The sequence below is a fragment of the Giraffa tippelskirchi genome, chromosome X (genome assembly GCF_054371585.1).
Source record: "Giraffa tippelskirchi isolate mGirTip1 chromosome X, T2T-mGirTip1v1.2.pri, whole genome shotgun sequence".
Lineage (NCBI taxonomy): Eukaryota > Metazoa > Chordata > Mammalia > Artiodactyla > Giraffidae > Giraffa > Giraffa tippelskirchi.
The window spans coordinates 23,550,264-23,615,117 of NC_137289.1; the positions used below are offsets into that span (position 1 = coordinate 23,550,264).

Consider the following 64,854-nt stretch of genomic DNA (forward strand, 5'->3'; position numbering starts at 1 on the left):
AGTGGTTGTGGTGCCTTCCTCCAGGGAATCTTCCTGACCCAGGGATTGAACCTCTGTCTCTTAATATCTCTTGCACTGGCAGGCGGGTTCTTTACCACTAGTGCCACCTGGGAAGCCCAGGACTAGCCCAGAGCAGAATCCAATTGTGTGATTTGTGCATACTGCTGCTAGGTTCAGAGGTTAAGAATATACAATATTTAGTTACTATCTCCGACTCTTTAAACTGATTACTTATGGTTATATCTGACATGGACTTAAGGTCATAGGCTAGGGTAACTTCCCTCCAGTCCAATTTAGAACTTAGTCCTTTGTAAGAAAATAACAACATAGTAAACATTCCAGTTAAATAGATAAAAATGCCTTTATTTCCAAAACGTGGCTTAACTACACCCACAGTGCGCTAGGCTTGTTTTGGAATCATCTGGCAGCTCCAAGTAAAACCAGGCCAGTGGAGGAACAGTCGGTGCTACTGGTTCCCGGCACCAAGGTGTCACTACTCCAGCAATTCAATCCACACAGTTATTCTCCAGATGTTTTTTGTGACGTACGGAGAGTCGCTTTGGATTCCTCTGTACGACAGAGAGGTCCGACCTTGAGGAAGATCGGTAGCCCACATCCTCTGGTTTGATAGGCTTAATGATATGGCCTGGCTTGGTGACAACCTTGGGCATGGTCAGCTTTTGGAAGGCCCTCTGGGTGTTCCATGTAGATCCTATGGGGGTCTGGATGGTCTTTTCAAATTGTTGATGGTGTGTGAATGGATGCGGAAGCACCTGCACCTGGAAAGGAAGGCAGAGCGACTTGGCCTGAGCCAAGGCTGTAAACTCGAATGGGACCTGGCCAGGTAGGTCTAGCACATAAGCCTCAGTCCCACATGATGGCTGTGGTGAGTGGAGCTACCGAGGCCAGGGTATGCCCACGCACCCATCCAACCTTAGGAGTGCCAAGCTGCTTGATGACATTTGGGAGGGGCCTAATTTGGATCAGAAACTCCCTTCCCCCAGGCTTGCCCCACAATGGAGGGATGAAAAACCATCCCAACAAGGCCCCTGTGGCAAGAGGAACACTAAGTAGCTGCAGGGTTGCTGGCCCCCAGTGGATCTTCCTATATAGCACTGTGACTACCAGACATCTGAGTACTGGTGCATCTGTGCCTCCCCTGCCTCTTCATCCCCTTCCTTTTCCTCCCCTTGATTCATAGCATTGATATTTTAAGGAACCCAAAGATTTACTCCCAAATCCTGAACGCCACCAGGCTACTACACTCAGCTTCATGCTCTTCCCAAGTCTCATTTCTTTGCCCAGGACTTTTTTGCACTCCACCAAAGTGCTGGTTTCAGACTTAAATAATCTTTAAATGCTTCCCCAGTGGCCAAAGAGGAGGAATAAGACGTAAGCAGAAAAACGGGGAAGTTACAATCAGTAGTCTCTGGAGATACTCAATGGAACGCTCAAAGAGAAGCTTGAGTACTGTCAGGCGGTCCTGGTGGTGGTGATGGACAGATTCTTTAGGTTAAGGGAGGGTCTTAGTGGGGTTGACAGAGTATTATTGAAATCATATTTTTCTCCTCTCTTCTGTACCTATTAAATAGCTCCCCCCTCTTTAGAATGAAAAATACAACTTATTTCAATAGTAAACTGACTAGGGTAGATCTTGGGGTCATAGATTTTCAGAACTGAAGGGAACGTAAAGGTCACTGAGTCCCAACTGATTCCCAAGTCCCCTCTATGCATGCTCACACCCCCAGAGTAGCCCCTTCTCTCTTTGGACCAGCAGAAAGTTTTTCCTTGAATGGGAATGCTGCCTTTCCTCTAACTGCTATGTTATGTGGCTGCACTACACACGAAAGCCTTCAATAGAGTTGAAGGCCATGATTGTGCTCGTTTGCTCTTCTCTTGGGTAAACATCCCTAGCTCATTATCATATGATACAGTTTTACATCCCTTCACTGTCCTGAACAAGTTGGTCTTCATTTTTCTTAGGACGTAGGTTAAACCTATAGCCTCCAAACATTTCCTGGACTATAAACACAAGCCTGAAGAACAGCAACTCTTAGTTTTGTGAGACCCATTTGCATCAGCATTTTCTGGGGTACTGGCTGAAAATGCAAATTTGGGGGCCCTACCAACGCTGCAAAGATTCAGTTTTAGCCCACCCACCAGTAAAACAGCAGAGTCTATCTGGGGAATTATTCATCTCAGAGCCAGTGAAAACAAGAATAGATCTGATCTGTGGTCAAGATCACACACACCTCTTGACCACAGAGCACTAGAACACTCCTGCCAAGGAGGAGAGCCGGGCAGCGGAAGAGGAGGCTGCTAAATTGCTCTCTGTCCCTCACCTGATGAGCTGCTGCATGGATATTCCGCTTCTCATTGATAATCACATTTGGCAAATTCTTGTCTTTCCTTGGAGGACCCTCAGGGGCTTTAATGAGAAACCTGGAAAGCAGAACAGCAGGGTGTCTGACTAAGCGCATTAAGGACTTAGTCAAAAGGGCAGAGAGGACACGGGAGGGTGAAGTGGGAGAACCTGGTACCCTTCCGACGGGCTTTCTTTCCTGTTCTTACCGGCGTCTCTTCTTGGCACTGGGCTTCAGGCCCATACCATCCCACTCGCCCCAGCCAGGCAGAGTCAGGTCCAGGTCCTTTGGCTTACTCGCCTCCACAGCTTCCCTCTTCTCTTTCAAAAAGTCTCTGATGACATCATCCCCAGCAAAAGCTTCCTTTATTATCTGCCTTTGATCTCTCTCTTCTTCATCATCCTGGGAAGATACAAGAACAGTTACCACTTGCCTCCTGAGTCGAGTTTGTGGCAAGATGGTTGGGTTGTGACATTTTAGCGCCCTCTAGGGGGAAGTGCGGAACAACGATGGTCTTGCACCACAAACCCATGGCAGCCAACCAAGCTCTGATCTTCTCTCTAGGGTAAATATCCCTAGCTCATTATCATAGGACACAATTTAAAACTTTCAAGAAAGAAGCTGTAGGGTGGAGGGAGGAACCAGTCAGTGTCAGGAGGGGGAGCTCCAAGTGGGCCTGGCCAGAATGTGGGAGTCGTTCAGCTTATATCCCTGAAAAGACAGGTGCTGGGGCTCCTCACTTGAGCAGTTTCAATGACTTAACCAGGGAGCCCCAGACCATTTGAGATCCCACTGAGTACAGCAAAACACTGTCAACAGCTCACTGACTCTCTCACCTTTGAGCTGTCCTGCCTGGCATCTGGTCAGAGCTTTGAATGAGTCCCTCTGTCCTCTGAGGGCTTTAGAGTCACCCCAGGGAGGATGTGGTGGCTCAGAATTTAAGATGAGGGAGTCTCAGTGGCACTCACATATTTATATCTATTAAGCTGTCGCTGGGACCAACCTGGGCAATACTATTCCGGACCTCTCAAATACCGCCATGTGCCCCCAGCAGAAAACTTCCAATTCTATTGCTCGTGCAGAAAGGAAACTTTCCACGCCAGCTCTGATTCCCCCCCACAACCCTGGCTCTGCTCACCAACTCCTGTATAGTCGTGGGAACTGCCAAGGACTTCACAGAAGGCGATTTTGTGGTTAGGAGGTTCTGGAGATCAATCATTAGCTCCTTCCTTTTCTTCTCCTTGGGGGCGCCAATATGATTACTTAGATTCTTCTCCAGCTGCAGCCCTTCCACTGCAGTTCTGGGAAGCTCCTTGTTTTCAACACACCCTTCTCTGCCCAGCTCCTCCAGCTCGTCCAGAGTCCGAGCTCTCTCTGGCCTCTGCAGCAACATGGGCTCCTCTTCCTCCCTGGCAGGTTCCTCTCTCTGAGCTGTCCTCGCTGAACTCAGTTCTTGCTTCCCTGACTGACGGTTCTCCGTGATGAGTTTCTGAGACAGTGCCCTCAATTCGGACAGCACCTCCTGGCTGCTAGGATCTGGGGGAAGCAAAGAAAGGTGTCAGAAAAGTAGGGTGGGTGGTGTCTCACAAGCATTCATTGACCTCTTGCTGGGCATGGGGCACCAGAGGAGACAGGCTAATGACGACAAGTGGGTAAGAGAAGATGCCATTCGTTGGATCTCCTGGTGAGTTCACTACCTGTCAAGTCACAGGCAATGGAGTTTAGGAGTTAAAAGCAGCACGTTAGGAAGCGGATGTTTGGGGTCCTGTTCCCAGCTTTGCCAGTGACTCTGTGTAAGTGGAGCCGTGGCTTAATTTGCCCAGAGAGTAGGCTCTACTTGGGAGGATTGCTCCAAATTCCACATTTTTATTAAAAAAGCTGTTTGAGCAGCTTGCCTCTAGAAGCAACTTTGTTGTCATTTACTGAGTTGGCCAAAACGCTCAGATTTTTCTGTTGCAGCTTATGGGAAAAATTCGAAGGAACTATTTGGCCAACACAATATTATTTGTAATTTCTAAAAACTGTGACATCCTACTTGTAATTTACACTGCAATTTTCTACTTGTAAAAACTGTATCCAGCATTGTTTTACCTTAAAGCAGCATCTCACAACCTGCTGTGGCAGTCAAGTAGCTCGCACTTTCCAGCCACCAGGGCCATCTGAGCAAACACCACTAGTCTCTGAGAGCCCCGAGGGAGACATGGCCGTGACATGCTTCTAGACTGTACCCTGCGTTGACTCAAGTTGCTCCTGTTCCCAAGTTCATCCTTCTCTCTAGCTCTGGCTTGAAGTCAATAGTACAAGCTACTTAGATCTGGCCTGAGGACATGTGTGTTTATTGTCAAGGATCAACTTTCCTTGCTCATTTTGTTTGGGGTCCATGCTTTCCCACTATTTTAGGATACTATTTCCCCAAAGGTTTGAGATCGTTCAGATTTATCATCTGTGTGTGCTAAGTTGCTTCAGTCGTATCTGACTCTTTGCAACCCCACGGACTGTAGCCCACCAGGCTCCTCTGTCTGTGGGATTCTCTAGGCAAGAATACTGGAGTGAGTTGCCATATCCTCCTCCAGGAGATCTCCCTGACCCAAGGATTGAACCCATGTCTCTTATCTACCTTTCATTCCACAACCAACTGTGTAATATATTTCACTAGATAGGCAGTTTTTGAGGGGTCTGGGAGGAACCATCCTGGCCTGTGGCTAGTGCTTTCTATAATCCTCTCAGAAATGACTGCTTGTAATTACTAACCCTGGAACTTTTTAGCTGAAAACCCCAAGTAAATGTCCCCCAATACATTCTAAACAACAGCTCTAAAAAAAATTTTTTTTAGCCATGGAAAAACAGAATCTTGTTTTCATGTAAATGCATTCATTATTCTTATAGGAAATATAATTGGACCCGAGAATCTGAACAGACCAGGTGATTTCTGAGTGCAGTTAGTTTCCTGAGCAGGCTTTATAACGCCCTGCTTTGTCCCCAGAATGGGAACTCCAACCTGCCTCAAGGGTGCCAAGGTTGCTAATATATATAATATGCAGATCGAGTCTAAGCATGGGGTAACAATTCTAATTTACCCTGTACCTTGTAGTCAGTCCTTCATTCCTATCAAGAAAGTTGCACCCCACATCAACATATCAACCAGCATTAACAGAGTGCTAAAAATGCCACTCCTCCTCCCCAAACAAGCAGACAACTGCAGGGATGATCTGAAGACATTTCATAATATCTCAAAATACACCTTTGCGTCTGTGGGTGTGAACGATTTTCAGATTTGCCAGCCCACCACATGCACCACTCTCTGGCTTGCGGGTCTCAGTGATGTTAACTCCCGCCCCTCCTTCAAGGATGGTGTACTTCTGTCTTTCTGAAGACTGAACACATACTCTAGAGCCATGCAGATGCCCGCTTATGAAATGCCTTTGAAGAAAAACGGTCATTACGAATGTCTATTCTCTTCAGGGACCCATGGCACTCTCTTGAAAGGTCCTAGAGCCTAATCTCTGCAGCGCGGGCGGGCGGGCCCAGTTTTCCTCTCAGTTGGCCAAGAGCACCAGCACCAGGCAGCACCCCCCTGTGGTGTACCACTGCTCACCCTTTGTTACACATCTGTGCACTGGCTCTGCCACGTGTTTGAGCTCAGCCTTCTGTCTAAGTGATCGCCTTTCCTCAAATTCTTTCAAGAGGGTTTCTTCCTCCACCACTGCTCTTTCTTCCTCACTTTCAGAAGTCTCCTGGGCTTCAGGCTCAGCACGATCTTCCAGGTCTTTCTGGACCTCAGCCTCTTTGGCATCACTGAAGTGATTCTGGAACATCCAGGGGTTCAGTCCGTTCGCCTTTATCTGCACCCCATTCACCATGTCAGGAACAAGGGTTTCTTCCTCTTCCTCCTGGTCTCCCTCCTCTTCCTCACCATCAAAGGCTGCCCGGACCTTCTGAGTCAGCTCTTTGTTCCTGGCCAGCTGTTCCTGCATAGCCTGGCGAGCCTGGGGGAAAGTTACAGCATGAGCGCCTGTCATTAGCGACCGCAGTCACACCTCTCCCAGTCCACTCCTCAGAGCTGCCTCCTCTCAATCTTCCTGGTACCTACCGTTTAAACTGCTTATACACCATTGTGTTAACAGGTATGGAACAAAATGGAAGACAAATTCTTTCTCCTCAAGGAATCGACACGTGAAACAAGTTGTTTTTTTTTTTTTAAACACACAACTCCTCTCTTCTTTAACTGGACTTGCCTTTGGTGCTGTTTCCCTTTCATCTCTCCTTTTCCACCTTGTTCCTGGTCATTTTCCTCTCTGCCTTAGAAATTTTCTGATGCCTTTTTAGATTCCTGGTTTTCCATTCATTGACATGGCTTTTTCCCAACTCTGCTTCTGCTAGCATCCTTATGGACTGCTTTGCCTTTCTTTCCTCCAATTCCATATTTCCTTTCACCCTGATGGTGTCTTACCTCCAGGTCGTATTTGGCCATAATTGCCTTTGATTTTGCCCATTTCCCACTGTTCTGGTGCTTAAGGCTCATTCGCTCCTGGAAAGAAAGGGCACAGTGAGCTCCTTAGTGCTTTCCCGGGAAACCAGGTTCAAGGGTTGGGGGCTAGAGGCCGCCTCACCATCATTCTGGCCTTGTCAAGTTTTTCCCGTTCTTCCAGTGCCACAGCAGGATTGACCTGCAGCTTCTCAACATCTTTCAAGGCTTGCTTGGCCTTTCCTTTCTTCAGAATTCTGTGATACCTATAGGGTGAGAGGAGAAGGCAATGGCACCCCACTCCAGTACTCTTGCCTGGAAAATCCCATGGATGGAGGAGCCTGGTAGGCTACAGTCCATGGGGTCGCTAAGAGTCGGACACGACTGAGCGACTTCACTTTCACTTTTCCCTTTCATGCACTGGAGAAGGAACTGGCAACCCACTCCAGTATTCTTGCCTGGAGAATCCCAGGGACGGCGGAGCCTGGTGGGCTGCCATCTATGGGGTCGCACAGAGTCGGACACGACTGAAGCGACTTAGCAGCAGCAGCAGCATAGGGTGAGAGAGGTATGAGGGGGCCACACGTGTAAGTGTCCCCACCACACGAGGGGTCTCCTAGTGCCAGGGATGGACTGGACATCCCAGAGCTAGCTGACTGCAGGGAGCCGGCTGGAGACCTGCGAGGCTTGGTGGGACCCTCAGTCCCTGCAGCCCCCAGGGGCAGACCTCCACAAATGAGTCCCCTCCGCTTCTAAAGCACAAGCACAAGGGAAGAGCAGAACATGATCCCAAAAGGCAAAAAAGGCAGGAAGGAAGCCCTATTGGCCTCATAGCTGTTGAAGTCAGAGCTCATTCAGCAGAACCACTCCATGATGCCCTGGAAGGGAGTGAAAGTATCTGAACAGTTCCCGTTTTTAGCAAATCCAAGATGGAAAGCCAAAGCCAGAGGAGCAGGCACTGCTGAAGCAGGCAAAACTCTCTGAGGTTGGTTTGAGGAAAAAAGAGGCCAGTCACCCCTCTTTGGGACTTTTCCTACAGGACCCCACAGCTGGCATGGGAAAGGTTCTCTCCTAAGGACTAGTGATTAGCCATGCCACTTTTTCCCATGGAACCCAAGGCCGGTTCACAGGGGCTTCCTTACTTTTTGCTTTTGATTCTCTTCTCTCTTCGAGCCTTGGCCTCATAGTAGGACTGCAAGGCCCGGGCCCTTTGAAGCTCTGCTCGGCGCCTCTTTACCTACAACGAATGACATTTACAGTGACCCCTGGGATTGATGGCAAATGCCGGGAGAAACAGAGCATGCCTGGGTGGATCAAAGGGCTTAGCACACTTACCTCTTCCAGGCTCATAACTTTGAGAGAGGCCTTTTCCACGGGAGTCAGTAAAGGGTCTGTCATGGGCTGCCTGTTCTTATGGAGAAGATTAAAAATCTCCTGCTCCAGGGGTGTTTCTGCCTTAAAGAGGTAACAGAACACTCTAAGTCTTAAGTCATGCTCCTAGAGTCTCCCTCTTTATAATCCTTTGGCGATCCACTCTGACAGTGATCGGAATCACAAACTGGACAGGATGGGCTGTTACAGCTAAAGAAGGGGGTTCTAGGCTTGCTGTTCAGGGGTGCAGATAAAGCCTTACATTTTACTCTGATTTAAGGTAACTTCAGCAAGGGGCCTCTGAGGTTACTCTCTAATATTACCGAGGGAATCACTCTGTGTTCAGATGACCAATATATATAAAACAATACCATTCTCTTAAGAATCAACGCAGGATGGTCTTAAGGTAAATGCCTGCAGGACAGAGGAACAGGAATACTAAATTGTCAGTCTGCTGCTGCTGCTGCTAAGTCGTGTCAGTTGTGTCCGACTCTGTGCGACCCCATAGACGGCAGCCCACCAGGCTCCCCCGTCCCTGGGATTCTCCAGGCAAGAACACTGGAGTGGGTTGCCATTTCCTTCTCCAATGCACGAAAGTGAAAAGTGAAAGTGAAGTCACTTAGTCGTGTCCGACTCCTAGCAACCCCATGGACTGCAGCCTACCAGGCTCCTCCGTCCATGGGATTTTCCAGGCAAGAGTACTGGAGTGGGGTGCCATTGCCTTCTCCAAATTGTCAGTCTAGAGAGTTGCAAAACAAAAGGGTCCCTGAATTCTTATGTATATTTGAAGCAGATTACTCTTAACACAAAGTTAGGGACCTCAGATCTGTATCAGCCTTCCTTTAAGAATATTTCTTGAGGAAAGGGGAGGTTAGGTCTTAAGATGAGCACAAAAAGACACTGCCTTTAACAAAATGACCTCCAGGTAATTAGCCTGCTTCCTGACAGTTCAAATTAACTCTAGTCAGTTTTTAACTTGGCTCCAATGTCTCACTTTCCAGATAACTTTGCATGCTAGGTGGTGTCTACGCTAACGAAATGAAATGGACTGTGAACCAGTGACTTCACATGTCAACAAAAGACCCCGTTTGCTGCTTGACTGATATTGTAAGGATGGCTAAAATAATCAGGCTGATCATGTCATGGTCCACTTTGGCAAGGCATAAAGATAGCCCTGGGCAAGAGCCAGTTTCAAACCTCATGCACATACTTTATGTGGTTTTCTTGAAAAGCCATATATATCACAGTCAGTGTTAAACTTACAAATATCTGGACAAATGCATAAACACACATCATCCCATGTTACACTGCCCTACTGATCGAACCATAAACCTATTCTATTGAATAGTAAAGGTGCATGTTCTTCCATTTTTAGTATTTGCAGTAGTGATCAATCACAGGCTATAAAGTGATTTATATTACAATGTTGGAATCTCCCTCTGATTCAATTCAATTTACAAACACTTATTGATTGTAGCTACATTCCAGACACTTGTGTTGGGTGCTAGGAATACACAATTAATTAAGATAGTTCCTGTCCTCATAGAGCTCATAGCCTTTCAGAGGCAAGAGACACTGCACCACCACCAACATGATGGGTTAAAAGTCCATAGGAGTAATCACAGAGGAAGGAACAATTCTGATTAGGAGATGGGGTAGGCTTGGAGAAGGAAGAGACTTTCTGAATTAGGCTTTGAGGCATCAGCACAATTCTACAAGGAGGGGGGAAAAAAAACCTAAAGGGAGAGATGTGTATAAGCAAAAACACAGATCTAGGGAAGGGAAAAATATGTTAGGGAACAATGCATTGTCCAGTAGCTAAGATGCCAGGTACTTCTGTCTTATTCTGTAAGTGGAGAGCCTTTTGAAGGATTTTAAGCAGAAAAGTGACAACTGGTGCTGTGTTTGGGAGAGAAAAACCTGGTGACTGTGTAAGGGGTACTATGGAAAGTGTCAAATGAAAATGAGACAAGGAACCAGGGCTGTGAGACAGAATTACAGGACTCACCCCCTGCGTGGGCTGGCAGTTGAGGGGAGGAGTTATGTCACTGACTGAGGTACAGCATGAAGGTCATAGTACAGCTTAAGTGTCTGGGAAAGGAAAATACTAGGTGTGCTTTGTCGTGTGTCAAGTTTAAGTGCACAGGGGAGACCCAGGCGAGGCCTCTGAGTCATGTGGATCCAGAAATGTGGGTCATGTGGGTCCAGAAATCAGGAGTTGACAGTGATCTGTACCATGTTTACAGCCCAAGAATAAAAAAAAGGACTAAGGTAAGTCAGATAAAAACCAAAACAGACATGAAAACAACAGCAGGCCTATGTTCCAAGGCAGCAGTTTTAATCACGATATGTTAATGGTGTCAAATAGGCTGAAGACGCAGAGGACCTGGGATGTGGCCATTGGGAGGCCCCTCACCAATGCATTTTGAAAGAAGTTTCAGGGAGGCAGTAGGGAAGAGAGCGACAGAACAGGGACCAGCTCTTTCCAAAGCAAGTTCCTCGTCAGCTGACAAGGTTTACTTCATTTTTGTAAAGTTTAAAATTCAGTGGATTTAATTTTTAATAAAATCAGTTTGTCCTCTAAGTCAAAGAGGTTTCTCTACCATCTTTTCATAGCATTTAAAAGGCTGTCTGGCGTACACTGTGGTCTGCCCACCTCTCAGAGGGGTATGTGCTGTTTTCTAGCAACCAGACTCTGCCAACACCCCTCAGCCCCACCCACAGGCACACTGAGAAAGGAAGGTTTTGAGGAGCACACTTCCGGAAATGGCGGTGCCAGCTGCTAGGGGAGGGAAGGAGGGAGTGGGTGGTAAGTTACCTTACCTCATTTCTAGCACTTTGCCATTTACAAATGCTTTCTCACACATCATCCCCTTTAATGCTTCTCAGCTAGAGTCAAATGGAATTTTAGGAAGCTGGACCAAAACTGTAAGTGCTGACTTTCTAGATTCTTTATCTCCAGGAACACTAGTATACTGCTAGCCCCTGGGCTCTGCCCTCTAAGGTGCTACTAGCCACCAAGGACCCCCTGACTTCTCTGTGCCATATTGGTATAATTTCTCAAAAATGAACCTTAGACTGGCTGTGGCATTCTCAGTGCAACCCCTCCCCCACCATCTCATCTTTAATGACCAATTTGGCATTTGCCTGCCACCTCCAAGATCACACCAGCATTTGGAAAAAGCAAGGTGCAGAACAGTGTGGAGTAGATTACTACTACTTTTTTGATTTTAAAAAAAATGAGATAAACATAAATATATCCATAAAACTTTTAATTTAACAAGAACAGATAACTTGTAGGAGTGGTGACCTCTGAGTGGGAGTATGGGGGTAAAAATGAGCAGATGGGGGACAGGGGTGGGGTCAAATGCTACGTTTCTTCTATACTTATTTTCAAATCCTGCAAATTGTATTACCTCTTAAATTTTTTTTCCTAAAGTCTCCCTTCCATCCTGCAGCCACACTTTAAACCTGATCTCATTTTCATGTGGAAAAGGAAGCATCCTAGAAAGAGAATGGTGGTGACTTTCAATAACAACATCAGAAACAGAGTTTATCCCCATTATAAACAACACCTTGCTCGATGTCTAGCTATGGCGGCAAGCCATGTTTACTTTGATGAGCTTTAACTATCTCAACTTCCTGACACATACGACACCATTCTGGGATTTACAGAAAGCAGAGAAACCATCTAACCAGGGTTAGGGTGCTGCTGTTTTGGACTATCTTTCTGCTGAAGACAGAACACCCCCTTATAGACTCCATAACCAATGGTATATTAGAAAAGAAAGGCTAGCTGTTCTGAAGTTGTTCAGACTAAACACTGAGACTTCAGGGACAACATGGGATTACTAACTTTTTAATTTTGCCATTGGCATAACTGCTGTTCCACCTCTGGCCCCATCATTTACCACCACCACCATTTCATAACAGATAAGCTACTTCAACACCATTAAAGTGGAAAGAATAACTTCATAATAAAAAATAGCTGACAACCCCACACCACCATATTCACAATTATCCTTACAGTTCAGATGGTTGAAAAATTTGCCTGAGATCAGTGTTTGGGAAACCCAGCTCTAAAATATAATTTTTATTTTCTGCAGCTCAGTCATAATGAGTTACTTGCTATGATTCTAGTCATCATCACCAATCTGCTATATTTTAATGTGGTGTTCCTTTTCAAGTAAACTTCGGTTCTGCTGCTCATATATCCCCCCTAAGGCATCATTAATGCTGCCAGGTTCCTGTCTCTCCCCAGATCAGAATGCTGGCTGTAAAAGCTTTTAAGAAACCAGGGTGTGAAAAAGAAAACATCATGATGTTCCTTCTCTATTGGCAAATTAGACGTCGTCACACAAAAACATGTAGATAATCATGTGTATGTGTGTGGGGGCCTCCCTGGTGGCTCAGGATACCTCTCTGGTGGTAAAGAATCTGCCTGCTAATGCAGGAGACGTGGGTTCGATCCCTGGGTCGGGAAGATCCCCTGGATAAGGAAATGGCAACTTGCTCCAGTATTCTTGCTTGGGAAACCCCATGGACAGAGAAGCCTGGCGGGCTACAGTCCATGGGGCGGCAGAGTCGGACACAACCTAGCGACTAAACAACAACAACCATGTAGGGGGCACTCCAAGCTTAGGAAGGGTGAGCTACCGCCTATGAATCTTGCTCTCCCACCCCCTCCCTTTCTAATCCCTCAACTAAAATGACCACAGCTGCCACTCCTGCTTAACATGTCTAACGAGACCAACTGCAGGCTCTGCAATGTCCATGCTGTGTGACCTCACCTTTCAAGGGGCACTAACCTTCCAGCCACTGACCACATGTTCGATGGGAGCAAAGGCTGACTGGGGCTTGCTCCGGGGAAAAACCAGCTGCTCTGCTTGCCGGTTCTTCAGAACGACAGGATCCCATTTGGAGAGGATTTGGGAGCTTTTATTGAAGGCCACTTCTCTGTGGATCTGAAACAGGCAAAAGCACACAGAAAGAAAGAGCCACAAAATGAAGCATTAAACTAAAAAGAACTAGCAGGAAATTAGGAGGCCATGTTACTCAGTCCAAGAAAGAATCAGGATGCTAGAGATTAGCTCTTGCTTGCTTACTTCTCAGGACTGCACTTGCCATGAGATTAGTTTTAATCTTCTCCAGGGTGCGGCAACCACAACTTGCCCCTCTCCCACTTCTCAGGCCTTCCCCGCTTCTCATCTTGCCTTTTTTTTCTTCGTCAGTTTCTTCCCCTTAGTGGACCACATTTTCTTTGACTTACCCGCTCAATCTCTTCTCTGTGAAGTGGTAACTCCACAGTCTTCTTCGATTTCACTCGATTCAGCTGCTTTTTCACAGTAGCCAATGAGGATGAAGTTTTAACAGGCTCAAGCAGATCTGAAAGGACCAGCTTTTCTCCTGATCCTGTAGAAAGGCCAAACTTTCTGGTCAGACTGAGAAGTGAGGCAAAACCTCAGCATCACCTCAGCAGAAAGTGCTGCTAGCCAGGCAGGTGTGCAGGGAAGCAGGAATAGCCCTCTTACTTCCATCACTAGCCAGAGTGATGGCACTGCTTTCCTACATTCCCAAATGTGTTGAAGTGTAGAAGAGAGAAAACTATTTAAAACAGTCATTTGCTTTTCTCCTGGTCTTTCTGGTTCCACGCTTGCCCACTGCAACCCATTCTTCAAACAGCAGCCAGTGTTTTGAAACTGTAAATCACAGGATGTCATGATCCTGCGGAGAAGGCAATGGCACCCCACTCCAGTATTCTTGCCTGGAGAATCCCATGGACAGAGGAGCCTGGCGGGCTACAGGCTCCATGGTGGGCTACAGTCCATAGGATCACAGGAGTCACACACGATTCTTAGTGACTAAACCACCACCGTCTTCCTCTCCTACCTCAAGTTATCCACAAGTGGAGGATGGTCCAGCCACACTGACCTTGTTCCTCTTCTTCAAACATGCTGACCATGTTCTCTTCCTCAGTGCCTTTGCACCAGCTGCCCCCTCGCCTGGAACACTACTCCCTATCTCTGCATGCTTGACTTTTCTTGTTATTCAGATCTCAGTTTAAGTTTTGCCTCTTCAGAGGCATTTCATTCATGCCTAGCCAAAGGAAAGTAGCCGCTTAGGCACTTGACTGTATCATTTTGTTGTAATTCGGTTACTGTTTCACTTCCTTAGAATGTAAGCCCCAGGAATTCAGTAACTTATTCTTTACTCTGTATCTAAACAAATCTTGAAACTTATACATAGTAAAGGTACAGTAAGTATTTACTGAATGGGTAAGCTTGGGAGAATACATTGTTACCAGTGCTGAAAGGTTACATTAAGGATTCCTAGAAGTGCCTAACTCATTCACCTTGCCTAAGTTGTAAATACAGTGGGAAAGATTTGGCATCTGGACTCAGTACCAAGTGAAAATCTCAACTCTTCTATTTATAGATCATATATTCTCAATTGGGGTGATATCATTTCCCCACCCAGGGGTAAAAATTGGTTCTTGGGTGGGTGGGCATAAGGAAAAAAAAACCTTAGATACAGTTAGCTCATTAAGCTCTATGGCAGATCTTGACTGTGGTCTTTTCATTTTCTTTTAGAAATGGAAGAAATTCAAGAGCATCCGATTACCCTTCTTCATCCACTCATGGGTATGTATGGTATGATTCACTAACCACATCAAAAATAGCTGGAAAGAGGGCACCAAGGGGAAGTAGACCATTATGCTTTTGGACCTCTACAAGATCCATGCAGACAGTTTCCCTTGTTAACTTACCTTTAGAACTTACACTGAACTCTGACACCTTCAGACTAGCCTCAGACCTCTCAGCCAGTTTCTGCCTGAAATTAAGCAAAACAGAATACATAGAGAATGGATTAGGTTTTGTCACAAAATAACCAGGAAATATGTTCCTAAGTTGGACACAGTAGTTTAACCATCTATTAATGAAAACAGCCTCTCAAAAACACAAGGCAGTGCAAGGTAGGCATAATGAAAAAGGTATTGGACTTGGATTCAAACATGTCTGGATCTGAATCCCCGATCTGCCACTTATTCGAGTGACTTTGGGACATGTCAATCTTATTTTCTATTTGAAGAAGCTGATACGCAGAGGATTTGTCTACAGTCTCCAAAGTACATGCTCTTAACAATGATGCTGAAAAATGTTGTCTTCGGCACTGAATAAATGTTAGCTGCAGGTAAGCCCCATGGAATCAGCTAGTCAGAAATGTCCATATTGAAGGGGATGTTACCTATCCTTTCCATTAAGTGAAATGACTGATTCCAGAAGCTTCTGATGCTTTCTTTCTCCATCACTGTCCCCCTGGAAACAGAAAAAGGAAGAACCAACAGAACGATGAGGGGAAGGAAAAGACAGTATGGAAATTGAGTCCCATGTAAAATCTCCCATTCTTTTGGTCAGTGGAGAACTGGGAAATCAGATGGTCTGCCGTGCAGGCATTCCAGCTCACTCAAACAGGAAGAACTGCTTCAAAAAGCCAAATTTCCCCACTGTAAGGAATATAGAGCCTTAGTAATCAGGAGCTAATGCCATACTCTGTCTTAACTGGTTTTATGAAAAGTGCCATCAGAATAATATTTCTGTATAGACTATATAGTGTGATATGGAATATATAGTGTGATATGACATGGGAACCTTGACATAAAAAAGCCAATGTAAGTAGTTTTCTCAAGAGAATAAAGAGCTGGAATTCCTATAGCAGCTGCCCAGCTTAATTATGCATGTGTATATTTCAGTCAGAAAATCAAGTAACTCTCTATGGAAATCCAAACTTGGAAATAGGGAAATCATATGGCACACACACTCCAAGTGGCACCACTGGGCCCTCTCCTCAGAAACTACACTTAGCATCTCAGCATCAAGCTGCCATAGCTTTAACTGTGTCTGTGAGCATCTACACTTTATCTTGATTTATTTTGTGTTTCCATTAGCAAGGTATGTCCTAAGGTAATCGCTTCTTTGCTTTATGTCATTTTCACTTAGGTTTCGTAGAAATGCTCTAATTTGGAAACCTGTAACTGAAATTTATTTGTGAGACCTGAACAAGTATAAACAATGTTGCCACCCCTTTTCCTTCCATGAAGTGTGCCCTCTACCCTAATTTTGAAACAGAAGGGAAATTGGAGAAGGCAGTTTAGCAAGTGTCACCCACTTCATCTTTACTGGTGCTCAAGGGGTAGTTTTTTGGCAAATCCTCTAGTTCTTTCTGTTGGTTCGAAGCCAGAAGGTTGCTAAAGGAGATAAAAGAGAAATACTATCACTTGAAGCAATTTTTCTTATATTGAAATGATCTCTAAAACATAACTTCAGTTCTCAGTACAGAATAGTCTTATCCCCTGAAAGAGGTGCAAACCAAGTAGTATTGCGCATCTTTGGAAATTTTCCAAGACATAAAATCTGGACTGCAGAAGGCAGGCATCCCCTGTTAAAAGGTGAGCAGTGTTAGTAATACCCATACAGAACTGCATGAAAATGGAAAGATCTAACACTCTTCAGTGATTGATTGGCACTGCATTTCCCACGGACCTCTGGGAGGCTATAAAAATGTCAGACCCTAGGTAAGGTCGGAGAAGGCAATGGCACCCCACTCCAGTACTCTTGCCTGGAAAATCCCATGGATGGAGGAGCCCGGTAGGCTACAGCCCATGGGGTCGCTAGGAGTCGGACACGACTGAGCGACTTCACTTTCATGCATTGGAGAAGGAAATGGCAACCCACTCCAGTGTTCTTGCCTGGAGAATCCCAGGGACAGCGGAGCCTGGTGGGCTGCCGTCTATGGGGTCGCACAGAGTCGGACACGACTGAGGTGACTTAGCAGCAGGTAAGGTGGCAGAAGATGCTGTTGCTGGCCCTTGAGGCAAGGCAACTTCACCATTAATATTTCTAAGCAACTGCCACATGGAAGACACCTGTATAGGTGCTGCTTACTCAAAAGTGACATCTTGATCACTTGTTCTCAGAAATCGAAAAACAGGGAATTGGAAGAAAGCAGCTTGAGCTTGCTCAGCAAAGTAGGTACTTAATTAAAATGTCGTGGATGACTCCAATTAACAAAGGTTTCCAAGATAAGGCGAGTTTATAACGAAGTCACTGCCTGCGCAGTAGGCGGAAACGCTCCCCACCAGCGGCATCAAAAGGAGTCACGTGATGAGGAAAGTGCTACATTAATTTAGCTGGAGAGGGAGAAACCGCAACACCATCAACAGGGATGAGACTAAGAAGATGGAGAGCGGAGGGGGCGAATTAAATTAACAGGGCTTTAAAGGATGGATCATGGAAACAGTAACGAATAGCGAGATCCTGGGAGGGGAACAACTGTCGCCAGCTAAAAGGTAGTCTCTGTTTCTCATAAGCCGGGAAAACCGACCCCCAGCGAGGCTCATACCCCCTCCCCGATCGCTACCCCTCACCTCTCCGCAGCCTGGTTCGCGCTCATCTCAGCAGCCTGTCTCTCACATGGACCAGGAGCGGAAGTCGAAAGGAAAGCGATTTCTGTACCGGCCGCAAAGCAATTTCGGCTTCCGCCAATCACGCGCGACTAGCGGCGTCACTTCCTGCCCGCCTCGAAGTGTGCAAGGAACTAACCAGTTTGGGAGGCTTCCGCGGGGAATCCGGAGTCTGGAGGAAAAAGCCTGTCAGCGGGTGGAGCTCTGCTCTCCCCACCCACCTCTCAGCTCTTCGGCGCGTCCGCGTCCGTCTTCCCGGTCCCGGGTTTCCAGGCGGCCCTGGCGGGTGAGGTTAGCATGAGGGTGCCGCGCTGTCGGGGACCAGGCTGAGCCTTCGTGGCCCTGCCTGATCCAAAAGGAGAGGCTCCAGCGTCTGTTGGTGATCGACAGCGTCCTGCGAGCCTGCCGCCAGCCAGCTCGAGGCGTTATTGACCGCCGGGGAAGTGGCCAGCATTGTGCTAAGGCCCTGGCGATCCGCCGGTGGACAACAAATCAAGTTTCCTCCCCTCTTAAGGAAAAAAATCCTTTGTCACCCCGCACCCCCTTGTAATTGCGGCTCTGGGTTCCTACTTCCTACATAACAGTTTCATTCAAGAATGGACTGTGTCTGTGGCTGCAACTTCCTCCTCTCCCATCAGCCTTTAAGAATTTTTCTTTAATTAAAAGTAGCAAAGTAATACACAGAAAAATACACTTATTTTTCGAAGCCACTCCCATTTTGTTTTCACCCCACCGTTCCGCTGAAACTACTCTGGACAAGATCATCTTGTTACTAAATAAAAGGGGCACTTCCCAGTCTTTGTCTTCCGAGAAGTCTGTGGTATTAGATACTGTTGGTTTGTGTTCTTAGTGATATTCAGGGAATGTTTTTGAGCAATTACTGTATGCCAGGCCCCTTGGCACTGGCGATACACTGGTGAATAAAACAGATATGTTCCATGGCCTTATACAACCTACTTTCTACTGGGGTTAAAGACAATTTTGTTACGGTTGCAACTCCATCCTGGGCTCCCATGGCTCCACTCTCCTGGTACCTTAGCTTTATGACCATTTCCCAACGTCTTCTCTGCTGGATACCTTTTATGTACGAGCTCCCTAAATGATGATGTTCCTTAGGGTCTGTACTCAGTGCTCTTTGTTTATACCATTGCTCTTCTTAAGCCTTTAACACTTGTATCAGTTCAGTCCCTCTGTCATGTCTGACTCTTTGTGACCCCATGGACAGGCTTCCCTGTCCATCACCAACTCCCAGAGCTTGCTCAAACTCATGTCCATCAAGTCGGTGATGCCATCCAACCATCTCATCCTCTGTTGTCCCCTTCTCTTCCTGCCTTCAGTCTTTCCCAGTATCAAGGTCTTTTCCAGTGAGTTCCTTCTTCACATCAGGTGGTCAAAGTATTGGAGTTTCAGCTTTAGCATCAGAACTTCAGTGAATATTCAGGACTGATTTCCTTTAGGATTGCTGGTTTGATCTCCTTGCTGTCCAAGGGACTCTCAAGAGTCTTCTCCAACACCACAGTTCAAAAGCATCAATTCTTTGGCATGCAGCTTTCTTTATGGTCCAACTCTCACATCCATACATGACTACTGGAAAAACAATAGCTTTGACTAGACGGACCTTTGTCGGTAATGTTTCTGCTTTTTGATATGCTGTCTAGGTTTGTCATAGCATTTCTTCCATGGACCTGGAAAAGGGAAAGACTACCCACTCCAGTATTCTGGCCTGGAGAATTCCATGGACTACAGTCCATGGGGTCGTAGAGTCGGACACGACTGAGTGATTTTCACTTCTTCCAAGGAGCAAGCATCTTTTAATTTTATGGCTGTAGTCACCATCTGCAGTGATTTTGGAGCCCAAGAAAATAAAATCTGTCACTGTTTCCATTGTTTCACATCTATTTGCCATGAAGTGATGGGACCGGATGCCATGATCTTAATTTTTTGAATGTTGAGTTTTAAACTGGCTTTTTCACTCTCCTCTTTTACTTTCATCAAGAGGCTCTTTAGTTCCTCTTTGTTTTCTGCCATAATGGTGGTGTCATCTGCATGTCTGAGATTATTGGTATTTCTCCCTGCAATCTTGATTCCAGCTTGTGCTTCATCCAGTCTGGCACTTCTCATGATATACTCTGCATTTAGGTTAAATAAGCAAGATGACAATATACAGCCTTGACGTACTCCTTTCCCAATTTGGAACTAGTCCATTGTTCCATGTCCAGTTCTAACTGTTGCTTCTTGATCTCCTACATCTCAGGAGGCAGGTAAGGTGGTCTGGTATTCCCATCTCTTTAAGTATTTTCCACAATTTGTTGTGATCCACACTGTCAAAGGCTTTAGTGTAGTCAATGAAGCAGAAGAAGATGTTGTTCTGGAATTCTCTTGCTTTTTCTATGATCTAGCAGATGTTGGCAGTTTGATCTCCAGTTCCTCTGCCTTTTCTAAATCCAGCTTGAACATCTGTAAGTTCTCAGTTCACATACTGTTGAAGCCTAGCTTGGAGAATTTTGAGCATTACTTTTCTAATGTGTGAGATGAGTGCAATTGTGTGGTAGTTTGAACATTCTTTGGCATTGGTTTTCTCTGGGATTGAAATGAAACCTGACCTTTTCCAGTCCTGTGGCCACTGCTGAGTTTTCCAAATTTGCTGGCATATTGAGTATAGCACCTTAACAACATCATCTTTTAGTATTTGAAATAGCTCAACTAGAATTCCATCATCTCCACTAGCTTTGTTCGTAGTGATGCTTCATATCAGGACTTGTATGAGCACTTGTATCAGGACCCCAAAAGTCTACATTTCTAGCCCAGATCTCTTTCTTAAACTCCAGACTAGTATCTTAGATTGCCATCTGGCAATTATTTTTGTTCCTCAGGCACATCAACTGTGAAGTATTCGGTGATTTCTCTCTTTTCTATCAGAATTTTATATTTCCCATCTCTATGACTGGCACCATCAACTATCCATTTAGGCAAGTCAGAAATCTGAGTCACCTTAGATTCCTCTCTCCCTGATGATTTACAGTGATTCCCTCACATTGCCAGTTCTGCTTCCTAAATCTCTCTCATGCAGCTCACCACCTTTCTACCATTGGAAATCTAGACATTGCCATTGTGTCAGACCCTTGCAATTTCAAGCCTGTGGTATTGCTGTAATCTATTGTAGAAAGGGGGAGCTTAAATCATACTGATGAATAGCATGGGTTTTGAACTAGACTCTGTGTTTGAATCTTATCTCTGCCACTTGCTAGTTTTGTAATCCTTGAGTAAGTCATCTCTCTAAGCCTTTGTTTCCTCATCTTTAAAGTGAGAAGTCTAATAATGCATTGGATAGTTGTGAGGAGTAAGTGAATTAATACACATAAAGCACTGGAATAAATGGCAAGCCCTTAGAATAGTACCTGTCACATTAAAATGCTCGATAAATATTAACTCTAATAATTATTTTTTTGGTGGCTCAGATCCTCCTGCAATGCCAGAGACCTGGGTTCAATCCCTGGGTTGGGAAGATACCCTGAAGAGGGCATGGCAACCCACTCCAGTATTCTTGCCTGGAGAATCACCATGGACAGAGGAGCCTGGCGGGCTACAGTCCATGGGGTCACAAAGAGTTGGACACAACTGAGTGACTAAGCACAGTACAGCACAATTATGTTTTACTGGCTTTTCAGTCATTAGTCTCTCCTCATCTAGTCACATAAGTTGGACCATGTCATGCCCCTACTTAAACAATGCAAATAGACCCTCATCCCTTTCAAGATAAAATGAAAAAACTCTTTAGTCCTGTCTACTTCTTCAACTAGTTGGAACTGCTTGCTCCTTCCCCCAAGGCAATTCAAATTATATTTTTATGGGCAGATGATGCTCTCTTAATCTTACAAGAAGTATGAATAAAAGCATTTTAAGAAAACATTGACTTTTTTATTGATTTATACTTAATCTAAGTAAAGACAGTGTGTTTGCTATGCAAATGCAGCTTTGAGACAAGTCCCCTAGGTACTCCTCTTTCGTAGCTCTAACCAGATTGCTGCCCCATTTCCCTCTTATGTGGAATTATAGCACAGCTGAGACCTAAAGGAGGAGAGGGGGCCAGCCATGGGGGAACCTGGGGATGAGTGTTTGGGCAAAGGAAACAGTGTATACCCAGGACCTCTGGATTGGGAAGAGTTTGTTATATACTCTAGCAACTGAAAGGCCAGTGTGTGACTGAATGGTGGTGAAAAAAAAAGGTAAATATAACAGCAGATGGAGAGGTAGGCAGGGTCCAGGTCCTGTAGGCTATGGTACAATTTGGATGTTACTCTACGTAAAATGGGTCACAAATAAGGGGGTTCTGTAAGAGAGTAACATAATCTAAATTTTGATAACATCACTTTAGCTGGGGTGTGGAGAATGGACGAATGGGGCACCAGTAGAAGCAGAGAGACCTGTCAGGAAGTTATGGTATAGTATAGGGAGAGAGGATGATGGTTTGGAATATCGTGATAACTGTGGAGATGGAGTCATTGGTAGGCTCACCAGAGACATGTGGGAGGTGAAGGAAAGTGGGAGATTATGCCTACATTGCTGGATTGAACAAGCACAGTAGATTATTAAGATGCAGAAGACTAGTGATGGAGAGACAGATTTGGTGAGTGAGACCAAAGGTTCAGTTTAGTACTTTTGAGGTTTGAGAGCAAGATATCTAAGTGGAGAAATCAAGTGTGTAGTTAGGTAGAAGAGTTGTGAAAGATAATTAGTCAAGAACTCTTGATCTTTTTTGGGGGGTGGTGGGCTGCACCACACAGCTTACAGGATAGGATCTCAGTTCCCTGACCAGAGATTGAACCCAGGCCACAGCAGTGAAAGTGCCGAATTCCAACCTCTAGACCACCAGAGAACTCTCATAAGAACACTTGATTAGAGCTATTAGTGATTATCAGTAAAATAAAAATATACCCCCCCCATGCACAAGTATGTTTGTATTTCAACTGGTTGACATTTCATAAAAAAAGACCCAGGCTCACTCAAAACTTGCAACATGGCAGCAGTTGTGATTTTACCATAAATTCATGATGTTGTGTGGCCTACAGCATCTAACCTATTCCTTGAATATAGTAGGGGCTCAATGAGTGTTTTTGAATTAGTGAATGAAAAAAATCATGCTAGTCCATGTTATTCATTCTCATAAAAGATGTATAATAATAATAATAATGATAATTTTTTAACTTTAGAATTTACAGAGTGCTTGCTATGATCTGAATGCTTGTGTCCCCTAAAATTCATATGTTGAAATCCTAATCCCCAATATGATGGTATTTGGAAGTGGGGCCTTTGGGAGGTGATTAGGTCATGAGGGTGGAGCCCTTATGAATGGGGTTAGCACCCTTATAAAAGACACCCCAGGGAGCTCCCTTGCCCTACTCTACAATGTGAGGACATAGTGATAAGGTGCTGGCCCTGAACCAGAAGAGGGCTCTCACCTAACCATGATGGTACCTTGATCTTGGACTACTAGCTTCCAGAATGGCCAGAAATAGGTTTCAGTTGTTAATAAGCCACCTTGTCTATGATCTTTTGTTTTGCAGCCTGAATGAACTAAGACAGTGCTTTTATATCCCTTATGCCGTTTTATATTTCTTGTATTAAACTTTGAATTTTAAGATAACTATAGATTCACATACAGTTGCGAGAAGTAATACAAAGATTCAGTGTATCCTTTACCCAGTTTACCCTAATGGTTACATCTTGCAAAACTCTAATACAATGTTACAACCAGGATATTGATATTGATATAGTCAAGGTACAGAAAAATTCCATCACCACAAGGATCAGTTATGTTGCTTTTTTACAGTATACCAGCTTTCCTCCCGCCCCTGACTCCTCCTTAACTCCTAACAATCACTAGTCTGCTCCCCATTGCTATAATTTTATCATTTCAAGGATGTTCAGTTCAGTTCAGTCGCTCAGTCGTGTCTGACTCTGCGACTGCATGTTATATAAATAGAATTATATAGGATGCAACTTCTTGGATTTATATTCTTTCACTGGAGATTTATTCAGATTATTCTGTATATCAGTAATTCATTTCTTTTTGTTGTTTTTTAAATGTATAATTAAATGATTTTTAGTATAATTACACAGTTGTGCAGTCACCATCACAATACATTTTAGAACATTTTCATCACCTCCCAAAACAGACCTTGTACCCTTTAGCTATCATCCCCGTGTATAATTGGAAATATATTTGATCTTTGTCCCTGGATCCTGGCACAAAGCTCCCAACCTCCTTGGAATTTTCTGAGTGATAGGTATGCCTTTTGCCATTCATAAGGAGCCCCTTTCAACCATACCTGAGTTTATGTTAGTGAGGTGACTTTTGGAAGTGTGTTAGTTGCTTAGTCGAGTCCAATGCTTTTGCAACCCCATGGACTGTAGCCTGCCAGGCTCCTCTGTCCATGGAATTCTCCAGAGAAGAATACTGGAGTAGGTAGCAATTCCCTTCTCCAGGTGATTGTCCTGACCCAGGAATCAAACCTGGGTCTCTTCTGTTGCAGGCAGATTCTTTACCATCTGAGCCACCACTTTTGGAAAGCCCCTAAGTAACCTAAAGGTGGGGGCTGGTTGCCAAGAAACAAACCATGGTTAAGGAGTTGGAACTTTCAGCCCCACTCCCTGACCTTTGGGAAAGGGACAGGGGCTGGAAGATGGAGTTCAATCACTAAGAGTCAATGATTTAATCAATTATACCTATGTAATGAAGTCTCCATAAAACCCTGAAAGGTCAGGTTTTAGAGAACTTCTGGGTTGATGTGGGGAGATGGGCGTGTCTGAGAGCATGGAAGCTCCATTCATCTTTCCACATACCTGGCACTTAGCATCTCTTCCAATCTGTCCATTCCAGAGTTACATCCTTTTTACAATAAACCAGTAATCTAGTAAGTAAACTGATTTTCTTAGTTCTGTGAGTCCCTCAAGCAAATGAATTGAACCTGAGGAGGGGGTTGTGGAAACCTTCAACTTATAGTCAGTGGTCAGAAGCACAAGTAACAATCTGGATTTGTGATGGGTATCTGAAGTGGGGTGGGAATAGTCTTGTGGGACTGAGCCCTTAACCTGTGGGATCTGACACTCTCTCCAGGTAGATAGTGTCAGAATTGAGTCAAATTTGTGGGACACCCTGTCAGTATCCAGGTCTTCCCTGTAGCTCAAATGGTAAAGAATCTGCTTGCAACGCAGAAGACCCTGGTTCGATCGTAGGGTCGGGAAGATCCTCTGGAGAAGGGAATGGCAATCCACTCCAGTATTCTTGCCTGGAGGATCCCATGGACAGAGGAGCCTGGTGGGCTACAGTCCATGGGGTCACAAAGGGTTGGACACAACTGAGCTACTAACACTACTACTACTGTCAGTATCTACTGATAACTGGAAAATTGCTTGATGGTGTGGGAAAAAAAACACACATTCTGGACTCCTGCCCCAGTCCCTCCCAGCTGTAGGCATTCACTTAACTTATTTTTTGTCTCTATAGATTTCTCTCTTTGACATTTCATATGAACGGAGCCATACAATATGTGGTATTTTTGTGCCCCATGAACCGCAGCACGCCAGGCCTCCCTGTCCATCACCAACTCCAGGAGTCCACCCAAACCCATGTCCATTGAGTCAGTGATGCCATCCAACCATCTCATCCTCTGTCGTCCCTTTCTCCTCCTGCCCTCAATCTTTCCCAGCATCAGGGTCTTTTCAAATGAGTCAGCTCTTCGCATCAGGTGGCCAAAGTATTGGAGTTTCAGCTTCAGCATCAGTCCTTCCAATGAATATTCAGGACTGATTTCCTTTAGGATGGACTGGTTGGATCTCCTTGCAGTTCAATGGACTCTCAAGAGTCTTCTCCAACACCACAGTTCAAAAGCATCAATTCTTTGGCACTCAGCTTTCTTTATAGTCCAACTCTCACATCCATACATGACCACTGGAAAAACCATAGCCTTGACTAGATGGGCCTTTGTTGGCAAAATAATGTCTCTGTTTTTCAAAATGCTGTCTAGTTTGGTCATAACTTTCCTTCCAAGGAGTAAGCGGCTTTTAATTTCATGGCTGCAGTCACCATCTGCAGTGATTTTGGAGCCCAGAAAAATAAAGTCAGCCACTGTCTCCACTGTTTCCCCATCTATTTGCCATGAAGTGATGGGACCGGATGCCATGATCTTCGTTTTCTGAACGTTGAGCTTTAAGCCAACTTTTTCACTCTCCTCTTTCACTTTCATCAAGAGGCTCTTTAGTTCTTCGCTTTCTGCCATAAGGGTGGTGTCATCTGCATATCTGAGGTTATTGATATTTCTCCCAGCAGTCTTGATTCCAGCTTGTGCTTGCTCCAGCCCAGCGTTTCTCATGATGTACTCTGGATATAAGTTAAATAAGCAGGGTGACAATATACAGCCTTGATGTACTCCTTTTCCTATTTGGAACCAGTCTGTTGTTCCATGTCCAGTTCTAACTGTTGCTTCCTGACCTGCATACAGATTTCTCAAGAGGCAGGTCAGGTGGTCTGGTATGCCCATCCCTTTCAGAATTTTCCACAGTTTATTGTGATCCACGCAGTCAAAGGCTTTGGCATAGTCAATAAAGCAGAAATAGACATTTTTCTGGAACTCTCTTGCTTTTTTGATGATCCAGCAGATGTTGGCAATTTGATGTCTGGTTCCTCTGCCTTTTCTAAAACCAGCTTGAACATCTGGAAGTTCACGGTTCACGTATTGCTGAAGCCTGGCTTGGAGAATTTTAAACATTACTAGCGTGTGAGATGAGTGCAACTGTGCGGTAGTTTGAGCATTCTTTGGCATTGCCTTTCTTTGGGATTGGAATGAAAACTGACCTTTTCCAGTCCTGTGGCCACTGCTGAGTTTTCCAAATTTGCTGGCATATTGAGTGCAGCACTTTCACAGCATCATCTTTGAGGATTTGAAATAGCTCAACTGGAATTCCATCACCTCCACTAGCTTTGTTCGTAGTGATGCTTTCTAAGGCCCACTTGGCTTCACATTCCAGGATGTCTGGCTCTAGGTGAGTGATCACACTATTGTGATTATCTGGGTCATGAAGATCTTTTTTGTACAGTTCTTCTGTGTATTCTTTCCACCTCTTCTTCATATCTTCTGCTTCTGTTAGGTCCCTACCATTTCTGTCCTTTATTGAGCCCATCTTTGCATGAAATGTTCCCTTGGTATCTCTAATTTTGTTGAAGAGATCTCTAGTCTTTCCCATTCTATTGTTTTCCTCTATTTCTTTGCATTGATCTCTGAGGAAGGCTTTCTTATCTCTCCTTGCTATTCTTTGGAACTGTGCATTCAAATGGGAATATCTTTCCTTTTCTCCTTTTCTTTTCACTTCCCTTCTTTTCCCAGCTATTTGTAAGGCCTCCTCAGACAGCCATTTTGCTTTTTTGCATTTCTTTTTCTTGGGGATGGTCTTGATTCCTGTCTCCTGTACAATGTCACGAACCTTCATCCATAGTTCATCAGGCACTCTATCAGATCTAGTCCCTTAAATCTACTTCTCACTTCCACTCTGATTGTAGCCTTGGCTAAATTTCCAGTCACAATACCTATTGCCCTAAAATAGTCTATATTGGGCATAGATGCTCAATGCCACATAATAAATTGAAACTAAAGTAAGTCTTTGAGAACTTACAATTTGGCTTAATAAAATGGGACCCATGGACCCCCAGATAAAATAATGTGGTTCAATATAAGTTAAAACAAGGAACTCAAGGATTAAAACTTATTATTTAAACTTATTAATGAGAAAAGCTAATTAATAAAGGAGTGGTCATCCCCGTTTCTTCTTCCTTTGATAGCCCAATTTTGCCCATTCTTAAAGCTAAAAAAAATAAGAGGCGATGTACCTCAAGGTGGATTATTACTACCTTTATGCTGTGGGCCCCTCCACCAAGGACCCCATACAAGTTATCCAATATTATCAAAATCACTGACTATTCACTCGACAACTAGGAAATATGTTTTAAAAATATTTTTCTTTAGCTCTGGCTACCATTTTCTGTCCTGTGCCCATTCAACAGCCTCTGAGTGGTCATTTGCCTTTACCCTAAAGGGACATTATACATCTTCTCCAGCCTACCCATGGGGTACCTCAGAAGCTTTGCCATGACACACAGTCCTTACAGACAAGATCTTAACTACATCCACCTTTCTCCAGGAGCACAGGTATGGCATCCCATTGATAACATGCTCCTCCAGAGTAATTCATTAGACACACTCATTAAGGACATACAAATCCAAATATAAATTTAGCCCTTCTTGGGTTTTAATTACAACATATATCTCATTTACAAATTTTACTCCCAAATGAAAATCAGCAGGTACTCCTGTTAATGCCCCCTGCAAGCCCCTTCACTAACGGGACTTCAGCAACCTCTTCTAATACCTCCCATCATCTATGCACAACTTGTTTTTTGAGGGGATGTGGTGTCTTAGTTCCCTGACCAGGGATGGAACCCAAGCCCCCCTGCAGTGGAAGTGCGGAGTCTTAACCACTGGACCGCCAAGGAAGTCCTGTCTGTACCATTTCTGATGGCCATAGGTGGCCCAAGGGTTTCTGGGGCAATATACGTGCATACGTGAAATTGTTTCAGTTGTGTCCGACTCTTTCCAACACTATGGACGGTAGCATGTCAGGCTCTTCTGCCATGGTATTCTCCAGGCAAGAATACTGGAGTGAGTTGCCATGCCCACCTCCAGGGGATCTTCCTGACCCAGGCATCGGATTCACGTCTCATGTCTCCCACATTGGCAGGTGTTACCACTAGCGCCACCTGGGAAGCCCTCTGCTGCAGTATACTGCCCCTGAAAAAAAGTGCCTGGCTACCAACTGGGATTTTCTAAAAACAGGTTTTCACAGATCTTGAGCCTGTGACCCTCCATACTCAGTTGCCCATTATGCTTTGAGTCATGGAAACAGTGCCCTACCAGCTCAGCACAGCTATGGGGGACTTCTTAATCAAGACACCACCACACCTGGGCCCTGTGACATGTTCTACTTGCAGGAGGGGATGGCTTCCTCTGTCCTTAGTCCCTTGCCAGGTTCCAGGGTGCTAGAGGAAGTCACCCCTCCCCAGGCCCTTGGCTACCTGGGAAAGCCCTTGGGATTAACTGTACAACCAACAATAGACTATGCAAATAGCCTTGCTAACCATCCTACAAGATGGAGCTCAATGGAATGTTGCTGTTTTCTATCCCTTAACCAGGATGGCCCTAAAAAAGGACAGGACTCCCCAAACCACACACTTGGCCAAACTTCAGGCAGCCATTTTAGCACTGGATGCCCTGGCTAGCAAATAGTTCCATCTTTCAATTTATTATAAACTGATGGGCATTGTCTAAAAATCATCTCTGTCAGGTTAAAGAACTCTGGAAAATCTTGCCTCACAGATACCCAAAAATCACATACTTCTCTATATTTTCAGTTCAGTTCAGTCCAGTTGCTCAGTCATGTGCGAATCTTTGCAACCCCATGGACTGCAGCATGCCAGGCCTCCCTGTCCATCACCAACTCCCGGAGTTTACTCAAACTCATGTCCATCGAGTCAGTGATGCCATCCAACCATCGAATCCTCTGTTGTCCCCTTCTCCTCCTGCCCTCAATCTTTCCCAGCATCAGGGTCTTTTCAAATGAGTCAGCTCTTTGCATCAGGTGGCCAAAGTATGGGAGTTTCAGCTTCAACATCAGTCCTTCCAATGAACACTCAAGACTGATCTCCTTTAGGATGGACTGGTTGGATCTCCTTGCAGTCCAAGAGACTCTCAAGAGTCTTCTCCAACACCACAGTTCAAAAGCATCAATTCTTCGGCACTCAGCTTTCTTTATAGTCCAACTCTCACATCCATACATGACTACTGGAAAAACCATAGCTTTGACTAGATGGACCTTTGTTGGCAAAGTAATGTCTCTGCTTTTTAATATGCTGTCTAGTTTGGTCATAACTTTCCTTCCAAGGTCACAATAAAAGGCCATGCCTAGAGCTCAGCACTCATTATCAACACTATTAATAGTAACCAAGGCACACATTTCACTACTAAAAATGCACAATGTCAGGCTCTTGGAAAAAAACAATAGAACTTTCATGTCCCTCCTGCAGAGTCAGACATGACTGAACGACTAAGCACACACACACATATATATCATGTATCCTATTTAAATTACACTGCTCACTCTTCTCTAAATATGATATACATTTCCATTCTTCTGTGTTATTGATCGTGTCTCACAAATATGTAAAAATATCAAATATGCACAGCTTTCTTAAGTGAAAGCGTTAGTCGCTCAGTCATGTCCAACTCTTCGTGACCCCATGGACTGCACCCTGCCAGGCTCCTCTGTCCATGGGATTCTCCAGGCAAGAATACTGGAGTGGGTTGCCATGCCCTCCTCCAGGGGATCTTCCCAATCTAGGAATTGAACCCAGGTCTTCTGCATCTTCCTGCATTGGCAAGAGGATTCTTTACTACTGCACTTCCTGGGAAGCCAGCTCCTTAAGATATTTGAATGTTAAACAAACTGGACATTCCTGGGAAAAAAATCTCATTTAGTCACGGTGTAAAATACTCCTGATATATTGCTGTGCTTAGTCGCTCAGTCGTTTCCAACTCTGTGACCCCATGTACTGTAGCCTGCCAGGCTCCTCTGCCCATGGAATTCTCTAGGCAAGAATACTGGAGTGGGTTGGCGTGCTCTCCTCCAGGGGAATCTTCCCAACCCAGGGATCGAACCCAGGTCTCCCATATCACAGGTGGATTCTTTACCCTGAGCCACCAGGGAATTTGGTTTAATTTTCAAATGCATTTTCATCTCTATTCATGAGGGATATTGATGTATAGTTTTCTTTTCTTATGCTATCTTTGTCTGGCTTTAGTGTGACCTAATATTGGCCTTGTAGAGAGAGTTTGGAAGTGTTCTTTCCTTTTGTACTTTCTAGAATATGGTTATTATTTATCCTTTAAATGTTCGATAGAATTCACTAGAGGACTCATCTGGTTCTTGGGTTTTTTGTGTGGAAAGAATTTAAATTACAAATTTAATTCCTTTACCTATTACAATCTTTCAGATTTCCTATTTTTTCTTGAGTCAGTTTTGGTAAATTATGTCTTTCCAGGAATTTGTCCATTTCATCTAAGGTATCTTATTTGCCACTATAAAGTAGTTAAATAATATTCTCCTATAAACTTAAAAAATATATTTATTTACTTATTTATCTATTTTTGGTTGCACTGGGTCCTTGTTGCTGCGTGTGGGCTTTCTTTAATGGCAGAGAGTAGGAGGCTACTCTTCATTGAGGGGCACGGGCTTAGAGCATGTGAACTCAATAGTTGTGGTGCAGAGGCCCAGATGCTCTGCAGCATGTGAAATCTTCCTGGACCAGGGATCGAACCCGTGTCCCCTGCATTGGCAGGCAGACTCCTATCCACTCTACCACCAAGGATGTCCATATTATAAACTGTTTATTTCTGTAGAGTCAGTTGTGATGTCCGCTTTTTCCTTCTTGATTTTAGGAATTTAAGTCTTTTTGTCTTTGTTGTCTGTCTAGCTAAAGGTGTATCAACTCTGTTGGTCTCGAAGAACTAACTTTTGTTTTCATTAATTTCTCTCTACTGTTTTTTCCATTTTCTATTTTATTGATTTCTGCTGGAATTTTATTATTCCTATCTTTTAAGAAGCATATTTATTTATTCTTAGTATTTTTTGGTTGTGCTGGGTCTTTGTTATGGTGTGCGAATTATCTCCAATTGTGGTGCACGGGCTTCTCACTGCAGTGGTCTCTCTTGCTGTGGAGCACAGGCTCCAGGGTGCCTGACTTCAGTTCTTGCCACACCTGAGCTCAGCAGTTGCGGTTTGTGTGCTCTAGAGTGGGCTCTAGAGCGTCGGCTCAGCCCAATTGCCCTGTGGCATGTAGGATCTTACCGGATCAGGGATTGAACCGGTATCCCCTGCATTACAAGGCAGACTCAACCACTTGACCACCAGGGAAGCCCCTATTATTTCTACCTATGCTTGCCTTATGTTTAGTTTGCTCTACTTTTTCTAGATTCTTAAGGTGAAAACTTAGATTATTTATTTGCGATCTTTCTTCTCTTACATAGTCATTTCAAGCAATAAGTTTCCCTTCAAGGATGGCTTTAGTTCAATCCCATACATTTTAACATGTGTTTTAGTTTTTATCCAGTTGAAATTTCTTTTCAACTCCCCCTGTGATTTCTTTTACCTATGGGTTATTGGTAATATATTGTTTAATTTGCAAATCTTTCTGGATTTTCTAAATTTCTTTCTGTTGCTGATCTCTAATTTAATACCATTGTGGTCAGATATATACATTATATGATTTCAATCCTTTTAAATTTATTGTGGCTTGTTTTACGGCCTAGCAGAAACCATAAACATGAATGATATAAAATGTTCCATGAACACTGAAAAGATTGTATATTCTGCTGCTGTTGGATGGAATGTCCTATAGAAATAATTTAGGTCAAGTTCAGGTCTTCTTTATTCTTGCTGATCTTCTCCTCTAGTTATTTTATCTATTGTTGAGAGTAAGATATTGGAGACTACTTTCCCTTCACTTCTGTCAGTTTTTCTATCATTTATTTTGAGGCCCCTTTGTTAGGTGTGTATTTACAATTGTTATGTCTTCCTAGTGAATTGACCCCTTTTCACTGCAAGATGTCTTTTTTCCTCTAGTAACACTTTTTGTGTGTGTTAAAGTCTGTTTTATCTGATATTAGTTGTGGTCGGCAAAATTCTAAAGATGGCTCCACAAGATTCCTGTTTCCTTCTTATTCAACCAAATACCATGTGATTAACACAAAGTGATTAATTTTCCAGATATCATTAAAGTCCCACATCAGTTAACCTTACTATACAAAGATTATCCAGTGGGCCTGACCCAATCAGGTCAGCCCTTTAAATACGGAGTTTTCTCAGGCTGGTGCTAGAAGAGGTGACTAAAAATTCAAAGCACAAGAAGGATTTGATGTTCCATTGTTTGCTTGAAGGTACTCGGGTCCATGTATCAAGGAAATGGGGACCTCAGTTTCACAGCTGCCAAGAACCTAAACTTGGAAGCAAATTCTTTGAACTGTGGAAGTTGATGCCCTTTTTTTGTTGGAAGCAGATTCTTTTGTAGAACTTCCATATAAGAAGACAGCCTGTCCACATCTTAATTTTGGCTTCTTGCGACTTAAGCAGAGGACTTGTCTGGTCTCATGACCTACCGAACTATGAGCTAGTAAATGGGTATTGTTTTAAGGTGCTAAATTTGTGATCCTTTGTTACATAGCAATAGAAAACTAATGTATTGATATGGCCACTCCAGCTCTCCTATGGTTGCTGATTGCATTGGAAATCATTTTTTATCCTTTCAGCTTATTTGTGTCATAAATCTAAAGTGTGTCTCTTCTAGACAGCATGCAGGTGGATGCTGTTTTTTAATCTAGTCTGATAATCTATTTTTTTTTTCTTGGCTGAGCCACATGTGGGATCTTAGATCCCTGGCCAGGGATGGAACCTATAAACCCTGCAGTGTAACTGTGGAGTCCTAATCAATGGACTGCCAAGGAAGTTCTGATAATCTATTTTTTTTGTAATGCTTATTTCATTTGCATGTAATATAATTATTGATTATAATATAAATATAATTATTTATAGCTGCAATTTTGATATTTTCTCTATGTCATGTATTTTTCCCTCTATTTCTCCTTTACTGCCTTTTTTTCATTAAACAGATATTTTCCAGTGTGCCATTTTAGTTTCCATTGTTTATTCTACTTGTTGAATTATTTTTTAGTGGTTGCTCTGGGCTTCCCTTGTGGCTCAGCTGGTAAAGAATCTGCCTGCAATGCAGTAGACCTGGGTTCAATTCCTGTGTTGAGAAGATCCTCTGGAGAAGGGGAAGGCTACCCACTCCAGTATTCTGGCCTGGAAAATTCCATGGACTGTATAATGTAGTCCATGAAGTCTCAAAGAGTCGGACACAACTGAGTGACTTTCACTGAGGATTGCAGTAGATATCTTAAAACAATGTACTTCATATTGATGCTAATTTATTTTTTGTAGTGTATTGAAACTTTGCTCTAACATTGCTCCCTTTCCTCTGCCCTGCTTTGCGCTATTTTGTTTTAATCTTTATTTATTTATTTGGCTGCACCAGGTCTTAATTGCAGCATGTGGGATCTTCAGTCTTCATTGCAGCATAAAGGATTTTTTAGTTGCAGCATGTGGGATCTATTTCCCTGACCAGGGCTTGAACCAGGGTCCCCTGCATTATGAGTGCAGAGTCTTAGCCACTGGACCACCAGGGAAGTCCCTCCTTTGTGCTATTATTGTCATATACACTACATCTTATATATTCTCAACACTATTTTTTTAGGCCCTAACCTGGCCACCTTCACCCCCCACAGCTAAACTCAGGCCCCTGGCTCTCCCTGCCACTAATTCCTGAACAATGTTTTAATAATATTGTTTCATGCATATATCTTTTAAATCAGTTTTGAGAAGGAAAGAAAAATATATTTGTATTTTGTTTTCCTATATAATTAACATTGAAGTGAAAGTCGATCAGTCGTCCTGACTCTTTGTGACTCCATGGACTATACAGTCCATGGAATTCTCCAGGCCAGAATACTGGAATGGGTAGCCTTTCCCTTCTCCAGGGGATCTTCCCAACCCAGGGATCGAACTCAGGTCTCCCGCATTGCAGGTGGATTCTTTACCATCTGAGCCACAAGGGAAACCCTAATTAACATTACTGGTGCACTATTTCTTTGTGGGAACTCCAGTTATAATTCCTCTTCATCCTGATCAAGCAAGTCTGATAGCAATTTGTTTTCTTAGGCTTTTTTTTCCCTCTGAGACTGTCTTTGTAGGGCTTTTTGATTTTTAAGGGTTATTTTTCTGCATATAGAATTATTTTTTAAATAACAGAATTATTGAGATATCAATCGTATTACATATGATTAACCCATTTAAATTGTACAGTTCAATGGTTTTTAGCAGTATATTCACAGAGATGTGCAGTCATCACCACAATCAAATTTTAGAAATTTTCATCGTTCAAGAAAGAAACCCTGTACCCTTTGCAGTCACTCTTCATCCTCTCAATGGTTCTACCAGCCCCAGGCAACAGCTCATCTCCTTTCTGTCTTTATGGATTTGCCTCTTCTGGACATTTTATATAAATGGAATTATGCAATGTGTGGTATTTTGTGACTGGCTTCTTTCACTTAAGATATTGCTTTCAAGGTTTGTCCATGTCATAGCATGTACCGGTACTTCATTTCTTTCTATTGTTGAATGATATTCCATTGTTTGGCTATGCTACATTTTGTTTATCCAATCATTAATTAGTAGACATTTGAGATGTTTCCACTTTTTGGCTATTATAAATAATACTGATACAAACATTTGTGGACAAGTTTTTATGTGGTCATAATTTTTTCTCTTGGCTGTATACATAGGAGTGGAATTGCCTGGTCATGTGTTAACTCTATGTTTAACCTTGTGAAGAATTGCCAGACTGTTTTCCAAAGTGGCTGTACCATTTTCTATCTCCACCAGCAATGTATAAGGGCTCCCATTTCTCCATATCCTCACCAAGACAATTATTACCTATCTTTTTGATTATAGCAATATTTGTTTTATAAATGGTATTTCTTAATATTCTGTGATACATTTAGATATTTTAGATTTTGAAATATGTTAAGTATTGTTTTACTGATTTTTGCTTAATGAATTCTGAGCTTAAATACTGATATTAATACACATTTCAGTGTTAAGCCAAAAGGGACCCTAAATTTTCATTTTTGCTCTGATTATTATTGCTGATTTTAATTGAAATATATTTGACTTATCACATTATATTAGTTTGAGGTGTAGAACACCATGATTGAATATTTTCATAGATTATACTCCCTTTTGTATTTATTACAAAATAATGGCTTTAATTCCCAGTACTGTAAAGTATATCCGTGTTGCCTATCTATTTTATACATAGTAGTTTGTATCTCTTAATCCCATTCCCCTATATTGGCCCCTGCTCTGATTATTGCAGTAAATAACTGCGTTTTCTTATTATAACCTCACGTGGCAAATTATCTTCAGAAATTAGAACTAGATTAAACTTTTAATTTGCTTGTATATTCCTTCTACAGAAAAAAGAGAGGGCTGTGTAACTTGTTCCTTCTTTGTACTGGCTGCTAGAAACCTTAAAACGAGAGAGTTTTTCTCAATCTTGAATTCTTGCAAAACTTTTATTTTCATCTTTTGTCTTATGGGTGTTGTTTTTATACCTCTAAATTTAGTAAAAGCTAACTCACTTTTTTTAAAATGGGAAAGAAGTTACAAAGAAGTAAATAAATATTTAGTAAGTACCCTTGACCTGCACAGCAATTACAAGGCAGTAGTTAGAGTAAATATTCCCAATTCTGTAAATGATGAAAGTGAGTCAATGAAAAGTGATCTACTCAAAGTAAAAGCTTAGAAGTGGCAAAATTGATACCAGAACACAGATCTGAGAGAGTCTCCCATTTCAGTTCTTTATATTATCCCACCAACATCTCATCACTCTGGTTAAGACAGAGACACTCTGGTTAAGACAGAGACTTAAAAAAAAGATAATTTGTCACATTTGAAAGTATTCCAATGTAGCTCTTGCAGAGCTAACACTTAAATGTGATAGAGTCCCCATGATAAGATGTTCAATTAATACAACCATCACAATGATTGAGATAATTTTAAATGTTCCTCAATCTAATCCCTACAATGGCCTATCTCCCTCTGTGTGATATTAATAGAAACAAGCTTGTTAATTCTTCAGTGATGATCTGTGATAGTTATTACTAATATTCAGAGTATTAATTTGCCGCTAATGATATAAAGATGATATAAAACATAAAAATCTAGTATTTGTTTAATAATATAGGTCATAGTGGGCTTCCCAGGTGGCTCAGATGGTAAAGAATCTGTCTGCAATGCAGGAGACCCCAGTTCAATCCCTGGGTCAGGAAGATCCCCTGGAGAAGGAAATGGCAACCCACTCCAGTATTCTTGCCTGGGAAATCCCATGGACAGCGGAGCCTGGCGGGCTACAGTCCATGGGGTCACAAAGAGTTGGGCACAACTGAGTGACTAACCCATCAGTTCAGTTCAGTTGCTCAGTCATGTCCGACTCTTTGTGACTCCATGGACTGCCGCATGCCAGGCTTCTCTGTCCATCACCAACTCCCAGAGTTTACTCAAACTCATGTCCATTGAGTTGGTGATGCCATCCAACCATCGAATCCTCTGTTGTCCCCTTCTCCTCTAGCCTTCAATCTTTCCCAGCATCAGGGTCTTTTCCAATGAGTCAGCTCTTTGCATCAGGTGGCCAAAATATGGGAGTTTCAGCTTCAGCATCAGTCCTTCCAATGAATATTCAGGACTGATTTCCTCTAGGATGGACTGGTTGGATCTCCTTGCTGTCAGTATATAATATCTGTAATTAGCTTAAGAATGGAGAAATATTTCCAAAAACTCCAACGTGGAATAATTTATAGGAAGTTGCTTTATATTTCACTACATTGCATTTTAAAGTCATATAAAAGAATTATTTGGCTATATGAAATTTATGCATTCTTCCTTAAAGAAAGAAAGTGAACATCTATAGAGATAGTTATAGAAATGTATTTGGTATTCAATACTGACAATTCTGAATAGAAAGAATTTAGGTTTTAAAGGATATCAGGTGAGAACAACATAAGCTAGAAACTATAATTGCCATTGGATGATTTCTGAAAATTTAAAGGCTAACAGTTTCGTTTATTAAGTTGGGAGAATAAATTATATTTATGTTGCAGACCTATGTGACAGTTGCAAAAATAGTCTAAACATGAATAAGAGAATTCAATATATTTTCTAAATGCCTTAAAAGAACCTTTTTTCCTATCTTTAGTCAATCTCCACTTCTTGAATATTGTGGACACTTGCAAAGTTTGCTCCAAAAAACTAGGCCATCACTATGAGTTAATAAGCATCCAAAATGGCACATATCACCCACCATATACTAAGTGGCAAGTCCTTGCAGTAGTTGAATAAGTTGAATAAGTATTGGTTTTCTAGAATGGTGAGAAGCCTTAGAAGTTGCATAGTTTGCTTCATTTATTTTACAGTGTGGAAAATAAAGACGAGGTGAATAAAGAACTTACTCAAGTTCTCATAAGTTTATAGCAGAAGGGGACTATGGCTTCCCTGGTGGCTCAGTTGGTAGAGTCTGCTTGCAATGCAGGAGACCTGGGTTTGATCCCTGGGTCAGGAAGGTCCCCTGGAGAATGAAATGGCAACCCATTCTATTCTTGCCTGGAGAATTCCATGGACAGAAAAGCCTGGTGGGCTATAGTCCGTAGGGTCACAAAAAAAATAAAGATGATGTGAAGAGACTTCCCCAAGTTCTCATAAATTTATAGCAGAAGGGGACTATAGCCAAGCTGACTCCTGGTTGGAGACTATTTCCACAATATCATGATGCTTCAAGTCAAAGCTTAAAATGTGTTTGGTTTGTAGCTTTGCTTAAACCTTGGATTTAAAAAATGAGCATGATATAGCCTAAATTAGCACACAGTTTTGATGAACTCACATTTTTAAGCTAACAGCCAACTAGAAACCAAATACAATAACAATATTAGTATCAGAGTAGATAAGGGATATATTATTAAAATCAAGTGTAAGATAACAGCATTCAGGTTTCCTAGGATATTTTATGAATCACAAACACTGCTACTACATATTTTAGGGTCACTAAAATTACTTTCTAAAATAATATTTGAAACTAGACTAAATTACTAAGAAAATTTCTTTCAGGTAAACAAAAGAACACACTACTGGAAGAGGAGCTTAAAGAGGTTTAATAGCTTTCTTATCTATCTCATTCCCTGAAAAATGTGTCCAACAGTAACTTCACAGTTTGAATATTACAAATGAAAAAAGGGAAGAAATAGGGAAATCCATCCATTTCTGGAATCATGGATTGAGTTTTGGAAGGTGATTTGATCTTGTAATCTTTTTTGCTGGTCCTCTCTTGGCATTTACCATCTTCTGATTAGCAGGATTATATCTTCCTGTTTTCACTGGATTCTCTTTCATTCTACGCAGATTCACTGGTTGTCTTTTAGAAGAGTGGTGTGAGCCAGAGGGCTGAGACATTTTAGCTAGATACATACGACGTTCATCCTTCACCTTGTGGTAAGCCTTTGATTCTCGTTCCAGTCTAAGTGCATACTCTCTCACTTGATTTTCAAGGCTCCTTTTTTCTTTTTCTAGCTGTTTAAGTAATGTACTTAATGATTCCACTGACATCCGCTCATAGACACGAATAGAAGATAGTCTATCTGAAGGATTTCCACGGATTTTTTCCATTTTCTCTCTGAGACTAGCAATTTGCTTTTCTAGTTGATCATTCAGTTCAAGTTGTGCCTCATAACGGGTTTTCCATTCACTGCCTTCATGGTTAGAATTGAGTTTGTCTTCCAGTTCCACTATCTTTTGTCTTATGTCAAGTATTGAGATTTGCACTAAGTCTTTCATATGGATTTCTTCCAATAACTCCAGTTTAAGGTGGTCAGTGCTCATACCTTCGAAGTTATCACCTCCTCCGTCCCCCATAGTGTCAGCTCAAGAGCTCTCCCACACCATTCCCTTCAGCACAGCCTACAGCAGAAGACTTGAAGGGACACTAGGAAGCTAGGGAGGACAAAGTGTTGTCATGAGCTGTTGCTATGGTGAACTGATTCTTAGAATCCTAGGTTGAATTTCTTTCCCTTAGCACTTTGAATATGTCATAAGACTGCCTTCTTGTCTCCACTGTTTCTGATTAGAAATCAGCTGTTAATTTTATTGTGGTTTCTTTATATATGGCCTATAATTTTCTTCTCGCTGTTTTCGGGCTTCTCTCTTTGGCTTGGGGTTTCAGTAGTTTTTCTATGATCTCTAGCTGTAAATATCTTTGAGTTTGTGTTACTCGGAATTCATTGAGCTTCTTGGATGTGTAATCTTTGAAATCTGAGAAGTTTTCATCCAATGTTTCTTCAAATACTTTTTATGTTCCTTTTTTCTCCACTCCTCTTTTGGAACTTCCATCATGCATATGTTGTGTGTTCGATGGTGTCTCAGTGGCCCTTGAGGTTCTTCAATTCTCTTCATTCTTTTCACTTTCTGTTTGTTAGATTGCTGTTGTTGTTGTTTAGTCACTAAGTTGTGTCCAACTCTTTTGCGACTCTTGTGACCCCATGGAGACACAGGTTCAATCCCTGGGTCAGGAAGATCCCCTGGAGGAGGACATGGCAACCCACTCCACTATTCTTGCCTGGGAAATCCCATGGACAGAGGAGCATGGAAGGGTACAATCCATGGGGTCCCAAAGAGTCAGACACGACTGAACAACTAAACAACAACAATGACAACAATTTGAAGTCTTTATGTACTAAATCTGTCACCTAGGCCCTCTTAGAGACAATTTATATAAGCTTCTTTTTTTTTCCATGTAAGGGCTGCTTCTTGTTTCATTGTTTTTTAATTTTAATTTTTTGTTTTTGTTTAGTGATGTGCTTGGACTAATTATGTAGTGTCTATTTCTCCTGTAGTGTGTGAGAACTGCAATCTGTGCTCAGTTGTTTTTTAAAAATTATAGTTCTTATTTTTAATTTCTTTTTTCCCTTGTTCTCATTTTTAAGCCTAGATACCTGGAGTTAATCCTTGGGTTACCATAGTTTAGTGGTCAGCCAACTATTGGTCCAAGATTTTGTTTAAACACTTTGAGCCAGTAAGATTGTATATTTGTCAGGTCAAGTTGATTGATCATGTTGTTCAATCTTCTATATGCTTAACTGTTTTTTATTTGCCTTTTATGCCAATTAATGGGGGAGATGTGTATGAATCTCCCAATCTGATTGTGAATTTTTGAAATTTCTTCTTTTAGTTCTGTCACTTTTTATATATTTTCTGACTCTGTTATTTAGGGTACATGTAAATTTAAGATTGCTATCATTTCATATTGAATCAAATCTTCTGTCATTATGGAAAGTCCCTGTTTATAATGCCAGTTCCCTTAAACTCTATTCTGTCTGATATTCACATAGTTATCCTGATTTGTTGTTTGGATGATATTGTTTTGTTATTTGTTTATTTTTGACCATTTTGTATCATGTCATTTAAAATGTATTTCTTGAAAATAAAATGTGTTTCTTGCAAGCAACATGTGGCTGATTTTCATAAATTGAACTATATTTTTAATTGGAATATTAATCCAATTACTATAATTATTGACACATTAAAGTTTATGTCTGCCATCCTTCTGTTTGTTTCTTGTCTGTCATATCTGTTGTTTCCTTTTTTTCCTTTTCTTGTCTACTTTTGGATTTATGAAGTTTCTTTTAAATAAACTTTTAATTTTGGAATAATTTTCGATTCACAGAAAAGTGGCAAAGTAATACAGAAAGTTTCCATACACCCTTCACTCAGTTTCAAATTCCTGTAATGCTATCATTTGTTGAAACTTTTAAAATAGCATTGTTAACTAAACTTCAGATGTTCTTATTTCACTAGTTTTTCCATTCATGTTCTTTATCTGCTTCAGGATCTGATCATCACTACCACATTGCACTTAGTTATCCTGTCTTCTTAATCTCCTCTAATTGGTGACAGTTTTTCGGTCTTTGTTTTTCATGACCTTAACAATTTTGAGCAGAATTTGTCATATATTAAGTAAAATATCCTTCAGTTTGGCTTTCTCTGATGTTTTTCTCATGATTAGATTGGGATATTGGGCTTTGGGAAAGAATACCTCAGAGATGAAATTCCTTTCTAATCACATCATATCAAAGGGTACATGTTATCAACATGACTTATCATTGGTCACATTAACCTTGACTAAAGTGGTGCCTGTTAGGTTACTCCACAGTAAAGTTACTATTTTTTCCCTTCCCATACTCTATTATTTTAAAGTGAGTCACTAAGTATAATGTGTTTTTTATTATTCTAGTTTCCATCTTTTAGTTTACTAGTAATACATTCTTTTTCTTAACCATTAAATATTTTTCTTCCAGTTTTATTGAGATACAATGGATACATAGGACTGTATAAGTTTAAGGTATACAGCATAATGATTTGACTTACATACATCATGAAATTATTATCACAATAAATTTATTGAACATCAATTATCTCATATAGATACAAAATTAAAGAATTAGAAAAACAGTTTTTTGTGTGTGTGATAAGAACTCTGAGGATTCACTGTTAATGAACTTTTGTACATACAGCAATGCTAATTATATTTATCATGTTGATATTACATCCCTAGTGCCTATTTATCTTACAGCTGAGAGCTTGTACTTTTTGACTGCCTTTATCCAATTCCTTCTTTCCCCACCCCTTGCCTCTGGTAACCACAAATTTGACCTCTTTTTTCTATGAGTTTGTTTTTGAAGCATAATTGGCCTACTACACTGTGTTACTGCCTGTTACACAACATAGTGATTCACTATTTTGGTACATTTCAAAATGATCACCAAGATAAGTCTAGTTATTGATATGATATGTCACCATACAAAGATATTAGAGTTATTGACTGTATTCTTCACACTGTACATATCATACTATGACCTTTATTTTGCAGATGGAAGTTTGTACCTCTTAATTTCCATCACCTATTTCTTTTCTCCTCCCATCCCTCTCCCCTCTGGTAACAACTTGTTTGTTCTCTGTATCTATTACTGTTTCTGTTTTGGTATGTTTGTTTATGTATTTTGTTTTTTTATATTTGACAGATAAGTGAAATTATACAATATTTGTCTGTCTTTCTCTGTCTGACATTTCACTTAGCATAATACTCTCTTGTTGTTTAGTTGCTGCATTATGTACGACTCTTTTGCAACCCCATGGATTGTAGCTCACCAGGATCCTCTGTCCATGGGATTTCCCAGGCAAGAATACTGAAATGGGTTGCCATTTCCATCTCCAGGGGATCTTGCTGAAACAGGGATTGAACCTGCGGCTCTTGCATTGGCAGGCAGGTTCTTTACCACTGAGCCAGCAAGGAAGCCCATAATACCCTCTAGGTCCATCCATATTGTTGTAAATGGCAAGATTTAATTCTTTTCTTGGCTGAGTAACACTCCATTGTATGTGTGTGTATATATATATACATCCCACATCTTCTGTATCCATTCATCTATCAATGCACAGTTAGGTTGCTTCTGTGTCTTGGCTATTTTAAATAATGCCACAATGAACATAAGGGTGCATAGATCTTTCCTAATTAATGTTTTTGTTTTCATCAGATAAATACCCAGAAGTGGAATTACTGGATTGTATGGTAGTTCTACTTTTAGTTTTTTGAGGAATTTCCATACTATTTTCTATAATGGCTTCCCCAATTTACATTCCCATCAACAGTGCAAAAAGGTTTCCTTTTCTCCATGACCTTGGCAACACTTGGTATTTGTTGTCTTTTTTGATAAAAGCCATTCTGACAGGTGTGAGGTGTTATTTCTTTGTGATTTTAATTAGCATTTCCCCAGTGATTAGTGAGGACTTCCCAGGTGGCTCAGTGGTAAGGAATCCGCCTGCCAATGCAGGAGACACAGGTTCGATCGCTGGGTCAGGAAAATTCCCTGGAGAAGGAAATGGCAACTCATTCCAGTATTCTTGCCTCAGAAATCCCATGGACAGAGGAGCCTGGCAGGCTATAGTCCATGGGGTCACAAAGAGTTGAATATGACTGAAGTGACTGAGCACCCATGCACGCATGGTGACTGGTGATAGTGAGTGTCTTTTCATGTGCTTGCTGGCCATCTGTATGTCTTCTTTGCAAAAATGTTTACTCAGATCCTCTACCTATTTTTTAATCAGGTTGTTTGTTTTTTTGATGTTGAGTTACATTAATTCTTTGTATGTTTTGGATATTAACCCTTTATCTGATATATTGTTTGAAAATATCTTCTCCCATTCAGTAGGTGGCCTTTGCTGCTTGATAGTTTCCTTCACTATGCAAAAACCTTCAGTTTGATGTAGTCCCATTTGTTTATTTTTGCTTTTGTTTCCCTTGCCTGAGGAAATATACTCAAAAAAAAATTACTAAGACTGATGTCAAAGAGCTTACTGCCTTTTTTGTTTAAGAAGTTTTATGGTAAAAAAAAAAAAGAAGTTTTATGGTTTAAGGTCTTACATTTAAGTCTTAAACTGTTGTGAATTAATTTTTTCATATGGTGTGAGAAAGTAGTCCAGTTTGATTCCTTAGCATGTAGCTGTCCAGTTTTCCCAATACCAGTTACTGAAGAGGTTGTTTTTTTCCCTATTGTATATTCTTGCCTCCTATATTGTAGATTAATTGCCCATATAAGTGTGGGTTCATTTCTGGGCACTCTATTCTATTCCATTGATTTGTGTGTCTGTTTTGTACTAGTATCATACTGCTTTGTTGACTGTAACTGTTGTATAGTTTGAAATTAGGGACCGTCATACCTCCAGTTTTGTTATTCTTTCTTAAAGTTGTTTTGTCTATCCAGGGTAATTTTTGTTTCCATAAAAATTTTAGAATTATTTGTTCTGCTTCTGTGAAAATTGTCGTTGGTATTTGATAGGGATTACATTGAATCTGTAGGTTGCCTTGGCTAATATGATCATTTTGATAATATTAATTCTTCCAATCTATGAGCATAGTACATCTTTCCATTCATTTGAGTCCTCTTCAATTTCTTTCACCAGTACCTTATACTTTTCCAAGTACAGTTCTTTTACCTCTTTAGGTAGGTTTATTGCAGGTATCTTATTCTTTTTGATGCAATTGTAAATGGAATTGTTTTCTTAATTTCTCTCTCTGATTATTTGTTGTTAGTGTATAGAAATGTCTCAGATTTCTGTGCATTAATTTTGTATCTTGCAACTTTACTAAGTTCATCATGAATTCTAGTAGTTTATTGGTGGCATCTTTAGGATTTCTATGTGTAGTATCATGTCATCTGAAGACAGTGACAGTTTTAGTTCTTCTTTCCCAATTTAGACTCCTTTTATTTCTTTTTCTTGTTTGCTATGGCTAGGCCTTCCAATATTATGTTGAATAAAAGTGATGAGAATGGACATCCTTGTCTTGTTCCTGATCTTAGAGGAAATGCTTTCAGCTTTTCACTGTTGAGTATAATGTTAGCTGTGGGTTGGTCATACATGGCCTTTATTATGCTGAGGTATGTTCCCTCTATACCTTCTTTGTTGCGAGTTTTTTTTTTTTTTTTTAGCCGAATATACTTTATTTTTTTCTGTGCTGGGTCCTTCTTGCTGCACAAGCTTTTCTCTAGTTGTGGACAGCAGGGGCTACTCTCTAGCTGAAGTGTGCAAATTTCTCAGTGCAGTAGTTTCTCTTATTGTGGAGCAGGGCCTATAGGGCACTCAGGCTTTGGTAGTTGCAGCATATGGGCTCAGTAGTTGTGGCTCCCAATCTCTAGAGCACAGCTTCAATAGTTGTGGGACACAGCCTTAGTTGCTCACGGCATGTGGGATCGTCTCAGATCAGGGATCGAACCTGAGTCTCCTGCATTGGCAGGTGGATTCTTTACCACTGAGCCACCAGGGAAGCCCAAGAGAGTTGTTTATTTTTGATTTTTATTTTTTTAATCATAAGTTGATGTTTAATTTTGTTGAAAGCTTTTTCTATATCTATCAAGATGATCATATGTTTTCCTTCAATTTGTTAATATGGTGTATCACATTAATTGATTTATGGATATTAAACCATCCTTGCACCCGTGGAATAAATTTCGGAATATTTGCATCTATGTTCATCAGTTATATTGGCTTGCAATTTTCTGTTTTTGTGACATCTTTGGTTTTGGTGTCACATATATATATATGAAAATTTTAAATTACTGATTTCTTAAGTTCAAATGCATTTTAACTCCTGCATTTTTACTCCATCCTCCTCCACCATTTAACATTTTTAATGTCATTTTTTACATGTTTGTTGTTTTGTGTATTCCTTAATTACTTGCTGTGGATATAGATGATTTTATTACCTTTGTCTAATACCTTCCTAATACCTTTATACATGGTTGATTTTCTACCTTTAACTATATATTTGCCTTTACCAATGAAATTTTTCCATTCAAAATTTTCATGTTTCTAGTGTGGTCTTTTCTTTTTCCTGTAGAGAAGTCCCTTTAAATTTTCTTATAAAGCTGGTTTGATGATGCTGAACTCAGCATTTGCTTCCCTGACAAATTTGTGATCTCTCTAGCAAGTCTGAATGAAAGCCTTGCCAGGTAGGGTATTCTTGGTTGTAGGCTTTCCCCCTCCATCACTTTAAATATATCATGCCACTCCCTTCTTGCCTGCAGAGTTTCTACTGAAAAGTCAGTTGATAGCCTTGTGAGAGTTCCCTTGTATATAATTTGTGCTTTTTCCTTGCTGTTTTTAATAGTCCCTATCTTTAATTTTTTTGCCATTTTAATTATACTGTAATTATACTATAGTCCTCTTTGGTTTGATTCTGTTTAGGACTCTCTATGCTTCCTGTATTGGGATGTCTCTCTTCTTTCCCAAGTTAAGGAAATTTTTAGTTTACTATGCCTTCAAATATGCTTTCTGCCCCTTTCTCTCTCTCTTCTCCTTTTGGGACCCTTATAATGCAAATATTAGTATGCTTGATGTTGTCCCAGAATTCTCTTAAACTGCCCTCATTTCTTTTTATTCTTTATTCTTTTTTTCTGTTTAGCATCCATGATTTCCACTACTCTTGTCTTCCAGCTTAGTGATCCGTACCTCTGTATCATCTAATCTACCATGGATTCCTCCTAGTGTATATTTTATTTCAGTTATTGTATTCTTCATCTCTGTTTGGCTCTTCTTTATATTTTCTAACACTTTGTCAAAATTTCTAACTTCTCATTCTGTTCATCCAATCTTTTCCTGAGTTTTTGAACATCTTTACAACAATTGCCTTGAATTCTTTATTGGGTAGATTGCTTATTCTGCCACTTAGTTCTTCTTCTGGGGTTTTATCTTGTTCTTTCATTTGGAAAATATTCCCCTGTTGCCTCATTTTGCCTAAGTTGCTGTTTTTATCTCTATGTATTTGGTAAGTTGGTTATGCTTCCAGACCTTGGATAAATGACCTTTTGTAGAAGGCATCCTATATGTTCTAACAGCACAATCCTCTCTGTTCACCAGAGCTATATGCTCTAGGAATGCCTCTTGTATGGGCTGCATGAGTCCTTCTGTTGTGCTGAGCTATACTATTATGCATGATCTGGTAGATGTGTTTGCCCTCACTCTGTTTAGTTACTGCTGTGCCTGGTGCAAAGGCTTGCTAGCCTTGGGTGGGTGGCATCAGGTCATGAGGTGGCTTTCTGCAGGGCCCCAAGTGTCCTGGATCCAGTGTCAGCCCACTTGTGTGTGGGACTAGATTCCAGAGCAACTGTCTGAGGGGCCCAAGTTGTCCCAGAGCTGGTATTCAGGCCTTCTGTGGTTGGGCTAGTTCCTGACATGGCAGGCTGCATGGTTGTGGTAGTCTTGAGGCTGATACCTGCCCATTGGTGGGTGAGATCAGGTCTTAGGTCGAGTGTTGGTCTACTGGTGGGCAAAGCTGGTCCTGGGGTCTCTGGCTGCAAGGCCCAGGTGCCCTAGAGCTGGCATCAGTACACTGGTGGGCAAGACTGAAGCCCAGGGTGTCCTAGGACTAGTGTTAGCTCACTGGAGGGTAGAGCTGGTCCCAGGGTTTCTGGCTGCATGGTCCTAGTGGTCCCAGAGTTGTTCGACCTGCTGGTGGGTGGGGCTAGGCCCAGGAGGTCCTGGAGCTGGTGCCTGCCCACTACTGTGTGACGCTGGTCCCAAGGCTAGTGCTGGCCCAGTGGTAGACTGAACTGGATCACAAGTTCTCTGGTTGCAGGGCCCTGGATGTCTCAGAGCTTAGGCCGGTGCACTGGTGTGCAAGGCTGTGTCTGGGTCCTCTGGTGGATGGGATCCTGTACTGTGGCAGCTGTGGATTCAGGAGGTCTTAAGCCAGCAGGCCTGCTGGTGGATGTGGCTATGTCCCTGCCAAGCTAGTTGCTTGGCCTGAGTTGTCCTAGTACTGGGTTCTGACAGGCTGGTAACAAGCTGGAGGGAGGATCCCCAAATGGGTCTTGCCTGCACTAGAGTCCTTACGATAGAATGAGCTCCCCTAAATAGTTGCCATCAGTGTCTGTGTCCCCAGGGTGAGCTGCAGCTGCCCCCTGCCTTTTCGGGAGGTGCTCCAAGATCAGCAGGTAGGTCCCACCCAGGCTTCTTTCAAATTACTTCTTCTGCCTGGGTCCCGGAACCGATGATATTTTGCCTGTGCCCTTTATGGATGAATAGAATCTCTACTTCCAACAGCTCTCTGGCTCTACTGAAATTAAACTCTGCTTTTCTTCAGAGCAAGACGTTCTGGGGATTGCCTTCTCAGTGCAGGACCGTTGGACTGGGGAGCCCGATGTCGGGGTCAGATCCTTCACTCCTTTAGGAGAACCTCTGCAATTCTTATTATCCTCTATGCTGCATCTCTACCCCTCCTACCCATCTCATTGTGGTTTCTTCTTTATAGCTTTAGTTTTAGAAGATCTTTTCTATGAGTCTTCAGGTCTTTCTCATCAATAGTTGCTCTGTGAATAGCTGTCATTTTCGTGTGGGAGGAGGTGAACTTGGGGTTTTCCTACTCTGTCATCTTGGCCACTCTCCTAGCAACACTTTCTTTTATTACTCTTTTAGTTGTTAACCTAAAAAATTACAACATGCATTCTTGACTAAAGCCTACCTGCAATTAGTACTTTTACCACTGCTTGTAAGCACCTTTCAACATTTTAAGTCACTTCATTCCCTTTTAAGTTGAGTTATTGTCATGTGCAATTAATGTCATGAATTTTAATTCACTGTTTTTTTTTAAACCCAGACATTTTTATTTTTATTTTTTTTTAATGTATAACCACGCCTGACTGACTTGTTTTATTGGAGAAGAGGACGTGGAGTTAACAATGTGAATGAAGACAGTTGGGACCTGAGGTTGGGAAGAACACCCTCCCCTCCCCATACAAGCCCACTGCCCCAAATAAAAAATAACCAACTATGGGAGAGCAGCTGAGACAGCGACTGGGGGGCAGGGGAAGGACCATGCGTGTGCTGGGAGGGCCCAGACACAGCAGCTGCATGAATACGTGAGTATAAGTCTCTGAATCTTCCATGTAGGTTTGTATAAATATATAGATACGCTGTTCACTTGTCTCCCCTTCTCTTTCTTTTGCTCCGTGCTGCGTGCCGCGGTCCCAGCTCCTCTTTCCAAAAACAGTGGTTAGATGCCACGAAGTAGGTGGCAATGCCTTAACCGTATGCGTGTTGTCAGGCCCGAGAGCCTCTTCCATCCTTGTCAAGGGGAGTGCTAACCTTCTCTCCTTTCATACAACACTAAACCCAGACATTTTTAAAAAAATTTGAAACAATCTCAAATCTACAGAAAAGTTTCAAGTACACTACAGAAACTTTTTTCCCTGAACCTTTTATGTGTAAGTCACTGATATGATTTCAAAATATTTCCATGTGTATTTCAAAGAAAGCAAAGACCATTCTCTTACAAAATTAAATACAACAATCAAATCAGAAAATTAACATTGATACATCATTAATATTCAGTATTCAAATCCTGTTCAAGTTGCTGATTTTGCCAATAATATCCTTTATAGCCAAAGAATACAATTCAGAACAAAGCATTGCATTTTTTTGGTCATGTCTATTTAGTGTTCTTCAACCTGCAACAGTTCCTCTCTTTCCTTGACTTTCATGACCTTGACATTTGCGAATTATTATTTTGTAAATGTCCCGGTTATTTCATAAAATATCCCACAACTTGGGTTTATCTCATATTTCCTCATGATCATATTAGTTTATAATTTTTTGGCAGGAATATCACTGAAGTGATGCTTTGATCTTTCATTACATTAAGGTGGTATCTTCTGGGCTATACACATCTATTTAGCCCCAGTTCCTAATCAAACTACTTACTCATTCATTCAGGTCAATATGAACTCACAATTTCTTACTTTATTCAATGGGTTTTAATCTAATACTATCATTATTTACTGTAATTTTCAAATTTAGCCAGTGGGAGCCCTTTTAGGGAACTTCTGTATCCTACTGATGTTTCCCCATCTTTCTTTGAGCAATTCTTTACTTTTAGGGACAAAAACACATTTTGAGCTGCTTATTCTCAGTCCATAGTTTACACCAGGCTTCACTCTTGATGTTGTAAACAAGGGATTTATTTTTTTTGCTCTGGCAAGCGCTCAAGGTAGGGATGGATCATCTTAATTAGATTAGAGATTGAGACTGACATTCAGTCGTTATGAGGGTTGATCGGTTTCCCATTCCCTTTTACCCCTAGGTAATGGCTATTTGGGGGAATCAGCTGAAATTCTGTGGTGTTTATCAGGGCTCCTCCTCCTTCATGGGTGCTCAACTCCAGTCTTAGTCCTCCCCTCTCCACTCCCCTCTTTTACCCCTCTCTGGTCCATGATGTCTCTGAAGTTTCTGCTCAGCTTCTCAGACTTCCAGCCACTATTTTCTGCACTGTTTTCTGCTTGGGTTATTAGCTTCTCAGTTAACAGCTTCCAGACTGGTAAATGCCCTAAAAGAAAAAATGCGGCCAGATGTCTGGCTCATTTCTCTCTATCTAGATTCTCCAGATGGAGAAGGAAATGGCAACCCACTCCAGTGTTCTTGCCTGGAGAATCCCAGGGACGGCAGAACCTGGTGGGCTGCCGTCTATGGGGTCGCACAGAGTCGGACACGACTGAAGCGACTTAGCAGCAGCAGCAGCAGATTCTCCAGAATTTTGCACTCTCAATTCCTTGCTGCCTTGCTGATCCTTCGAAGTGACCAAAAAATGTTTTTTCATGTGTTGAACAGCTTTTGTAGTTGTTCTCAGATAGTAGTCTGAAACAAGTTGTTTCACCACTTATAGAAGCAGAAATTGCATTAAACTCATAAGAGATCACTCTGGCTATTGTTAAGGGGGGCAAGAATGGAAATAAGGAGACTAGGTAGGAGGCTTGATAATTTGATGGCTTGGACACGTGTGAAAATAGAGGTGAAGAGAAGGGACGTAGGTTGAGAGATAAGAGTGAAAAGAAGTAGAGGGAACTACGGGAGACTAATGCCTTTATCTCGCAAAGTGCAGGGAGGGAGGGAAATGCCTCTGGTTTGGTCAAATAAGAAATATATGCTTAAGCATATTATTTAAAGTAAAAAAGATAATCATTAGAGGAAATAATAATAATGTGAAAATTGTATTGCAAAGATGGATGGGAAGTGGGAGTGGTGGAAGTGAACTTAATCTTTATCTTTCATTGCATGTCTGAGGCCTTACAAATAGCTGGGAAAAGAAGAGAAGCAAAAAGCAAAGGAGAAAAGGAAAGATATTCCCATCTGAATGCAGAGTTCCAAAGAATAGCAAGGAGAGATAAGAAAGCCTTCCTCAGAGATCAATGCAAAGAAATAGAGGAAAACAAAAAATGGGAAAGACTAGAGATCTTTTCAAGAAAATTAGAGATATCAAGGGAACATTTCATGCAAAGATGGGCTCGAAAAGGACAGAAATGGAAGGGACCTAACAGAAGCAGAAGATATGAAGAAGAGGTGGCAAGAATACACAGAAGAACTGTACAAAAAAGATCTTCACGACCCAGATAATCACGATGGTGTGATCCCTCACCTAGAGCCAGACATCCTGGAATGTGAAGTCCAGTGGGCCTTAGAAAGCATCACTACGAACAAAGCTAGTGGAGGTGATGGAATTCCAATTGAGCTATTTCAAATCCTCAAAGATGATGCTGTGAAAGTGCTGCATTCAATATGCCAGCAAATCTGGAAAAGTCAGCAGTGGCCACAGGACTGGAAAAGGTCAGTTTTCATTCCAATCCCAAAGAAAAGCAATGCCAAAGAATTCTCAAATTACTGCACAATTGCACTCATCTCACACGCTAGTAAAGTAATGCTCAAAATTCTCCAAGCCAGGCTTCAGCAATACGTGAACCGTGAACTTCCAGATGTTCAAGCTGGTTTTAGAAAAGGCAGAGGAACCAGACATCAAATTGCCAACATCCGCTGGATCATCGAAAAAGCAAGAGAGTTCCAGAAAAACATCTATTTCTGCTTTATTAACTATTTCAAAGCCTTTGACTGTGTGGATCACAATAAACTGTGGAAAATTCTGAAAGAGATGGGCATACCAGACCATCTGACCTGTCTCTTGAGAAACTTGTATGCAGGTCAGGAAGCAACAGTTAAAACTGGACGTGGAACAACAGACTGGTTCCAAATAGGAAAAGGAGTACGTCAAGGCTGTATATTGTCACCCTGCTTATTTAATTTATATGCAGAGTACATCATGAGAAATGCTGGGCTGGAAGAAACACAAGTTGGAATCAAGATTGCTGGGGGAAATATCAATAACCTCAGATATGCAGATGACACCACCCTTATGGCAGAAAGGGAAGAACTAAAGAGCCTCTTGATGAAAGTGAAAGAGGAGAGTGAAAAAGTTGGCTTAAAGTTCAACGTTCAGAAAACGAAGATCATGGCATCTGGTCCCATCACTTCATGGGAAATAGATGGGGAAACAGTGGAAACAGTATTAGACTTTATTTTTTTGGGATCCAAAATCGCTGCTGATGGTGATTTCAGCCATGAAATTAAATGACGCTTACTCCTTGGAAGGAAGGTTATGACCAACCTAGACAGCATATTGAAAAGCAGAGACGTTACTTTGCCAACAAAGGTCCGTCTAGTCAAAGCTATGGTTTTTCCAGTGGTCATGTATGGATGTGAAAGTTGGACGGTAAAGAAAGCTGAGCGCCGCAGAATTGATGCTTTTGAACTGTGGTGTTGGAGAAGACTCTTGAGAGTCCCTTGGACTGCAAGGAGATCCAACCAGTCCATCCTAAAGGAGATCAGTCCTGAGTGTTCATTGGAAGGACTGATGTTGAAGCTGAAACTCCAATACTTTGACCACCTCATGCGAAGAGTTGACTCACTGGGACCCTAATGCTGGGAAGGATTGAGGGCAGGAGGAGAAGGGGACGACAGAGGATGAGATGATTGGATGGCATCACCGACTCAATGGACATGGGTTTGGGTAAACTCTGGGAGTTAGTGATGGACAGAGAGGCTTGGCGTGCTGCGATTCATGGGGTCGCAAAGAGTCGGACACGACTGAGCGACTGAACTGAACTGATAGGTAATGTCAAAGAAAAAATATAGAGGAGGGGACAAATGTGAAGAATTTTTAGGAGATAAGATTTGCAGGGCTTGGTGGTTGATTTACTATAGTGAATAAGGGAGGAGAGGAGGTAAAGGTGATTTGTATATTTCTTGTCTTGAGAGATTGGATGCCTGTGGCATTACAACTGAGGTAAGGAAAATGGAGGAGTATCTAGTTCCAGAGAAAATGATAAACTCAGTTTTAGTCATATGTGGTGCATTGTGGTTGAGAATGTATAGTTAGGTACACACACACACACACGTGGTCAAAGTTCCTTACCACAATAAAGTTAAAAAGACAATTAACTGTAAAAGTATAGCAAAAAAAATCTGACCACTTGGAAATTTAAAATGACTTGTCTGAGAACTCTTGGATTAAAGTGAAAATGAAACAAATTGCAAAATGTTTATAAATACATGATATTTAAAGCAAACAAGGAAAAGAACCCATGCTACTGTTAAAGATAAATATCTTTGCTTTGTCAAACTCTGCTATAGACTGAATGTTTGTGTCCCCCACAAATGCATATGTTGGAACCTAACCCCCAAGGTGATGATTTTAGGAGATGGGGCCTTTGGGAGGTGCTTAAGTCACTGGGTGGGTGCCGCCATGAATAAGATTAGTGCCCTAGAGAATTCCTTGGCGGTCCACTGGTTAGGACTGCTTTCACTGCTGTGGCTGGGGTTCGATCTCTGTTCCATCCCTGGTTGGGGAACTAAGATTCTGAAAGCCATGTGGCACAAACAAACAAACAAAAGTATTAGTACCCTTATGAAAGACACTCCAGAGAGCTCCTTTGCCCCTTCCACCATATGAGAATGCAGTGAAAAGATGTTAACTGTCTAGGAAGCAGGTTCCCACCAGACACTGGATATAGTGCCTCCCTGTCTTGGTTTTACCAACCTCCAGAACTGTCAGAAATAAGTGTTGGTTGTTTAAAAGTCCCTCAATTTATGATATTTTGTTATAGCAACACCAATGGACCTAGACAACCTCGTTGATAACTACAGTTGGATTTCTGTACACAGAGTGGGCCAAGGAGATGAACCTTACCCCTTCTGTGATGCTAAGTGAGGACCATGTTTGTCTGATAGTGCCACACATTTCATTCTGTCTTGCATTCATTTATAACCCTCAGCAATAACTCCCTCTCCCAATAACCTTGATGTAAATTGGCTTCATACTCTAACAGAACTTGGGAATGTTGATATGCTCAACTGTAGCATCCCAATGTTTCCATAGTAACTAATGCACAACCAAGGGGAAAAGATGGAAAATAAATGAGAATACCATTTTAACAAAATAAGTGAGGGACGAAGAGCCTTTAGACACGTGATTACCTCTTATTTAGGAATATGAAGATATTCATCTCCTTAATAATGGGGTTATAAAAGTTGTTACAATGAAACATGTCAGTAGCCATTTATATTCCATTTTTCTCTATAATCATCACCACTGAAAGCATTTAAATGCCTTTTTTGCCCAATAATGCTGTAGAAAGTGAGTTAAAAGGACATAGTTGCTGTTCTTCCGTGAGCCTGCAATCAGGATGAGACAGGTTAGGCCAATGTTCATAGTCCAGCCTGCCAGACAGAGCTTTGCCCCTGTGAATATTGGGAGGAGTGTGTACTCAAAGCAGTTTATTCAATCCTGTGGAATTTGTTTGCTTTGATGCAAGGCTTTGCTAGCAACTCAACACTCTCCTGGTTAAAGATTGCCAGTATAGTTGCTGCCCCTCCTCCTTTCTTATTCCACCAGTTGACTTTTCCCATTCTTCCCTAACATCCTTATTCTTCCTTTTCCAAATGCATTCTATGCACCATCTTGACCAATTCCAAAACAATTTGTTCACTTTGTCTCTTGGCCAGTTGTAATGTTCTCAGTGTGTGTATACATGTAGGTAGATACATTGAATATTCAACCCTGAATATTTATTGGAAGAACTGATGCTGAAGCTCTAATACTTTGGTCACCTGATGTGAAGAGCCGACTCATTGGAAAAGACCCTGGTGCTGGGAAAGATTGAAGGCTGGAGGAGAACGGGATGACAGAGGATGAGATGGTTGGATGCTATCACCGACTCAATGGACATGAGTTTGAGCAAGCTCCAGGAGATGGTGAAGGACAGGGAAGCCTGGTGTGCTGCAGTTCCTGCGGTCTCAAAGAGTTGGACACAACTGAGTGACTAAACAAGGTAGATACATGCTCCCTATAATATCTCCAATAAACTGATAATTTCCTAAAATATGAAGCAGTCTGTTTTAGTGTTAAACCAGTTGTTAAGATCTGAATTGTGTCCTTCTGACTCAAATCACATATTTTTAAAAATTAATTAATTAATTAATTAATTATTTTTGGCTGCGCTGGGTCTTCGTTCCTGCACAGACTTTCTCTAGTTGTGGTGAGTGGAAGCTACTCTCTAGTTGCAGTGTTTGGGCTTCTTATTGCCGTGGCCTCTCTTTTCAGCTCCTGGGCTTTACAGCACAGGCTCAGTAGTTGTAACATGTGGGTTTAGTTGCCCCATGGCATGTGGAATCTTACCGGACCAGGGATTGAACCCATATGCCCTGCACTGGCAGACAAATTTTTAACCACCAAACCACCAGAGAAGTCCCTCAGTTCACATATTGAAGCCCTAACCTTCACTGTGACTATATTTGGAGACAGGGCCTCTAAGGAGGTAATAAAGGTTAAGTGAGGTCATAAGGGTGGGGCTCTAGCCTAATAGGACTAGCACCCTTATAATAAGAGGAAGAAATACCAGATCTCCACCTGCCCCTGCACCTCCCTTTCTTTCTCTTTCTGCATGCCAGAGAGGAAAAGACCACGTAAGCACACAGCAAGAAGACAGCTGTCTGCAAGTCAGGAAGAGAGCTCTCACCAGGAACCTAATCAAGCTGGCACCTTGATCTGGGACTTCTAGCCTCTAGAATTGTAATAAAATAAATTTCTGTGTTTAAACAACCCAGTTTATGTATTTTGTTATGGCAGACTGAGCAGACGAACATACCAGAGTGACATGTACAACCAATTAAACTGTTATCATGTAGGAACAGACTTTGTAAGAGTCAGGAGATACCTTTTTAAATTTTAGAATAGCAGAGATCAAATTTCTAGAGATAAATATAATAACTAATGGGATATTATTCAACCCAGAACAGAAACACAGAGAGTAGAAGGGCAGAGGTAGACTGAATCACTCCGGGTAGTTAGATAGCCTGGTTTAGCTGATTCAGCTTGGCCTGATTCCTTCCCCATTTAGAAGAGAAGTTAAGAAGCACATTCTTTTTTTTTTTTAAACACACTCATATCATCTTTTGAAAATTAGTCTTCAGTTTACCTTCTATGCAAAAGATTTCGGGGGTTAGAAGCAAGATGTGATAGGAGCTGCCAGTGGGGAGAGGTTCCTCAGTGGGAATGAAAGTCAATTTCCTGGAGTTTCCAGGGGAAGATACATCAGAATAGTAAAGACTATTTACCTTGGATGGCCAGAGATCTGGTAGATATTCTTAAGTCCAGAAGGATCTTAGAAGTCAGATAAAAAAAGGAGTATATCTTCATACTAGAGGCTCAGTTTGGACAAGGGACGTTTCTATTTTGTTTCATTTTTAACTTGTGACGTTTGGTTTTGCAGTCCCTGGGTAATGTGGAAATTTTCAGGAAATGAAGTTCTCAATAAAGCATTCTCTCATCCCAAGGGATTTGGTCTCTATCATTATTATATCCTAATTAAAACAAGGCAGAGACTATTTATCCCTGGATAGAATGGCCTTCTCTTGTCATCTATAACCAACACAGAGTGCTAAAAGCTCCTGGCCAATCAATTACATATTAAAATGTAATTAAAATTTTGTCACTGCATTTTTTCAGACCTCTAAATATCCTTAAAATTAATGCTTTAGTGAGGTAGATGAACATTATAGTTTACTATAGACAATTTTCTTCTGCCTATTTAAGGGCAATTTAAAGAAAAATCATATCAACAGGGAACATATCTTTGCAGACATTAATTTCTCGGTGTGGGATTCAGTCTAACAGGTTGTCTGAATATATACATAATACTTCAGTTCTGATTATAAGAGATGGGATAATTTTATATCCATTTGTGGCTGGGTAGAGGTTTGGCTTGAGATCCAAGTACCGTAGTTTTGTACAGTATATTGATGTAAAAATTAATTAAAATTTCTGTATAGGTAATATATGCACATGGAGCAAAATTCCAAAGCAGTAAGAGAGTGTATACGGAAAATTCTCTCTCACCCTTATACAAGTTCTCCAGTTTCTACCCCTGAAGGCAAGCACTGTTACCAGTCTCTTGTGTTTCCTTTTATAGATCTTCCACAGTGCATTGATGGTGGAACAGATCTTTCCCCTTCCCTAGCTGGCACTCAGTACCTGGTAGCATGAAAATGCTGTGCTTTGAGGTGGAACGTGATGCTCTAAGCAGTAGCATGGAACAGTGACTGCCCGTGCTCCTTTTCACATCCCTCCTTGGAAACCATATACCCAAAGCAGATCACATTTGTCCAAACCACTTCTAACTGGACATAACACTAACACAGATGCATTTATCAGAAATACACAGCAACAGAAACAGCTAACAGATTCATACATTAAATATTTACTTAGTTATGTATGTGAACAAGTAGATGCTTTTGCTAGCTGTCGAGTGGCTTCTGTTTTTATGCAGTGTTGACTCAGAGATTGTTCATTCTTTTCCAAGGAGATGGAGGTGTCATCAGAGAGGTGCTGTGTAAATGACAGAAGGGAGAAACTTGCCTCAAAGGTGCAGAAAAGGCATTCCAGCGCAAGTTGTGGTCTGGGAGAAATCTTGAGATTGGAGTTTGGGATAAAAGAAAGAAAGAAATGTTTAATGGTGATTTCTGAAGAGCCAAGAAGATGGATTGAACTGGCTGGACGAGGCAGTGCAGTGAGAGTGAGGAAATATGGGATGAATGGCCATTTGCATTTGTTTGTAGTGAAGTTTTATATAAGGATCTATGGGCAGAGGTCAGTCAGTCCCTCTATACTTACTATGCCTTTCGTGTTCCTAGCACTGCCATCATTCAGTCCAGAATTTTTCTCTCACAGAGGCATCAAAGAATAGATTGTAGAATAGTATGGTATTTTCTCCCTAGTACGTTCTTCTACTGGTTATTTCTATTAACATTGTAGAGGTTAATTCTATTTCCTCAGCAGCCATAACTTCCCTTAATAACTTGTTATGGATCTATCACCCACACATTTATGTAAAACAGTTTCTCATTGTCAGCACTCTTGGCACTCTGGGTGGAATAATCCTGTTAGGAGGCACTGTCCCTTCTATCGTAAGATGTTTGGCAGTGTCCCAGGCCTCGGCCCACTTGATGTCAGTAGCACCCCACCCCCACTTGTGACAACCAAAAATGTCTTGACATTGACAAATGTCCCCTGGGGCAAAATCATCACCAGTGGGGACCCAATACTATAAAACCTCATGAACTTAGCATCATTTTTTGTTGTTCTGTAAAACCCCCTTTTAAAAATTACCGTTTATAAATGTTTATCAAAATGATACATTCATGTGGACAAAAACGAAGTAGTGCCAAAGGACTTCCTTATAATACAATGCAACTATCTCCTGCCACACTCCTCCCCACCTGTGGTCCCATCCCCTGAGGGTTACCACTTTAACTCTTTCTGGTTTGGGTTTTTCTAATGCTCCTGTTGTGTCCATCGACCTGTTTATCCATTCACTCAAACCACATATTTATTGAACACTGCAATAGGGCTGGTATAGCAACGTACCACAGACTGGGAGGCTTAATCAGCAGAAATTTGTTCTCTCACAGTTCTGGAGCCTGGAGGTCCAAGATCAAGGTTCCAGAAAGCTTGGTTTCATCTGAGGGCCATTTGGAAAGATTTGTTCCAGGCCTCTCTCCTTGGCTTAAAAATGGCCCCCCTCTTGCTGCCTCTTCACGTGACTGTGTATGTGTACCCCTGGCGACTCTACCTCTTCTTATGAGGATACCAGTCATCTTGGATTAGGACTCCTCCAACAGCCTTGTTTTAATGTGATCACATCTTTCAAGACTTTATTTCCAAATACTGTTGTTGTTCAGTCGCTCAGTCATGTCTGACTCTTTGTGACCCCATGGACTGCAGCATGCCAGGCTTCCCTGTCCATCACCATCTCCCAGAGCTTGCTCAAATCCATGTCCATCGAGTCAGTGATGCCATCCAACCATCTCATCCTCTGTCATCCCCTTCTCCTCCTGCTCTTTGTGACCCCATGGACTGCAGCATGCCAGGCTTCCCTGTCCATCACCATCTCCCAGAGCTTGCTCAAACCCATGTCCATCGAGTCAGTGATGCCATCCAACCATCTCATCCTCTGTCGTCCCCTTCTCCTCCTGCTGTCAATCTTTCCCAGCACCAGGGTCTTTTCCAATGAGTCAGCTCTTCGCATCAGGTGGTCAAAGTATTGGAGCTTCAAAATTTCAGCCCTTAAATATGGTTACATTCTGAAATAGTGGAGTTTGGGAGTCCAATATGTAGATTTGGGGAGCATGCAATTGAGTCCATACCAAGCACTTTCTGTGTGCCAGTCACTGTTCTCAGCACCTGGGATAGAGCAGTGAACAAAACACAAAAATCCCTGCTCTTGTTGACTTTACATTTTGGTGGCAGCAACAATAAACAAGATAATTAAGATATACAGTATGTTAAATGACAGTAATTGTTGTGGAGAAAAATAAAGCAGGAAAAGGAGGTAGGGAGCTCTTAGAGGCAGAGTCTGCAATTTCAAATAGTGTAGGCAGGGAAAATCTCTCTGAGAAGGGGACATTTGAGCAAGGACCTGAAGGAGGTAATAGATTAGGCCATGCAAATATCTGAAGAATATCCACTTCAGTATTCTTGCCTGGGAAATCCCATGGACAGAGGAGCATGGAGGGCTACAGTCCATGGGGTTGCAAAGAGTCAGACACAACTGAGTGACTGAACAAACAACAAATGCAAATATCTAGGGAAAGAGCAGACAGAAGAGCTGGTACAAAAGGGTCCTGCAGGAGGACATGTCCTGTTTGCTCAAGGAATGGCAAAGAGGACTGACACAGCACCAGCAAGGGAGTGTAGCAGGAGATGCAGGGCTTGGGGAGTGCTGAGACAGATGGCTGGGTGAGGTCTAGCAAGCCTGTGTAATGACTGGCTTTTGTTCCAAGTGAGATGGTGAGTTAGAAAAACCTTTTCCCTCCCCGTGTTTCTCCTTTATTTGTCACATGACTGCCACACTCACAACACTTCTGACACCAGTTGTGTGCATGTGGGTTTCCCTACAACAAGCAATGCTCTGTGCTCTTGGCTGGGAGTCCTACCCTTGAACACAAGACCACACTTTCTACCTGGAGAGAGCATCAGATCTGACAGGTTAAGGGCTCAGTCCTGCAAAACTGCTGCCCTCCCCCGCCAAATTCAGATGGCAAGTCCAGGTTGTTACCTCTCCTTCTGTCTGATGGGCTGTAAATCTGAGGTTCCTATGACCCTCACCTTGGGTTCAATTAATTTGCTAAAGTGGCTCACAGAACTGTTCTAGCAGTTACAACTCATGTTCCTTATGTTTACCAGTTTATTATACAAGTATGTGATAAAGGATACAGTTCACATAGGCATGATTGATTACTAACTCCATTTTCAGCTCTTATTTCTCAAGAGAATGTGAGGTGATGCCGAAAATCCCAAGTTTCTAATCAGGGTGTGGTCTTTCTGGTGACCAGTCTTCCTCCAGGAGTCCCCCTGAGTTGCCTCATTAGAGCAAAAGACATTCCTATCACCCAGGAAATGACAAGAGTTTTAAGAGCTCTGTGTCAGGAACTGGGGTCAAAAGCCAAATATTAAAACAAAAGATGTTCCTAGTGCTCTTACCACTTAGGAATTTACAGGAGTTTTAGGAAGTCTGCCAGGAACTGGGAGACAGAGACCAATAAAAAATTTTCTGTTTTTTCACAGATGGGAAGCAATTGGACAAGCTGCTGCTGGCAAGGTCTGAGTTAACTTTTAAAAGAACCTCTTTAGCTCCTGTGTTACTAATAGACCAAAAGGGGACAAGGGTAGAAGCAGAGAGATCAGTAAGGGGGGTGTAATCCATTTTCTCTAAATGATATGCCTTTCTTTGATTTACCAGCTCTAGACATCATCTATCTGGTGACTTCCTGGTCTAATAAATGGGAATTTAGCTCACTTATGGGTTTCCCTGGTGGCTCAGATGGTAAAGAATCCGCCTGCAATGCAGGAGACCTGGGTTCAATCCCTGGGTTGGGGAGATCCCCTGGAGGAGGGCATGGCAACCCACTCCAGTATTCTTGCCTGGAGAATCCCATGGACAGAGGAGCCCGGCAGGCTACAGTCCATGGGGTTGCAAAGAGTCTGACACAACTGAGTGACTAAGCACATACACAACTCACTTAAACTGCAGCAACCACTTCTCTCTTTTCTCCTAATACATCACTCCTTTTAGTTCCTTTATTTAGTTCCCCTCTCAACTGACAACCATTTTAGTGTGTATCTTTTCTGTTCACATATCTTTTTTGGTTATCTTTGTGCCTTTATATAAGACACATAAATATTTCTTGTTCCATCATCTATAGATAGTATCTCTTAGTTCTATACTTTCTAAAATTAGAATATTAGTGCCTCTATGCATCCTTCCACCCCCCCAAATTTGTCTACTTTCCAATTTCTGTATGCTATGCTTTTAAATTATTTGTTGACTTTTATCTTACACTTTGTGATTATAATTGTTTCCCGTGATTGTCTCCAGGTTGGATTCCAGAGATTGAAAAGCAATAAAGATAGTGTTTGTATTATTACCATTGTATACTTTTCAGTGTAAAGCTAAAAAATGGGCCTTGATTATATTTTCATGTTACAACTTCCATCAATTATTCTATATCACTCCATGTTCTAATTGGTCTTCATTATTTGAAAATGACGTTTTTAAACAGTTTTGTATTTTCATTGAATTTTTGATTGCCCCCATTTTTTTTTTAGCTGTGAGTTGACTAAACATGTGCTGTCTTTACCATATCTCTATTCTCCAGCTTTCTCATTTTGTCTAGTGCTCAGAATAAATTCTATTCATCTAGAAGCCCACTTTCTGTGTTAATTCTATCTGATTCTTCACATTTGATCCATGACTTCTTGTATAGGTTTTGTTTTTCTTGGATTTCTTCATTGCCTCTTTTTGGATTATTTCTTGCCTTCTATGCTTTTATTGTATCCTCAGTTTTCCTAGCTCTTAATCATATTATCTCTTTTTCCAACTTCTCTTTTCCCTGGATGCCTCTTTTTCTGTTCTCTATGGTGTTTTTCTGGACTCGTTGGTTCCAAATCAGCGTGTGTTCAGTCAATATCCTTTCCTCCAATTTCTGTCTTCCAAACATTTGTAAAATACAGTGTCGTTTGAGTCCTTCTTCTCTTCTTTGTTATGAGCTTATGCCTTTTCAATCCCTTTACCATAATTCTAATAGTGTCTTAGGAGAGAGTGGATATAAATGCATGTTGTCTTTCTGCCATATTGAATGAGAGGTATATAGCCTTATAATATAAATCTTTCTTTTAAATTTATAAAATTAATAACACTTTTTGTAACTAATTCAGACATGAAAGACGTGTATAAAGTAAAACTTAAAAGTTTGTTCACCACTCCCACTTGCCAGAGATAACCACTGTTCAGTAAATATCCTTCCAGACTTTAAAAACTATACATATGATATATAAAGTCATACACATACAAAATGAGTTTTTTTATTTTACAAAGTTTGTATTTTAGAAAAGTTTAATAAAAAAAAAGAAAAGTTTAGATACTTGGTTTTTAAACTTAATATATATTGGGCATACTTGCTTGTCAGCAGATGCTTAATTTTTTAATGTAAAAATCTTTATTGAAATATATATATACCTATAGAAAGGTGATAGTCTTCTCTTTCCTGTGTATACAGTTAATGAACTTTTGGTTGCTGCTAACTATTTCATTGACAAGCAATGTTATAGTGAATGTCTTTGTACATATATCTTTGAACACATGTGTTAGTATTTCTTAGTAGAAGTAGGATTGTTGGGTCAATGGTTATACAATATGGAAGTATTAAGAGATACTACTGAACAGCCCTACTGAAAGATTTTTCCAATTTACTCTTCTATCAACAGTATTTGAGAGGGTACACCCTTCTGAGGCAAGCTCTCCTTAAAAGGTTGGAAACTCTGTGGTGCATGGTTGAGAATTGGACTCTGCCCTGTTTCGTGTTTATCTTTAATGACTTCACATGAGCTACTCTGTTCTCCCTTAGAATACTTGAAGTTCTTTAGACCCTGGGATCATGTCGTTTTAGTTCTTTGTTATTTCCCATAGTGCCTGGTATAGGCTAAGCAAACTGTGGGTGCTTGTCACATACTTAATGATTGACCATAAACCAGTTTATAGTTTGGGGCTAACACAATTCCTTGAGGTCAGCTTGTGGAATGAGAGGGCTGGGCAGAGCGGGAGGCTAGGGCTGTGCTGGGTTTGTATCAGATGCTCTCACTTAGACATCAAGTTTAGACCATAATCTAGGGACCTAAACTGTGAACACCTATCACAATCCTTGGCTAAGAGGAGGTCCTTAATAAATGGTCTCCATTGATGTGATTATGTCTCCTGTTTAGTGAAAGGGGGCTCAGCGGTAAAGAATCAGCCTGCCAATGCAGGAGACATGGATTTGATCCCTGGGTTGGGAAGATCCCCTAGATAAGGGAATGGCTACCCACTCTAGTGTTCTTCCCTGGGAAATCCCCCAGGCAGAGGAGCCTTTTGGGCTACAGTCCACGGGGTCACAAAGAGTGGGACACGACTGAGCAACTAAACAACAGCAAGAAGTCTTAGGATCAGTGTTGAGGGCTCTGGCACAACATCTACAATCATTCTGGGTGGAGTCAAAGATCCACAATCTAGAGATGAAATAAAATTCAAAACCAGCAAATGTTTGGTTTTCACATGGTGGCATCCTAAAGGTGCTTCTTAGTCTCTGACAGGAGCCAATAATCCCAACACAGTGATATGAACACAGAAGGTGTGTAATGACAGAGATACCAGTGGTCTCTTACTTATTGAAACACATAATATTCAGGCAATATTGAGGATTCACTGGAGATGATGGTGCTACAGAACAGCCACTCCACTAGATCAAGATTACAGCCCAAGCTTTTCCCAAGCGGAAGTAAGGTTCCCTGGAGATTGGGAAGCCAAGGGGCCAGTCAGATAAGGATTAATTTCAAGTGACAGATTTAGAGGGTCTGTAAACACACAGTGCACGGATGACAAGGGTTAGACAAGGTGAAGAATGGTTCTGTTTCTTCTTACCATTCTACGACCAGTCATCAGTGTGGATAAAGGAAGGAGGTGAGAAATGACAGTTACCTAGAGATATCATTAGAACATACATCATTGATTGCGTTTCTCCCGTTCCCTTTATAACTCTACAAAGTGGGCATTAGTCTGTTTTACAGCTGAGGAAATCGACTCAGAAACGAGAAATTACTTGACGTAGTTTACACGAGCTCCTAAGTAGCAGAGTCAGGATTTGAACCTAGGTCCGTCTGGCTATAAAGCTTTGGAGCTTTCTACTGTGCATACCATCTTGCCTCTTCTGCGTCAGGGAGAGCAGCCCAGCCCCCAGGGAGATAGCTATTGCTTAAGAACACTAAGTTGGTCCCTGTGGACAGGATGCCTGTGGTTCTTTCCTTTGTTCATCAATTCATTCTACAAATATATGTTTATTTATAGCCAGAAAGTAAGGAGAAGAGAGCAGGCCAGGTGGGTGAGCTGGGAAGGGATACTTGTGTGGGTAGGAGG

The 64,854-nt window shown here is 41.8% G+C and overlaps 2 protein-coding genes and 2 non-coding genes across 6 annotated transcripts; all 4 read right to left on the reverse strand.

Annotated features, from left to right (window-relative positions):
• Positions 1–342: 342 nt before the first annotated feature.
• Positions 343–17,695, reverse strand: UTP14A (UTP14A small subunit processome component). Of its 3 annotated transcripts, none has more exons than XM_081567502.1 (15): positions 17,624–17,695; positions 16,366–16,444; positions 15,445–15,515; positions 14,966–15,030; positions 13,469–13,611; positions 13,008–13,163; positions 8,164–8,283; positions 7,971–8,065; positions 6,974–7,094; positions 6,814–6,891; positions 5,959–6,349; positions 3,502–3,899; positions 2,572–2,765; positions 2,343–2,442; positions 343–779 (listed from the first exon to the last, which is right to left on the reverse strand). In XM_081567502.1, the coding sequence occupies exons 1-15, from the start codon at positions 17,647–17,649 to the stop codon at positions 507–509; spliced, it is 2,310 nt and encodes a 769-aa protein (XP_081423628.1). In that variant the 5' UTR covers positions 17,650–17,695; the 3' UTR covers positions 343–506. The 3 variants fall into 3 exon arrangements, with proteins under 3 accessions (XP_081423628.1, XP_081423629.1, XP_081423630.1); XM_081567503.1 differs by having other exon boundaries at positions 8,164–8,279; positions 13,004–13,163; XM_081567504.1 differs by lacking the exon at positions 13,008–13,163.
• Positions 17,696–33,932: 16,237 nt separating this feature from the next.
• TRNAM-CAU (transfer RNA methionine (anticodon CAU)) lies at positions 33,933–34,005 on the reverse strand. Its single transcript has one exon. It is a non-coding gene; the product is annotated as a tRNA-Met (tRNA).
• A 4,559-nt stretch (positions 34,006–38,564) lies between these two features.
• On the reverse strand, positions 38,565–39,337 carry LOC145536522 (coiled-coil domain-containing protein 169-like). The gene has a single exon (XM_081565915.1). It carries the CDS (start codon positions 39,335–39,337, stop codon positions 38,696–38,698), a length of 642 nt encoding a protein of 213 aa, XP_081422041.1. The 3' UTR covers positions 38,565–38,695.
• Positions 39,338–49,013: 9,676 nt separating this feature from the next.
• Positions 49,014–49,139, reverse strand: LOC145537312 (U6atac minor spliceosomal RNA). The gene has a single exon (XR_014076335.1). It is a non-coding gene; the product is annotated as a U6atac minor spliceosomal RNA (small nuclear RNA).
• Positions 49,140–64,854: the final 15,715 nt, after the last annotated feature.

Excerpts from the sequence above, each read along its gene's own strand:
- UTP14A (XM_081567502.1), bottom strand. The coding sequence starts at position 17,649 with ATGAGCGCGAACCAGGCTGCGGAGAG. Across the intron at positions 13,164-13,468 it reads ACAGAGAAGAGATTGAGCGG|ATCCACAGAGAAGTGGCCTT; the intron begins GTAAGTCAAAGA and ends TGCCTGTTTCAG. Across the intron at positions 6,892-6,973 it reads TTGACAAGGCCAGAATGATG|GAGCGAATGAGCCTTAAGCA; the intron begins GTGAGGCGGCCT and ends CTTTCTTTCCAG.
- LOC145536522 (XM_081565915.1), bottom strand. The coding sequence starts at position 39,337 with ATGGGGGACGGAGGAGGTGATAACTTCGAAGGTATGAGCACTGACCAC.